Source organism: Sorex araneus, chromosome 1 (assembly GCF_027595985.1).
Source record: "Sorex araneus isolate mSorAra2 chromosome 1, mSorAra2.pri, whole genome shotgun sequence".
Taxonomy (NCBI): domain Eukaryota; kingdom Metazoa; phylum Chordata; class Mammalia; order Eulipotyphla; family Soricidae; genus Sorex; species Sorex araneus.
In genome coordinates this window covers 349,607,521-349,679,609 of record NC_073302.1, presented here as the reverse complement: position 1 = coordinate 349,679,609, position 72,089 = coordinate 349,607,521, and positions in this window count along the sequence as shown.

Here is a 72,089-nt window from a genome sequence, read left to right as displayed (position 1 = left end):
CATATCCTATGGTCTGCTAAATTCTTCTACTAAAAACTGTTGGAAGTCTCACCCTTAAATTACCGGCACTGCTTCCTTCTCCACACTCTAGCCCTTGGACTTCTAAGCCCAAGGACTTCTAAGTAAAAGTTTTGTTTTTCTCTCTTTTCTAGGGAAGTTTTGACTCAGAGGACCTGATTGTAGCTTCGTGTTGTAGGTCTCTAGGTAAAATGAGTTGTGAAAATGGAAGAGAGAAACATGCCAATGAATAAACCATTTACTGAGAGCTGCATTCTTTAAAGATTTTTTGTTTGATATAACTTTTCGATTAATAAAGTTCAAAAAGTTTCTGAGTTACTTTTGTTATCATGGCCTAGTGAAAACACTGCCAGAATAATTGAATTTGTACACACAGAGAGATCAAAGAAAGAGAAAAGTGACCTTTACAACTGCATTCTTCATACCAGAGATTTAACATATTTTTTATTCTTATTTAACATATTTTCATATTCCCTTTCATATTTTCCTTTTATGTTGTAGGATTTTCTTTACACAGTTTGCTGATGAGGACCAAACTACTTAAATAATTTATCTAAGATAATAAAACCGGTAAGTACTAGAGTCTACATCTGATTTTAATTCCCCAATTTTGTGAACTTCTTCCCCTTCAGCCCTACTCCATTGCATTGATGCAGGATTAGAAAACTGGCTCATCAGCTTCCTCTTCATTGTCATAAACACATCTTCATTTATGTATATAGCATCTGTGGGCATTTTTGTGCATAAGACAGGGTGATTAATTTTAAGACATTATACCCCACAAGTATAAAAGTTTGTTAATCTCCGAGTTACCATACGTATTGTAACACAATTAGGTGCCTCTCAAACTTTAGTTTGTGATGTTATTCTCTCCATTGCAAACACCTGGAGATCTTGTGCCATTTCAGATATTGGTTTAGAAAGATTGAATAGGGCATGATATTCTGATGTCCAGGTTGATATCAACATGGAGCCAGAATGGTATATCCTGTTATTATGAAAGTTTATGAACTATATTTTTGAGAGTTAAGTATGTAGTGAGTAACTAAACAACCTGAACATAATAGTTCACTTTTCTCAAATTTTACTCAATTGATCGAGAGTAGTGATTCTCACAGTTGTCTTGAGAATTTTTAAAATAAAATCCTATTTCCTAGGTAAAACAGAAACTAAATATGTCAGAACCTCTTAGTGTAGGAGTCAGAATTGTATCTAAAAACCAAAACAGAATAGATTCAGGTGAAGAAAACAAATATAAAAACTCACCGGGTAATTCCAGTGCGACAGCCAGACTGGGGGTGATCCAGAGTGAAGCCTGGGGGTTCAGGCTTTCTATTTAGCTCACCAGAAGATTCTAACAGGCATTGGGAATAGGTATGATCCATATGCTGAGTATTATTTTAAGAATTAGAAGCAGTTGCCAGAGAGATTGCACAGCTGGTGAAGCACTTGCTCTGAATGTGGCTGACCTGGGTTCAATCCCCAATACCCCATATGGTCCCCTGAGCACAGGGCCATGAATTAGCCCTGCACTGATTTGGTGCACTTCCCCCCACTCTGCCTACAAAGAGTCAGAAAGAGTTTTTCAGTGATCAGAGTTAATGTCCCAATAATGACACAGAGATGCTGTGCTACCTTTGTGATGGACACAAAAGTTATTTTTTATACTCATGCTAAAAATGTATGACCTGCTCTTAATCACAAGGAAGCACAGTAAATGCAAAGTGATAGATGTTAAGACGTACCTCTGACAATGTCAGTATCATCATGAAAGCTAAGAAAGATGAAGGGGAGGCACACACTAAAAAAAACAAAAGAGACTAAATAAAGACATCATTTTTATTCAGGAAAAATATTATTAAGAAAACTGACAAAACTTGAGTATGGACTAGATAGTAGTAGTATACCATTTTAAATTATTTATATTGGACCAGAGAGATAGTACAGCAGAAAGGGCATTTGCTCTGTATGTTGCTAACCTGGACTCTATTCCAGGCACCCTGTTGGTTCCTTGAGCCCTCCCGCCAGAAGTAATCTGTGAGCTGAGTCAGGAGTAAGCCTGATCACAGCTGGGTGTGGTCTAAAAGAAAATTACATAAATAAATAAGTTCTTGATATTGATTACTCTACTGTTACTGCATAAGATAAAATTCTGTTATTAGAAATGTTTAGTATGGAGATTAGAAGTGAAGGGACATGATACTTGTCATTTTATTTTCGAATGGATCAGGGAAAAATATGTGTCATCTTTTCATATGACAAGTATGAAAAAAATATTTTTCCCTGGGGAAAATATATTTACAGCTCTCTATATATGTTTGTGAAACACAAGGTATATAAGACAGAGCTGTGTAGCAAAACATGTTAAGAAGTGGTATATTTGGATTAAGGGTATATCACACTTATTCAAGTATTCTGACTACTAGAAACTAGGTGAGGGGTATGTGCTAGCACATTGTGTTTATATAAGCTTATAATTATTTTTAAATGAAAATTAAAAAGAAAAGATAAAAAATTGAGCATATAAACTTGGGAAAGCTTAGAGGAAGTTATTAACTGTTCAAGTATAAAACCTACACTTCAGAGAAGAAAAAAGACACAGATACACACACACACACATACACATTGATACATACATATGCTGTAAGCCCTTCTCAGAGCTGTGCCTCTGGTCTACCACTATTTCACTGTTGGGTCTATTACAGGACTTGATATTTTTAACCATAAGTTAGGCCAGGGAGTACAACTGCAGAAGAAAAAGTAATAAGGAAAAGGTGGGAGACTGAGACATAGCCCTTCTCCTAACAGAAAGGGAAACAGGAATAGGAGCAAATGTCACCGCCCATTGAGGAAGTGTGTTCCTGCTCCTCACAATCGTGCTCCTTCAGAGGCATCCTGCTCACAAAGCCTTCCTTCTTCTAAGGTCTGGGGGAGGGATGCCTGGAAGGCTGCCACCCGCAGAGCAGTGAGCCAGTCACGGCTGGGATCCTTGGCATGAAAGCACAGGAAGGACATGCAGAAGGATTCTAGTGTTCTGCCTGTCTTCTTCCAACTAGCAGCCCCATAGAATGCAAATGTAAAGTGTGTAATCAATAAATCGTGCATTTGTGTTACTTTCTCCAGTGCTGTTTTTTAATATCGTTTCTGTTTAGAATCTGGTTTTGTTTTTTATGTCTTTTTTTATAGTGACCTGCCCTGTGGTGCTCTGACAACAGTCCAATGCCACGGACCTAGAGAAGCCTGGACACCAGGCATTGCCATGCAGTTCCAGAGATCAGGGGCCAGAGCAGTAGTCCAGCGGTGAGAGTGTTTGCCTTGCATACGGCTGACCTGGGTTTGATCCAAGCAACACCAGAAGTAATTCTTGAGTGCAGAGCCACGAGTAGCCCCTGAGCATTGCCAGTTGTGACCCCATAAAATAAAATTAAAAACAAAACAGTTTCAGAGATCAAACTTGGGGCCTATCAGGTGCAAGGCATGTGTTCTTTCCCATTATGCTGTCTTCCAGCTCTTCGAAGGGCCTTTTTATTTCCATCCTCAGATTTCCTGCTTCTTCTTTTTTGCGTTGGTGATAGGGTTGCAAGGTGGATAGTTAAATCTCCAAACCTGTCAACACATTTTCAGGGGGACGGCAATTGGGCCATCAGTTCCTACTACTGCAGATCACACATGGGTAAGACTGGATATTCAAGGTTCTAAAACTTGTTGTTCTGGCCTTGAAGCTTTGTTTTGCTTTAAATTATAGTCTTCTTCTTCTTCTTCTTCTTCTTCTTCTTCTTCTTCTTCTTCTTCTTCTTCTTCTTCTTCTTCTTCTTCTTCTTCTTCTTCTTCTTCTTCTTCTTCTTCTTCTTCTTCTTCTTCTTCTTCTTCTTCTTCTTCTTCTTCTTCTTCTTCTTCTTCTTCTTGCTCTTTTTCTTCTTGCTGTTCTTCTTCTTGCTCTTCTTCTTCTTCTTGTTCTTCTTCTTCTTGCTCTTCTTCTTCTTGTTCTTCTTCTTCCTCTTCTTCTTCTTCTTCTTCTTCTTCTTCTTCTTCTTCTTCTTCTTCTTCTTCTTCTTCTTCTTCTTCTTCTTCTTCTTCTTCTTCTCCTTCTGTTTTTTCTGTTTGGTTCACACTTGGCAATGCTCAGGGGTTACTCTTGGCTTTGCACTCAGGAACCACTCCTGGCGGTGCTCGGGGGCCCATATGGGATGCTGGGAATCGGACCCGGGTTGGCCACATGCAAGACAAATTCCCTACTTACTGCGTTATTGTTCCAGCCTCTTAAATTATATTCTTCACTCCTCCAAAGCTTCTTATTCTTGGTCCTTGGTTTTGTCTTTTGTTTTTCATTCCATTTTTACTTCTTAGGAATTAATGGCTTTTGGATTTTCCCTAAACATTCTCAAAGGAGAACAATGAGTGATTAATTGATTAAGATCTCACAACTAATGTGTTAAGGAGTCAATATTGAACCTACTATATTCAGCTGATTATAGATCTACCATACTTGCATTACATTCTCATTCTCAAAGTAGAAATTCCCATTTCCACGTGTTTTCAGAAAAATAATTTCTTTGAACATATCTAATGGCTTCCTCTAGAATTAATTATTTAGGGAAAATTTTCTTAAACCTTTTCTACCAATATTCCCTTTTTGCCCCCCCCTCCAAATTTTACTTGATCCAAGGCATATAGGTAATATATAATAGGAGTGCAAATAAAACATTTAATTATAACAAACCACAATGACATTTATTTTAAAGAAAAATGTTTAAATATTATGACTTCTGTATAGGGTCCTAGTCCACAGTTTATTTATTTTTTGGGTTTTGGGGCCGCATCTGACAATGCTCAGGGGTTACTCCTTGCTCTGTATTCAGAATCACTCCTGGTGTGTTTGGGAGATCATATAGGATGCCCAGGTTGGCAGCTATGGAAGCAACTTCTTGCCACTGTACCATCATTCCAGTCTCCCAATTCACAATTTAAACAGCTAGTAATTAGAGAGCCAGAAGTGGGCTAGGGGTTACTAGGGTTACTCAACCTAAGTAAAAGGCCCTAGAGGTGAGATGAAATTTGGATGTGTTTCCTTCTATTTACTGCAGAGGATTTGTCCTTTCAGAGAACAGAATCAGAAGGAAATGGTGTTTCTAATAAAAAGAGTATCACTGTATCACTGTCATCCTGTTGTTCATCGATTTGATTGAGTGGGCACTAGTAACATCTCTATTTGTACCTCTCACGTGCTAGTGTAGCTTGATGGCATACTGGGGGCTCTTTCAGGATCAGGGAAATGATGACCATCATTGTTACTGTTTTTGGCATATCGAGTACACCACGGGTAGCTTGCCAGGCTCGGCTGTGCTATAAAAAGAGTATTTCCTTACAAATGAAATATATGGTAATTTCAAAAGGAAACTTCACTATGACAATAAAAAGAGCATTAAAATATTAAAGCAGGTATACTCTCCTAGCATCTCTGCTCTTTTCATATCTGTACAATGGTTCCAGTTGAATGCAACCCAACACAGAGACAGGCTGCAGGTGAAGGCACTGGCTGTTTTGAATCCAGTTCTGTCTTTAGCTTGTTTTATAACAGTTTCTGACTTAAGTTTCCAGTTTTGACTGCTTAACAAATCTCTTTAAAATATTTTCTGCTCAAACTCATCTTTACTTTGAAATGACTAAACTTCCCTCTCACATATGACCACCTTACTTCCTTCCTGCAGGGTATGACTAGGTGAATCTGAACTCACTTCTGATTCTTCCTGAGGACATCTGTCTAATCCTTTTTGAATTTGCTTGCATTAAATTTTATAAAATTTATACAATGTCAAGGAGTGGTCATTCCACCCAAACTGGTCTCTTTTAAATAAATATGTTAAAGGTCTGGAACAGTACTGATTTGCATAAGCAAGTCGGCTAGAAAATGGCAGTGGCAGAACTTAAGCTCTGGTCTCAAGTCCAAGATCAAACCTTTTCCCATCTTTTTATGCCTTGGAATCAAATAGTTTCCAAGGAGGAAACAGCCTGGGATTCAGCATATTTGGGTTAAAATATTAGCACCAATACTTGTTGGTGGTGAGACAGTGAGCAAGTATATTAAATATTCTTTTCCTTTATCTCAAAAAATGGAAATTATAATACCTGATGTAATCCATATGTTATAAGGATGGAGAAATATAATGCATGTAGGTTCACATAATTAAAAAATTACAAAAATAGTGTTCCACCCTATGCAGAGACTGTAGCAATATTATCTACACAGGTGCTGCCCAGGAGAAAGAACACAGTTAATTTCCTGAAATTTAAAAGAACTCTATCATGTAAAAAGAGAAAGACATTTTCAAAAATAGCAGCAGATTTTTAAAGATTTAGTGTTTACCACATTTATTCAAAGTTAGTAATAGAATCCAATAGCTTTTCATTACCTAGAAAAGAAAATAGTCTAAAGTCCATGGAAGTCTAAAAGTCCTGCTCAATATAGGTCAGTGCTGACCAGCATTAAAACTGAAACCAGAACCAAGTTTCTGTGATCTCCAGACCATAAATGTTTGGTACCACAGACACTGGGATGTTCACACTATTAGGGCATTTGTATCTTAGTTACTTTACTTGAAATAGAGCATAAAGATGTCCATTCGAATGGGGTTTTATTTTTTATTTTTATTATTTTATAATTCTTTATGTTATTCTTTAATCAGTGAATCACCATGAGGGTACAGATACAGATTCACACATTTTAGAACTTGTTTTTCCCACATACAATGTTCACAAACACATCCCTCCACCCGTGCCCATTCTCCACCACCAATAAACCCAGTATCCCCCCCCTATTACATCTCCCCCCCACCCCACCCTGCCTCTGTGACACGGTATTCCCTTTTGATCTCTCTCACCCTCCAATTGGTGTTGTGGTTTGCAATTGGGGTATTGAGTGGCCATTGTGTTCAGTCTCTAGTCTACTTTCAGCACGCAACTCCCTTCCCGAGCGGGATCTCCAACCACATTTTACTTGGTGTTCCCTTCTCTATCTGAGCTGCCTTTTTCCCCAGCAAGTGAGACCAGCTTCCAAGCCATGGAACCAACCTACTGGTACTTATTTCTACTATTCTTGGATATTAGTCTCCTATTCTGTTATTTTATATTCCAAGGATGAGTGCAATCTTTCTATGTTTGTCTCTCTCTTTCTGACTCATTTCACTTAGCATGATACTTTCCATGTTGATCCATTTATATGCAAAGTTTATGACTTCATTTTTTTCTAACAGCTGCATAGTATTCCATTGTATAGATGTACCAGAGTTTCTTAAACCAGTCATCTGTTCTCGGGTATTCGGGCTTTTTCCAGATTCTGGCTATTGTAAACAGTGCTGCAATGAACATATTAGTGCAGATGTAATCTCCACTATAATTTTTTGCTTCTTTGGGGTATATTCCCAGTAGTGGTATTGCTGGGTCAAATGGGAGCTCAATTTCTAATTTTTTGAGAAGAGTCCATATTGTTTTCCAGAAGGGATGGACCAGTTGGCATTCCCACCAGCAGTGTAGAAGGGTCCTTTACTCCCCACATCCTCTCCAACAGCGGTTGCTTTTGTTCTTTTGGATGTGTGCCAGTCTCTGTGGTGTGAGGTGGTATCTCATTGTTGTTTTGATCTGCATCTCCGTGATAATTAGTTATGTAGAGCACTTTTTCATGTGCCTTTTGGCCATCCGTATCTCTTCCTTGAGAAAGTTTCTTTTCATTTCTTCGCCCCATGTTCTGATGGGGTTGGATGATTTCTTCTTGTACAGTTCAACCAGTGCCTTATATACCCTTGATATCAACCCATTATCTGATGGGTATTGGGTGAATAACCTTTCCCATTCTGTAGACTGTCTTTGTATTCTGGTCACTGTATCTTTTGCGGTGCAGAAGCTTCTTAGTTTAATTTAGTCCCATATATTTATATCTGTTTCCTCACGGTTGGTCAGTTGTGTGTCATCTTTGAAGAAACCGTTGACTTCAATATCGTGGAGGGTTTTGCCTACCTTGTCTTCAATGAACCTTATGGTTTGTGGTCTGATGTTGAGGTCTTTAATCCATTTTTATCTGATTTTTGTGCATGGTGTCAGGTCAAGGTCTAAGCCCAATCTTTTGCATGTGGCTGACCAGTTGTACCAGCACTATTTGTTAAAGAGTCTTTCATTTCACATTTATTGCTCCCTTATCAAAGATTAGATGGTCATACATTTGGGGTTGTGTGTAGGGATATTCCACCCAATTCAATTGGTCTGCGGCTCTGCCTTTGTTCCAGTACCATGCTGTTTTTATTATTACTGATTTGTAGTAAAGTTTGAGGTTGGGGAGGGTGATGCCTCCCATCATCTTTTTCCCAAGAATTGTTTTTGCAATCCGTGGGCGTTTGTTGTTCCATATGAACTTCAGGATTGCTTGAACCATTACTTTGAAGAATGTCATGGGTATCTTTATAGGGATTGCGTTGAATCTGTACAATGCTTTGGGGAGTATTGACATTTTGACAATGTTGATTCTCCCTAACCATGAGCAGGGGATATGTTTCCATTTCCTCATATCTTCTTTTATTTCATGGAGTAGCGTATTGTAGTTTTCTTTATGGAGGTCTTCTACTTCCTTAGTTAAACTGACTCCAAGGTACTTGATTTTCTGGGGCATGATTGTGAATGGGATTTCTTTTCTCATGTCCCTTTCCTCTGCCTCATTGTTTGCATATAGGAAGGCCATGGATATTTGGATATTGATTTTATAGCCTGCAACTTTACTGTACAAGTGTATTGTTCCTAAGAGTTTCTTAGCAGAGGATTTAGGCTTCTCTAGATATAGCATCATATCATCTGCAAATATTGAGAGTTTGATTTCTTCCTTTCCTATCTGGATGCCCTTAACAACTTTTTCTTGTCTAACTGCTACTGCAAGTACTTTCAGGACTATGTTGAACATGAGTGGTGAGAGTGGGCATCCTTGTCTTGTCCATGATCCTAGAGGAAAGGCCCTTAGTTTTTCCTCATTGAGGATAATGCTTGCCGTAGGCTTGTGGTAGATGGCTTTGACTATCTTGAGGAAAGTTCCTCCAAAACCCATTTTGGTGAGGGTTTTTATCATGAACGGATGTTGGATCTTGTCAAATGCCTTCTCTGCATCAATGGATATGATCATATGGTTTTTATCTTCACTTTTGTTGATATGATGGATTATGTTAATTGATTTCCGAATGGTAAACCATCCTTGCATCCCTGGGATGAGTCCCACTTGGTCATGATATATGATCTGTTTTATGAGTTGTTGAATCCTATTTGCTAATATTTTGTTGATAATCTTCGCATCAGTGTTCATCAGGGATACTGGTCTATAATTTTCTGTCTTAGTGGTGTCTTTGTTTGCTTTTGGTATTAGGAAGATATGTGCTTCATAGAAACTATTTGGGATAGTTCCTGTTTTCAATTTCTTGGAAATGCTTGCGGAGAATTGGCAATAAGTCTTTTTTAAATGTTTGGAAGAATTCACCAGTGAATCCATCTGGACCTGGGCTTTTGTTTTTGGGGAGACTTTTGATTACAGTTTCAATTTCCTTGATATTAATGGGTCTATTCAGGAATTCCAAGTCTTCTTGGTTCAGTCTTGGGAGATTATAGGAGTCAAGGAATTCATCCATTTCTTTTAGGTTCTCTTCTTTCCTGGCATATAGACTTTCAAAGTAATCTCTGATGATCTTTCGAATTTCATTGGTTTCTGTTGCGATGTCTCCATTTTCATTCCTGATTCGGTTTATTAGGATTCTCTCTCTCTCTTTCTGTGTGAGTCTTGCTAGCGGTTTATCAATCTTGTTTATTTCCTCAAAGAACCAGCTCTTGGTGTCATTGACCTTTCGGATTGTTTTCTGGGTTTCCATGTCATTAATTTCTGCTCTAATTTTTATTATTTCCTTCCTTCAGTCTGTTTTGGGTTCCTTTTTCTGGTCCTTTTCTAAGGCCTTGAGTTGTGAAGTTAAGCTATCTGTGTAGGCCCTTTTTTCCTTCCTAAGGAATGCTCGCAGAGCGATAAATTTTCCCCTTAACACAGCTTTAGCTGCGTCCCATAGGTTCTGGTAGCTTGTGTCTTCATTTTCATTTGTTTCGAGGTATCTCTTGATTTCTTCCTTGATTTCCTTCCTGACCCACTCACTGTTCAACACTGAGCTGCTTAATTTCCAGGTGTTTGCTTTGATTCTCTGCCTCTGTGTGTGGTTATCTTCTATCTTCAGTGCATCATGGTCTGAGAAGGTAGTTGATACAATTTCTATTTTTCCGATTCTATTGAGGTATGTTTTGTGGCCCAGTACATGGTCTATTTTGGAAAATATCCGTGTGCACTGGAAAAGAATGTGTATTTTTTCTTTTTGGGGTGTATAGCCCTGTATTAGGCCTCTCCTATTTTTTCCTTCAGTCAGTATTTCCTTGGTGAGTTTTATTCTTGTCGATCTATCCAGAGGTGATAAAGCGGTGTTGAAGTCTCCAACTACTATTGTGTTGCTAGTAATGTCCTCCTTAAAGTCTGTTAGGAGTTCTTTTAAGTATTTAGCTGGTCGCTCATTAGGTGCATATACGTTAAAGACTGTGATTTCTTCCTGTTGTACATATCCCTTGATAAATAGGAAGTGACCTTCGCTGTCCCTTCTAATCTTTTTCAACCTGAAATCTATGTTGTTGGATACTAGTATGGCAACCCCAGCTTTTCTGAGGGAATTGTTTGCTTGTAGGATTGTTTTCCATCCTTTGACTTTGAGTCTGTGTCTGCTCTGACTGTTCAGGTGTGTTTCTTGTAGGCAGCAGAATGTTGGGTTTTGTTTCCGAATCCATTTTGCCACACTGTGTCTTTTAATTGGTGCATTTGGGCCATTGACATTGAGAGAAATTATTGTTATGGCATTTTCTGTCATCTTTCTGTGGGGTTTGTTGTTCTTGTAGGGTTATTACTTGTCTTACTAAAAGGTTAGTCCTTCTTTTAAGCTTGGTTTTGAGTCTACGAAGTTCCTTAGTTGTTGTTTATCCATGAAATTGTGTATGGTTCCTTCGAGTTTGAGTGAGAGCTTAGCTGGATAAAGTATTCGTGGTGAGGTGTTCATTTCATTGAGTTTTTTTTTGTTTGTTTGTTTGTTTTTTCCTTTTTGGGTCACACCCAGCAATGCACAGGGGTCACTCCTGGCTCATGCACTCAGGAATCACTCCTGGCTGTGCTCAGGGGACCATATGGGATGCTGGGATTTGAACCCGGGTCGGCTGCATGCAAGGCAAACGCCCTACCCGCTGTGCTATCACTCCAGCCCTTCATTGAGTTTTTTCACTATATCCCACCATTGTCTTCTGGCTTGGACGGTTTCCTCTGATAAGTCTGCTGTGAATCTAAGGGTTGCTCCTTTGTTTGTGATTTCTTTTTTTGACCTTGCTGCTTGCAGTATTGTGTCCCTTTCCATGCATCCATCATTCTGACTATGATATGTCTTGGGGTCTTTTTATTAGGGTCCCTTCTAGTTGACACCCTTCTGGCTCCTAGTACCTGAACATCTGCCTTATCCAGTTCTGGGAACTTTTCAGCAATGATTTCTTTAACTGTGGTTTTCTCGTTAGGGTTGTCTCCCTGTCCTTCTGGAACTCCAATGATTCTTATGTTATTCCTCTTGGCATCATCCCCTAGGTCTCTGATTCACCCTAGAGCTATCTTAAGATCTTTTCCAATTGTTTGTTGTAGCCTATCGAATTTCTGTTGCTCATCTTCAAGCTCACTAATTCTCTCTTCAGCTGTAGTCATTCTACTGTTGAGGGCTCCCATTGTGTTTTTTATTTCGTTTACAGTATCTTTTATTCGTGACATTTCTGAATGTAGCTTTCCTATTTCTGCTCTCATTTCTTCCCGTAATTTTTTCGCTGACTGCGCCACAACTTCTTTAAGTTCAATGAACATTCTCAGAATTTCTTCTCTGAATTCTTTATCCGAGAGATCACATTTGTGGGAAACTCCAGCAGAGGTTTCTGGACTCTTCTCTTCATCTTCTCCTTGCTGTGGGGATTTGCGCTGTTTCTTCATGCTGTCGCGGTTGTACGGATGTGGGACCTTCCAGTTCACTAACGTTAATCTCTCTTTTCCTAAGTATTTAATATTTTGGTGCAATTGGAATAGGCTAGTGGCTAATTTAGTCTTTTGTGTTTGAGGTAACTGGGGAGATCTCCAATAATTTAGTTAATGGGGATTGTGACTTCTGTCAAGTATACTAGTAAAGGGGAAAATAACTGCAACCATATAAGCAGCGCTGTTCCCAGCGACCACGCCCACTGCAGCGGGGCCACGCCCACTACCAAAGAGGCCATGCCCCTTTTGGCCACTGGCCACTCGTTGGAGATGGGTCCGGGGCTGTTCACACAGTGAGTGGGCACTGATGGCTGGGAAGCTCAGGGGGAGAAATAGGCAGCGCACCTGGATGAAGAAGCAAAAGACCGGGGTTTTATTTTTTACTTTCAGAGTAAGTTGTGCATCATTGCAAGTCCTCTCAGACTCCCCACGAATTTATTTCTTTATGTATTCAATATACCACTCCCCCCTACAGACTTGTAAGCAACAGTTGAGAGAAGCTGAAACTCCCAACAACTCTACCAGCTCAGTTGCCATGGTGATAAATGGTTTAAGGAAGTTTCATTTATTTGAAAATATATTTAGAAATAATTGAGCCCCTTGAGAAAAAAATGTCCTAAATTCTCTGTGGTGGTGGTTTATATGTTTCCTTTATAAGACCAACAGTTTTTGAAAAAAATTGTCAGTATCCCTGTAGCTCAGTTGCTTATATGTGAGTTTCCATGCTCCCTCTTGATTGCATCTTAGGAGAGCAATGCTTTGTCTCAGGTTCAGAAGATAATGTCCTTCATTATACAGTGCTAGAGATTAGGAGAAGACTTGCTGGCTGGATTTTTATCCCACTGTAGTTATTATAGATACAAACTTGTCTTCAATTAGACAAAGAATGACAAGAAGAGAAATGAATGGTAGAAGTCTGACAGAGTATTTGGAAGCAAAATGTGGGGTAAGTACTTATTATTTAGGGAAAAAAAGGGGTGTGCTTTGTTCAAGTGGACATTACCTTTTAGACACTCTTTTATTCAATACAGGATCCTTATTTTTTGGTGTTAAATAACCTAACACCTCATAGGGTCCCATAAATTCTATGTAATATAAGATAAAGAGTATAGTTAATTTACTGGGTACATTCTATGTTCCATGATTGTGCATGTATTATCACTTAGTTTATTTTTATTTATTTTTGAGTCTATTTTCTTTATTTTTTTATTTATTTATTTATTTTTTATTGAATCACCATGTGGAAAGTTACATAGTTCTCAGGGTTATGTCAGTTATACAATACTCAAACACCCTTCCCTTCACCAGTGCCCATATTCCATCACCAACCACCCCAGTATACCTCCCACCTTCCGCCCAATCCCCCCCTTGTAAGTGATAAGTTTCATTTTGTTTACTCTTTATCTTGATTACATTCCATGTTTCGACTCATAACTCACTATTGTTGCTGGAGTTCCCCCCCCCCAAAAAAAAAGGCAGTCCTACTGCCAAGGAAGCATCTGATAGTTTTCCATTGCTGAGAATGTAGAGATATTAAGTCCCGCTGTTTGTTACATAACTTTTCTTCATTCCCCCCCCCTCCTTCCCGCGCCACCGAGTTCATGCCTGCTTAGTAATCTTCATAGTATGATTGATGCCACGCTGCCTGACAAAGGGAAAAAAAAAACCTAGAAAGATAGTTATTTCCCGTCATCAGCCGGCGTGGGGCTATAGCTTAGTTGATAGTCTAGCAGCATGTCTGCAAGCAGTTTCGGGAACCAATAGTAGTGCACTGGTATCGGTCCCGGCTTGAGACTCCACCAGCGTCCCGCTGTTCCATGTACATAATTTTTTTTTCCTTATATCCCATTCCCACGCCACCAGGTTCGTGTCTGCTTAATGGATATCATAATATGGCTAACGCCACGCCACATTTCTTCCCGAGAAAGAAATATTTCTTCCCCTCAGCTGGCGTGGGGTTATAGCTTAGTTCAGTCTAGAGAGATGGCTACCATACTTAAGGACAGTGGACCCATGTGCGCTCCCCTTTCGCCGCTGCTGCTGCTCCAACATGACTGAGGAGCCCAAAAGAGATACGTTGGACACCAGCAGCCCACTGAAATACTTCCAGAATGTGAACTGAGCGTATCTGCCAGGCTGCTACAGCAGGGTCCCTGTATTTCTCTAGGTTTTTCCATCATATGAACACCATAAAAGGGTAAAAGTTTGTAGTGATAGAATTTCTGGCATAATTTTCCCTGGACTTTATACAGAAACCCAAAACCGCACGACCTAATGTCATCTAACCATCAGCAATATGAAATGGTTCCTTTGTAACCGGTTGGACTTTGGGGAGATAATCCTAACAAGAATAGTAAGTCTTTTGTTGAAATATTGAAGGCAATCACTTAGTTTATTTTTTTATTTATTCACTTATTTTAAATTTTTGAGGTAATGTTTGTTTATAAGACCGTTTGAGAGGCATTATTTTGTTCCTTTCCTAAATATATATTACACCACACCCACCACCAAAATCCTAAGAGCCTACACCCGTTGTCCAATAAACCCTCTTCTTGATTAAATCTTCCTTTGGTATCACCACTTTTACAGTAGCCTCTATCCTACAGTGAGAGTTCAAGGATTTTTTTCCCTTTGATTTTGCTCTCTTACTTTGTTTCTCTTTATTCCACATATGAGCTAAACCAACTGGGATTTGTCTTCTTCCTTCTGGCTTATTTTGCTTAGCATTACCTTTATGATGATGTTTTGCACGGCCTCTTCATAGCCACACAGTCTAGGAATATGTTCACTTGTGTGAGGCTCGGCTGGAGCATGTGGAAAGCAGCCTGGAGCATGGCAGCGGTTGGGTAGTGTAGGTCTGCTGCTGGGGCTGGGTCTCTTGGGCCAGGAAGGGCTCTCACCCGCCCCCCTCTGGGGCACCCCTAGTGTGGAGTCTAGTGACATGGTTATGGGAACTCATTTTATGCTCTCTTCTGGGAGAAGATGCTGTGAGTTCTGGAGGGTGGCCCATGAGGAGATTATCTGGCACCAGCAGATATGCCACATTAGCTTCCTTTACCTGGTTTATCAAGAAAAATTATTTAAAGATGAAGTGTCTATAAGGTATAGTTTTGAACTAAAATCCACTAATACTCTGCTTTAGTCCTGTAACATGAAGAAGAGCGGAGTTTTTAAAAATAATCCACTTGGGGGTGAGTGGTAGAGTGATGATGGTACCCACTGTACTGTGAGATTTCCCTTGAAAATGGATGACTCAGTTTTGACCCTCAGCATCACATGTGGTCACCAAAGTTCCACCAGGAGTGATCCCTGGGCTTGGAGCCAGGATCACAGCTTAGTGTAGTCTGAAGACTACTGAAAAACCAATTAAATAAATAAATAATATCCACTGGGTTTAGGGTTGTTACTGCAAAATTAAGGCTATCCTACTTGGACAAATAGTGTCTGATACTGCTACTAATGTAGCAAATGTTATTTAAGTTGACTTTTACACCCTATTGGGTGAAGAAGTGAGTCTGAACATACTTGCTTTTCCTCTCACTGAGATTAATTCTGACTCAACAGTTAGAATAGTTTTTTTCTTAGATAGTTTTCTTCGCTCACATCCAGCCAGATACTTTTCCAAAGAATTACATATTTGGGTACATGGAAACCTTATGCTTTCAGTAGCTCACTTTGGATGGTTCATGAATGTACAAATAATTAAGGATGAGAACTTAATTTTTATTTCTGAACTTGATTTGGGTCAAAGCAGCAAGGGAAAGAGCTGGAAGGTTCACTGAGAACTACAATTTCAAAGTTCTTTTACCATTTCCAATTTATATTGAGACACAACAAACTTATTATTATTTAGCCTGGGAGAGAAATGATAGTTCTACCTGCCAACTGAAAGAAATTGAAGTAACTAATTTCCAGTACTACAGGACAATGCTTTAATAAAATGCCCATGATTCTTTCTGGCCAGAACACTGTAGAATTCTTCAAGCATGGAACAGTTTATGGCAACATCTGGTCTTTTATTCTGTTGAACATGGAACCTTTTGTAAACACTTCCTGATTGTATTTTCTTTCTTTCTGATTCCTAAAGATTATCTCTCAAAATTTTGCCCTGCAAACCACCATTCTCAGAAAAATCATTTTTTTACGCCTTTATTTTCTATAGGACAAAAATAGTTATTTCTTTTAACTCACTCTGAAATTTGATCTTAGATCTTTTTCTATAGTATAGTTCAAAAATGTCTTTAATCATGCTGAAAATACTGTATTGATTTATTGACGGGTGTTCAGCCACCTAGAGTAAGCCTGGGATCAGCCATATTATGACTTTTTGTGGCAGTCCCAGTTGGATCCAGGCATAGGAAAGAACTGTCAAAAGAACTCACAATTCTGAGATTTTTTTCCCTCCTTTGCTATGTCTGGATGAATGAGCCTACACATTACTCCAGAATCTATGGAAAAAGACAAGTTAGAGGCAAGACAAGACAATGATTCCTTCGTAGCTTCAGCAAAGCATTTGTGAAAGTTACATACTGCAGGTTTCGCGTTAACCTACACATTTCAGTCTCTAGGAATAATGCCAAGAGTCTGTCATTGAAAAGAGAGTCATCTAGCAATTATCTAGAGGCTGGCCCTGGTCCATGGACAGTGAATTGCTGCAAAGAGCACCAGAATTGGAGGAAAATTGTTTTTAAATTCTAGTTTCATCAGTTAGCATCTGTTTACCTCTAGGAAGTTTACTCAAATACTTTGAATTCTTTTTCGTGAGATGATGCAATCTACTTCATTAAGTTGTCGTGAGAGTAAATTTTTAATAAAGCACATGTGATGGCAAAGAACATAGTGGTCGGAGTATTGGAGTTTCACAATAACACAAATCTAAATATTTATTAACTTATCCAATTTTATTTGATGGACAAAGGTATTGGTGCTGCAAGTAACATTGCTGGTAATAATAGTACTAGAAGTGCCAGTAGTACTACTGTTCAATACCTAAATATTATGGGTTTGAGATCAAGGTGCGTCGACTTCACCATTCTGCCCTTGCAGGGTCAGCAGTATACATGCTCTTAGGGGACCTGAGGGAGGACGCGGAGGGCAAAAGGGAGAGTGTCTGCAGAAGCGGTGGAAGAGACTGGGGCTGGAAGGTGGCAAGCCTGGCAGCTGAGAGCCAGGGCTCCAGATCCAGGCAACCCAGACTGAGACAGAAGCGCTGGAGCCGCAGGAAAAGGTACTGGAGAGCATAGAAATGGCTAGAACTGCACCAGGCATAGAGGAGTCCAGGGAAACAGCCGGGCCTCTAGGAACTGATCCAAGAGGAGGAGCCCACATCCCCAGGTGGCCTTTGAGCCCTGTCATAGTGGCTTGTCATAGTGGCTTCTGACAGGAGGGGCAACCTGTCCCCTGCCCCTGTGTGGCCCAGAAGCATAGCCCTGAGGACACAAAGCTTGGCTGGTCTTTGTCAAAGGCTGGCCCCCAGGAGACCCCTCCCAGCAGAGGTTTGGAACCCCATCCCACAATGGGATAACAGTGACAATGACAGTGATACAGTGATAAAGGACAGAGGTCTGGTTTCATTGTTTTACAAATGAGTATCTAATTATGCCAGAGCAACTTATTTACAAGACTCTTTTCTATTGAAACAAATAAAATTTTATTTGAGTATTCCTGGCTTGCTTAGCAAATATTAGTGGGCCATATTTGTTTAGATTTATATCTAGGCACTCAATTCTGTTCCATTGAGCTGTTTGTCTGTTTTAGGTGAGTACCATACTGTTTTGACGAATATTCCCTTATTCTAAACATTGAAATAAAGAAGTATATTCCAAGTTTGTTCTTTTCTGGATTTCTTTGGCTATTTAGGGTTTCTTTTCGCTTCATGTAAATTTAAAACTACTTTTACTTATGTAAAAAGTTGTATTTTTCTATTCACCTTTTCTCATCTCCTTTACTCTGTTTCTGTCCTTTCCTGGCCATTTAATTTCTGTAATCCAGGCTCAAAGCAAAGGATCAGGGGCCTTGAACACACAGAGTAAGGTATATGTATATATCTAAACCACAAAATGACTATTACTATAAGCATGGAATACAAGCCTACAATAGTAAAATATTTAAAATATGGCTGTCAAGGGTGCACACTGAGGGTAGGAGGGAAGAGGTGGTCAGTGGGGAGGGAAAGCTGATACCAGAGGTAAGATTGGGGTTGGAACAATATATGCCTGAAATTTTACTGTGAACATCATTGCCATAATAGTGCCTAAAAAACACAACAAAAAACTACCAAATGACTGTATCTTATAAGGATTGCATTATATATATATATATATATAGTTTATTCCCATTCCCTGTTTTTTTATTTTGTTGAGGTGCTCTGAACCTCTAGAATTTTTTTGTCTATAGCATCTTTGCCTTAATAACAAAATTGAGTTTTTTCTACACTCTTCTTTAAATGTTTTAATCAATTAGAAGCGACGACCTTCAAAGAAATCCAGAGTTTGGAGATTGTACAGGGCTTAAGTTGCTTGCCTTGCCTGAGACCGACCCCAGTTTGATTTCTCCGCTCCTCTTGGACATCCCGGCAAGCTACCAAGAGTATCTTGCCTGCACAGCAGAGCCTGGCAAGCTACCCGTGGCATATTCAGTATGCCAAAAATAGTAACAATAAGTTTCACAATGGAGATGTTACTGGTGCCTTCTCGAGCAAATCAATAAGTAATGGATAACAGTGATACAGTAATACAGTTGAGGTGCTAGGTTTTATAGTAATGTTCATCAGGATTTCATGCCTACATCATTCCAACACCATACCTATGACCCAATGTTCATTTACTTGACTTGAAAACTTAGGCATGGGTAAGATCAAAATGTCTGGAAGAGGTTCCAGATAGCAATTCCAAGAGCTAAGACTTGAGTTTCAGCTGGGAGCCTCTGAAGAGAGCCACTGTGCTTCATGTTGATGCTGTGTAGTGATGTGTATCAATGTGGAAGATAAATAATTGCAAAGCAGGAAAATTTCAGAAATAAATGAATAGGAAACTGGAATGAAGAATAAGGAGATCAAAGCAAGGTTTATTTACAGAAGTAGGAGCAGTTATATCTGAAGAAATGGTATTTATGTAGGAATTTACATAATAGGACTAAAAGGGAGATTTGCAAATGTCAGGAGGAGTGTTTCAATCAAGGGTATGGCTGAGCACACTGAGACCACTGGAACTGTCTAAACTCATTGTATTTGGGAGATGGTCTGACTGACCCTTAATGTCCAAGGGATGAAATGGCACAAACTGACATTGGAAAGGTGTGCAGAGGTCAGAGAATACATTACTGCCAAGGTAGGGAGTGCAAATTTTATCAGAAATACAGAGAACTATAGAATGGCTTCAAATCAGCTTACTTTGAAAAGATAACTATGAGTTTCTATTTAAAGAATGGGTTGGGTAAAATTAGGCAAAATAGGAAGAGAAAGCAATTTTAGTACAACAATGATCAGGTGAAAGCAGTGGTAGTTTCCTATAGGTGAGACAAAATTAGAACTGAAAATTTAGATGTGTTACATATGTGACAAATATAATAAATTCAAGTAGTTCTTGCATATGAATAAATACTACCAAATAGGTACAAGTTAAAATTATTATTTTTGCTTGGTGGGGGGTGCTGCATGAACATTTGTGCGGTCAGAGGCACTGAGACAAGGAACGCTGAAGAAATGTACTTCATGGAGGGTCTAGGTTCTCTCTGACTCTTAGATGAAGGTAGAGAGCCTTGTAGTCTCCTTTCATTGATCATGGTACCTCTGAAGGGCGCGATACAGTGACATCATCAAAGGCATCAAAAGAAGTTACAGAAAGAAGATTGAGAGAGCGGAAACATACTGTTTCCTTGTACCTGTAGGCCTGTAGCTGTACCTGTAGGTCTGGCTAACACCAGAGATCTGCATGTCAAAGACCAGCCAGGCTTCTGTGAGAGAAGAAAATCTGCTCTTTTCAATATGCTGAAATTATTTTTCTGAAGGCAGCTTGAAGGGGGAAAATGTTCAGCTTCATCCAAACCAGTCAGGACACACGAGAAATCTCTCCCATTTTCGTGGGTCCCTATGTTCCTATCTGTAGTATGGTACAGTATACATGGGCTCGCCCTGTTATCTCAGTCCAGCCCCAACAGGGGGATCAGTGAGGGGAGGTGATCTCTTGCATACAACATAGAAAAAAATGTTGAAAATTTGCATTTAAAAAGATATTTGAAAATACTGGAGTTTCTCCAACATTTCAAGGTTAGACAACATAAAAGACTTCCGTAAAAACGATGAAAAATTGGTTATACAGATGTAAGGAAAATAAAGAACTTGACCCATAAGTCAGGGGAGTAAGTGTTGAAACTATATGGGGGTGTCATTTTTGTAGAAATATTGCTGGGAATTAAAGGAAGCGATGACTCTGGATAAGATCTGCATGCTGAAAGTAGTTAAAGGAACAAACATGATAAGCTGTAAGTACCTGTATTGCAAATAATGTCCAAAAGAGTGTGGGGGGGGAGGGAAGGAGTAAGGCAGGGAGGGAGAAGGGAGGGAGAGGGAGAGAGATACAGAATAAAATTGCCCATCTGAAATCAGGTTGGGGTGGGGTGTGGGGGGATAGAAGGAGGGAGATTGAGGACATTGACAGTGGGAAATTTACACTGGTGATGGGACGGGTATTGGACATTGAATGGCTAAAACCAAATCATGAAAAACTTTCTAATTGTGTATCTCATGGTTATTTAATAAGGAATAAAATATTTTTTTAAAAAACAGACTGAACAGAAAAACATGCATTTTATTAGAAAAGTCATGTTGATTTTCAAATAGGGGTTCTACATAGTCATGAAGAAATCATAATAGAATAGCTAAAAGAATGAAGGAAAAGATATAGAAATCAAGTTTCTAAGAATTTAGAATGTAAAAGGTATCTGAATGGGTCAATAGTAGAGAAAATGGTGAAACAGCAAGACTTCTCTTTTCTCTTTTAATTTTCTTTTCATTGTATCTTCTCTGTTTCTAAAATAGGACATATATATATATACATGTGTGTATATATACATGTATTCATATATATATATTCTATTTTGATACTGTTGAGCATGTTTTGGTAGGTAGCTTTGTGGTGAGAGTAAAAAGAAGGAAGCACTAAAGAAGCAAAAGCTCTATGAAGGTAGAAAAATAAAGTCCTCAGAGCCCAAATATGAAACATTGGGTTTTTCAGAGGAAAAAGTGGTCTTTCTTCCTAGACCCTAAAGGAGGAAATAAAGCTGCACAAATGTAAATAGATCACAAGTCTTCTTCATTTTACAATGAAAAAGGAAGATATTTTTTAAAGAATTCAAGCTTTTTTTTTCTGTTAATGAAGGGGCAAATTTTGTAAGCTGAAGATAGAGCAGAGCTAGAAGTGACCGAAGAGAAGTAGTACATGATGGGCCGGAGCGATAGCACAGCGGGTAGGGAGTTTGCCTTGCATGCAGCTGACCCAGGTTCGATCCCTGGCATCCCATATGGTCCTCAAGCACCACCAGGAGTAATTCCCGAGTGCAAAGCCAGGAGTAACCCCTGTGCATTACTGGGTGTGATCCAAAAAGCAAAAACAAAAACAAAAAAGAAGCACAGGAGTGTAGTACTGGTGAATGAGCAAGAAACAGATCACCGAGAATGGAATAAGATGCACTGTGAAGGTCCATCTGGAACTGGCATCATGGTGCGGAGAGACTCTAGCACAGCCAGATTTGTGATCCCCGCCCCCATGTACAATAACCAACCATGGCAGTTTTTTAACGCTTATCAGATTTTTGGATTTCTAAATGTAAATACATTGGGGAGAGTGACAAGGGAACTTTGAATAGTGTAACTGAAACTAGAACTGGAGGAAGAGAAAAAGAACAAATAATTGATGGCAGAATGACAGTGGTGTTAAAAATAGAGAATAAGGATTGCCTAAAGATGTAGAATAAAAATAAGGATTTACTTGTAAATAAGTCTTCCTTAAAATTCAATAATTTTAGTTAAGACCAGAATTTATCAACTACATTAAGGAAACCGGAGTAGAACCTGACAGGTCCTAGAGGAATCTTCAACAATTTCACTCCAGAGGCAAAAATATCAAAAATAGAAATGAATGGAAGTTAAAGACCTGTTTTTTTAAATTTATTTATTTATTTTTAATTAGTGAATCACCGTGAGGGCACATTTACAGATTTATACACTTTTGTGCTTATGCTTCCCTCATACAAAGTTCGGGAACCCATCCCTTCACCAGTGCCCATTTCTCCACCACCAGTAAACCCAGCATCCCTCCCACCCTCCCCGATCCCATCTCCCCCCACCCCGCCCTGCCACTGTGGCAGGGCATTCCCTTCTGTTCTCTCTCTTAAAGACCTTTTAATGGCAAAAGAAACAAGCTAAAATAAAAAGACACCTCACTGAACAGGAGAAAATATTTGCAAACAATACTTCAAAAAAGTGCTAATATTCACGATTTATGAAGTACTCACAAAGCTCAATAACAAAAAGTCCAACAAACCCATTCAAAAATGGAGAGAGGAGATGAATACTTCTTCAAAGAAGACATATAGATTGCTAGTAGGCATGTGGAAAAGTGTGCATCATCAGTTGTTACTATGGATGTGCATATCAAAAGGATGATGAGATGTCGCACACCAGTGACAATCAGGAAAGCTGAAACTGTGTTGATAGGGGTGTGATCAGAACAAACTCTCATCACTGCTGGCGGGACTGTCACCCGGTTTAACTTCAAAGGAAAACAGTATTGAGATTTCTCAAAAACATAAGACTAGAACTCCGAAGCATTGCATCGAACCCAGTTTTTTAGCCTCAACCACCCAGAAACACTAATTCAAAAGGATGCATGCACACCATGTTTATTGCAGTTCTTAGTATAATAGTCAGGATACAGAAACATCCTCGCAGGCCAAATGCTAGCTGATCCCACTCATCTGTGGAATTAAGAGAGTCAAAATAAAAGAGTTAAAAAAAAATAAAAGAATAGACAGTAGCGAACAATGACAAACCCTTGACAATGGGGTGCAGAAACAATTATTAAATGGTGTGTGTCAAGGCTCAACCTTTAACACCATATTAGTAATCTCTTATAGAGGGGCCTAATGACCCCGGGTGAAGTACAACCATCTTCACACACTTTCCTGTAAGGAACCTTTGTAGGAGCATTTTAAGCATTTCAGCATTTCAAATAATACAAAATAAAGTATTTCGGTTTTGCTTTGGGGCAGAGGTTGGGGTTCGGGATGGAAAAATCCAAAATATGGTGGTGAAAAGATATAATATTGGTCAGATTGGTGTTCAAATATTAAATGTAATTAAATATTGTGAACTACTTTATAAAAATAAAATATTTAAAAATAAATAAATAAGCTGTGTGCGCAAGGGTGCAGAAGATAAAAGAAGACCAGCAGAAGATAAAAGAAGACCAGGCTAGAAGAGATAAAGGAACATAATAGGGGAGGGCCATAGGCACTTTGGTGGTTGTTGGTGGTATTTAGTCATTTTGTATAGCAATATCATAAATTTCAACACTGTAACTCTTCAAACTATAGTAAATAAAATTAAAAATCATTTGGGGACTGGAGCGATAGTATAGCAGGTAGAGCATTTGCCTTGTAAGTGGCAGACCCGGGTTTGATTTCCAGAATCCCATATGGTTCTTCAAGCACCACCAAGAGTAGTAATTGCTGAGTACATGAGACAGGAGTAACCCCTGTACAATACCAGGTCTAACACAAAGAACCAAAAAATAAAAACATTTTGGACATATCCTATTAAAAATAGATTATTTTCTAATTTTATAATTAAATATTTACATTGTTCTAGTACAGAGCTAAGTGCTTTCACAAACATTAGTTTACTTAATTTCATAATCTTTATTATAGCTTCACAATATATTATGTAAATATATAGCCATTGCTATATAAGTTTGCAAATAAATAAACAAATCAAGACTATTTAGGTCAATTAAGTACATTTTGGAAATAAATTCTACAGGATTTAAATTCACAAATTCTTATATGCATTAAAATATATCATAAATACTATTAACATATAAAATTCATGATAAATATATGCAAAAATATGAACTAGATAAATAGAAGGTCTAATACTTTTTCATATAGCCCAAAAAGTGAAAGCAGATAAGTTCTTCCTAGCTCATGTGACTTGATCTCTTGGAAAAGGTAGTTTCACAAAAAAAGCTCCAAGTATTTATTCCACAGATACTCAATCATTAACAGACATGGGAAAATGTAGTAAAAATATCTTCTTTCCAGCATCTGAGAATTACAACGTCACAGGGCAGCACGGAATAGAGACTTGGTTGTGAGTTCAAGCGTGCAACACTTTCAGTGACAGAGAGCTTCCTCCCTGGGCCTTCCCAAGAGAGGAACAGAGACGAGGGACTCATGAATAGATGGTAAAAATGACCTGTTTAATTCCAGAGGTGAATAGCCTATAGAGATAGTCTGAGGGGTTTGAGGTACAGGACTGCACTTAAGTGTAACTGATCATTTACAGAGGCAAAGCATTTTGAGGGGGCAATTCTCTTGGGGGGATCAACTCAAGGAGACATTCTGTGTCCCAGGGAACCGTGCTTTTTCTCTTTCCCTTGCCACTTAATACTTAGAGTTATTTGGATAAACGCAATAAGACACATAGATTACAAAGCTTAATTATCTGGGTTCCAAGGGCAAGCAAGACTTTTACTGTAAATCCCAGACTAAGTCCTTCGGCCAGTTCAGCTTGTTCTTCCCCATGGAGTCCTTTCACTGAAGTCACAACACCTAGAATAAACACCCAGTTCTATTATTATTATTACTATTATTATTATTATTATTATTTATTGAATCACCATGTGGAAAGACACAAAGTTTTCAAATTTAAGTCTCAGCCATACAATGCTCAAACACCATCCCTTCACCGGTGCACATATTCCACCACCAAGAACCACAGTAAATCCCTCCACACCTCCGACACCCCCCAGTTTCCCACCCCGCCTGTGTAACTGATAAATTTCACTTTACTTTCACTTTACTTTGATTACTTTCAATATTTCAAAAAAAACTCACTATTATTGATTGGAGTTACTCCCCCCCCCCAAAGTCGGACCTGCTGAAAAGGAAGCATTTGATAATTTGGTTTCCATTGCTGAAAATGAAGAGATATGAGGTCGAGTGGCCGCAACAGCAGTCGCAGGGTTTTGGATTTCTGTATTTTAGTATTTTAGTAGCTAAGTCCAGAGGGATTTCTGCCAGAAGTTGAATCATTGCAAGCTTGTACCTCTCTGATACGTTATATTCCACATATGAGTACAATCTTTCTAAGTCTGTCTCTTTCTTTATGACTCATTACACTCAACATACTTTTCATATTGATCTACTTACATGCAAATTTCATGACTTCATCTTTTCTGACAGCCTCATAGTATTCTATTGTGCAGATATACCAAAGTTTGTTGAACAAGTCATCGGTTTTGGGGCACTTCGGTTTTTTCCAGATTGTGGCTATTGTAAACAGTGCTGCAATGAACATAGAAATGCAGATGTATTTCTACTATACTTTTTTGCCTCTCCGAGATATATTCCCAGGAGTGGAATTGCTGGGTCAAATGGAAGCTCAATTTCTAATTTTTTTGAGAATCGTCCATATTGTTTTCCAAAAGGGCTGAACCAGTCGGCATTCCCACCAGCAGTGAAGGAGAGTTCCTTCTTCCCACATCCAACAAACACCAGTTGTTTTTCTTTATTGGGATGTGGGTCGGTCTCTGTGGTGTGAGATGATATCTTATTGTTGTTTTGATCTGCATCTCCATGATGATTAGTGATGTTGAACATATTCTCATGTGCCATTCAGCCATTCGGATTTCTTCTTTGGGGAGGTTTCTGTTCATTTCATCACCCCATTTTTTGAACGGGTCGGCAGTTTACTTCTTGTGGAGTTCAACCAGTGCATTGTATATCCTTGATATCAACCCTTTATCAGATGGGTACTGTGTAAATATCCTTTCCCATTCTGTAGATTGTCTTTGTATATAGTCACTGTTTCTTTTGAGGTACAGAAGCTTCTTAGTTTGAGATAGTCCCATTCATTTATCTCTGTTTTCACTTGGTTGGCCAGTGGCGTGTCAGCTTTGAAGATACCATTGGCTTCAGTGTCGTGGAGGATTTTGCCGACCTTGTCTTCAATGTACCTTAGATATTCTGGTCTGACGTTGAGGTCTTTAATCCATTTTGATCTGATTTTTGTACATGGTGATAGGTGGAGATCTGAGTCCATTTTTTTTTTTTTGCATATAGCTGTCCAGTTTTGCCAGCACAATTTGTTAAACATGTTTTCCTTGCTCCACTTCACATTTCTTGCTCGATTATCAAAGATTAGATGATCATATATTTGGGGTGGTGTGTCAGAATATTCAACCCTGTTGCATTGGTCTGCAGCTCTGCCTTTGTTCCAGTACCATGCTGTTTTAATTACTACCTCTTTGTATGAAGTTTGAGTTTGAAGTTGGGGAGGTTGATTCCTCTCATTTTCTTTTCCCCAAGAATTGCTTTAGCTATTCATGGGGACTTATTGTTAATTTCTGCTCTAAGTTTTATTATCTCTTTCCTTCTGCCTGGTTTGGGCTCCTTCTGTTGGTCCTTTTCTAAGATCTTAAGCTGTGAAGTCAAGTTATTTATGTGGGCCCTTTCTACCTTCCTGAGGAATGCTTGCAGAGCTATAAATTTTCCCCTTAACACAGCTTTAGGTGCGTCCCATAATTCTGGTAGCTCATGTCTTCATTCTCATTTGTTTCCAGGTACCTTTTATTTTCTTCCTTGATTTCCTTCCTGACCCACTCATTGTTCAACATCGAGTTGTTTAATTTCCGGGTGTTTGATTTGGTTTTCTGCGTCTGAGCAGATATCAACGACATGGAAACCCAAAAGACAATCCGAAAGATCAATGAAACCAAGACCTGGTTCTTTGAAAAAATAAACAAGATTGAAAAACTACTAGCAAGACTCACAAAGAAAGAGAGAGAGAGAACCCTAATAAACTGAATCAGAAATGGAAAGGAGAAATCACAACAGAAACTGAGAAATTCAAAAGCTTATCAGACTACTTTGAAAATCTGTATGCCACGAAACAAGAGAACCTAGAAGAAATGGATAAATTCCTGGATTCCTATAACCTCCCAAGAATCAACCAAGAAGACAAGGAATACCTGAACAGTCCTATAAATATCAAGGAAATTGAAGCTGTAATCAAAACTCTTCCCCAAAACAAAAGTCCAGGTCCAGATGGATTCACTAGCGAATTCTTCCAAACATTTAAAGAGGACCTATTGCCAGTTCTTTTCAAGCTTTTCCAGGTAATTGATGAAACATAAACCCTCCCAAACAGTTTCTACGAGGCTCATATCTCTCTAATACCAAAAGCAAACAAAGACACCACAAAAAAAGAAAACTACAGGTTAATATCCCTGATGAACACAGATGCAAAGATTCTCAACAAAATATTAGCAAGTAGAATTCAACAACTCATCAAAAAGATCATATATAACAACCAAGTGGGATTCATCCCGGGGATGCAAATATGGTTTAACATTCAGAAATCAATCAACATAATCCATCATATCAACAAAAGAAAAGATAAAAATCACATAATCATATCAATACATGCAGAGAAACCATTTGACTAGATCCAGCACCATTTATGATGAAAACTCTTGCCAAATACGGTATAGAATGGACCTTCCTCAAGATAGTCAAAGCTGTTTATCACAAGCCTACGGCAAGCATCATCCTCAATGGGGAAAAACTAAGAGCCTTCCCTCTAAGAACAGGGATGAGACAAGGATGCCCACTCTCTCCACTTCTGTTCAATATAGTACTGAAAGTACTTGCATTAGCGATTAGGCAAGAAAAGGATATTAAGGGCATTCAGGTTGGAAAGGAAGAAATCAAGCTCTCACTATTTGCAGATGATTTAATACTATACTTAGAGAACCATAAAACCTCTACCAAGAAACTCCTAGAAACAATAGACTCGTATAGTAAAGTTGCAGACTATAAAATCAATACCCAGAAGTCCATGGCTTTCCTATATGCAAATAATGAGAGAGAAGAAAGCGACATAATAAAAGCAACCCCGTTCACAATTGTGCCTCAAATGATCAAATACCTCGGAATCAACTTAAATAAGGAGATAAAGGACTTGTATAATGAAAACTACAAAACACTACTTCACGAAATAATAAAGGACATGAGGAAATGAAAAGATATCCCCTGCTCATGGATTGGAAGAATTTATACTACCAAAATGGCAATACTCCCCAAAGCATTGTACAAATTCAATGCGATCCCTATAAGGATACCCTTGACATTCTTCAAAGAAATGGAGCAAGCGCTCCTGAAATTCATATGGAACAATAAGCCCCCACGAATAGCTAAAGCAATTCTTGGGAAAAAGAAAATGAGAGGAATCAACCTCCCCAACTTCAAACTCAAACTTCATACAAAGAGGTAGTAATTAAAGCAGCATGGTACTGGAACAAAGGTAGAGCTGCAGACCAATGCAACAGGGTTGAATATTCTGACACACCACCCCAAATATATGATCATCTAATCTTTGATAATCGAGCAAGAAATGTGAAGTGGAGCAAGGAAAACATGTTTAACAAATTGTGCTGGCAAAACTGGACAGCTATATGCAAAAAAAAATGGACTCAGATCTCCACCTATCACCATGTACAAAAATCAGATCAAAATGGATTAAAGACCTCAACGTCAGACCAGAATCCCTAAGGTACATTGAAGACAAGGTCGGCAAAATCCTCCACGACATTGAAGCCAATGGTATCTTCAAAGCTGACACGCCACTGGCCAACCAAGTGAAAACAGAGCTAAATGAATGGGACTATCTCAAACTAAGAAGCTTCTGTACCTCAAAAGATACAGTGACCAAAGTACAAAGACAATCTACAGAATGGGAAAGGATATTTACGCAGTACCCCTCTGATAAAGGGTTGACATCAAGGATATACAATGCACTGGCTGAACTCCACAAGAAGAAAACTGATGACCTGATCAAAAAATGGAGTGATGAAATGAACAGAAACTTCCTCCAAAAAGAAATTCGAATGGCTTAGAGGCACATGAGAAAATGCTCGACATCACTAATCATCAGAGAGATGCAGATCAAAACAATAATTGGATACCATCTTACACCGCAGAGACTGGCCCACATCCAACAAAAGTAAAGCAACCGGTGTTAGCATGGATGTGGGGAGAAAGGGACTCTTCTTCACTGCTGGTGGGAATGCTGATTTGTTCAGCCCTTTTGGAAAACTATACGGACGATTCTCAAAAAATTAGAAATTGAGTTCCCATTTGACCCAGCAATACCACTCCTGGGAATATATCTCGAAGAGGCAAAAAGGTATAGTAGAAATGACATCTGCATTTCTATGTTCTTTGCAGCACTTTTTACAGTAGCCACAGTCTGGAAAAAACTGGAGTGCCCAAAAACAGATGACTGGTTAAAGAAACTTTGGTACATCTACACAATGGAATACTATGCAGCTGTTAGAAAACATGAAGTCATGAATTTTGCATATAAGTGGATCAACATGGATAGTATCATGTTGAATGACATGAGTCAGAAAGAAAGAAACAGATTGCACTCATATGTGGAATATAAAGTATCAGAGAGGTACAAGCTTGCAATGATTCAACTTCTGGCAGAAATCCCTCTGGACTCAGTTACTAAAATACTAAAATACAAAAATTCAGAACCTCGAAGCTCCTATTGTGGCCACTCGACCTCATATCTCTTCATTCTCAGCAATGGAAAACAAATTATCAAATGCTTCCTTTCCAGCAGGTCCGACTATGGGGTGGGAACTCCAAAAAATAATAGTGAGTTTTTTGTTTGTCTGTAATCAAATTAAAGTGAAAGTAAAGTGAAATTTATCAGCTACTCAGGCAGGGCAGGGGGCTGGGTAGGTTGGGGGGGTGGAGGGGAGGTTTACTGTGGTTCTTGGTGGTGGAATATATGCACTGGTGAAGGGATGGGTGTTAGAGCATTATGTAACAGACTTAAGCCTGAAAGCTTTGTAACTTTCCATATTGTGATTCAATAAAGAAAAGAGAATGTATCCTTATTGTTATCCTTATAATTATTTTTTCTGAGGATCATATGAAGAGACAGGGAAAAGGTCTGTTTAAGGCTTTTTAGTGGTGAAGCAAAACCGATGTGGAAGATTATAGGAAGGTGAAATCTTAGGCACTAACTTCTTAAAAAGGTTGAGCACTGCCTCTCACTCTTTTGTTTATAAAGAGGCTGATTCCATCAAGGGCAAAGGTGCCATAACCACCCAATACAGAAATCGGGAAATATTCTTCATTTGTAGCATGAATTACTTTTGCTTGTGGAACTAGAAATAATGGGGTTTTACAAAGCAGTGAGCATACTGCCCAAAGCATTTTAATGTGGTAACTAATTTGTTTCAAAACCATTGTGTTTTTATTAGCCCCATTTATAAGGAGCTAGAAATGTCGAATACCCAAAGTCATACCAGTAGCAAGTACCAAATGGGGAGTGAGTTTCAAATAAATACTATGCTCTTTCTATTATATGATTGTGACTATTTTATCCACTGGGTTTCCCGAGGTAGTGCCCACACCAGAAGCTACAGCGTTTCTTCAGAATGGGTTAGAAATGTAAATTCTAGATCTCCACTCTAGTCCTACTGAACCAAAGTCTCTGTGGACAAAGCAAATTAAGGAATCACAAAGCTCATGCAAATAGGCTATGATTTTACTGCATCAAGTTGCAGTGGTAGCAGAGAAAAGGGTGGAAGAATAAGTAGGAGAAGTGTCTTTAGAGATAGGTAGGCAGTGCTTTTACAGAAATGACAGTATGGAAGTACATTTGAAAATGTCACAGATGCAAAGAAACAAGAAAAGAAAGTTGTGACTAAGAAATGGAAAGACCTCAATATCAGACTTGAACCCATAAGGTACACGAATCAAAGCATCTTTAAGGATGAAGCACCAATGACCAAACAAGTGGAAACAAACATAAACAAATAGGACTATATTAAACTAAGAAACTTCTGCACCTCAAAAGAAACAGTGACCAAAATACAAAGAGAGCCCACGGAATGGAAAAGAACATTTACCCAATAACCATCTAGGTTAAGGGATTAATATTCAGGATATGCAAAACACTAATAGAATTGTATATAAAAACCTCTAACCCTATCAAAAAATGGGGAGAAGAAATGAACAGAAGCTTCCTTAAAAAGAAAATGGCCAAAAGTCCTAGGAAAAAATGCTCTACGTCGTTAATTATCAGGGAGATGCAAATCAAACAACAATGAGATATCATCTCACACCACAGAGACTGGCCCACATCCAAAAGAACAAAAGCAACCAGTGCTGGTGTGAATGTGGAGAGAAAGGGAAGCTCCTTCACTGTTGGTGGGAATGCAGACTGGTCCATCCTTCTTGGAAAACAATATGGGCATTCCTCATATTCCTCAAAAAACTAAAAATTGAGCTTCCATTGACCCCGCAATACCACTTCTGGAAATATATCCCTAGAGTGCAAAAAATCACAGTGGAAATGACATCTGCATCTGTATGTTCATTGCAGCACTGTTCACAATAGCCAGAATCTGGAAAACAACCCAAGTGCCTGAGACAGACAACTGGTTAAAGATACTTTGGTCCATCTACACAACAGAGTACTATGCAGCTATTAGGAGAGAAGAAGTCATGAAATTTGCTTATAAGTGAATGGTCATGGAGAATATCATGCTAAGTGAAATGAGTTTGAAAGAGAGAGACAGAATGACTACACTCATTTTTGGAATATAAAATAACAATATAAGACTGACACTCAAGGACAGTATACACAAGGGCCAGGAATATGACTGCACTCATTTGTGGAATATAAAATCACATGAGGCTGACACTCAAGGATAGTATACACAAGGGTCAGTAATATTGCTCCTGGTTGGAATAGTGCTCCTAGTTGGAAGCCTGCCTCATGAGCTGGAGGAGAAGGCAGCTGGAATAAAGAGATGACTAAGTAAATGATCGTTAGAGGGATCGTTCAGGATGGGAGATGTGTGCCAAAAGTAAATAAAGGACCAAATGTGATAGCTTCACAGTATCTGTATTGCAAGCCACAATGCCCAAAAGTAGAGAGAGAGTATGGGGGAAATTGTCTGCCATGGAGGCAGGGGGAGGGGTGGAATGCAGGGGGAAGATACTGGGGACATTGGTGGTGGAAAATGTGCACTCACTGGTGGAGGCATGGGTATTCAATCATTGAATGAATGAAACTCAAACATGAAATCTTTTATAATTGTGGTGATTCAGTAAAAAAAAAATGGTGAGACAATAGGGAGGATGATGCTCATAATCTGAGGAAGGAGTTTCTACTTCAATCTATGGGCACACGGAACGGGCACTGAATTAAACTTTTGCATCAGTATTCAGGGAACTGTCACAACTCATTCTGCCACTCAACCAACCATCTAGTTAGCAAGGACCCCACCAAGAAGTTTCAGAGAAAACCAGGTGTGGAACAGCTTAGCAATGGAGAACACGACATTCAGTGCAGTCCTGTTCTCAGTTATTTATGACCAACAGCCTTTGTGGCACTTCTGAGATTCACAGTGTTAAAAGAAAGTCAGATTCAATGAAGCATATGTTCTCTGTGCTTTTCTATGACAGGATGAATTGACAGAACATGTGATATTTATTTTCATCTTGCTACCAATTTATCTCTTGGTCTTGGGCTTGACTAACCGGAGAATTGGAAGAACATAATTATGCTTAGTGGTTAAGGCTTGTCTTCATTTTTGTCACGCTGTTAGTCATCATATTTTTTAACTCCTAAAGTAAATCATGAACAATAAATAGCTTTTGAATCAACGACTGCCAAAGATGCCTTATTTTTTGCTTTTACTCTATACATTCTTTTCAAATTTTCTACAGCATTTACCATGATTATTGTATCAAGGTAAATTGCTTCATGTAATTAGTATTTCCTTGATATCTGCCCTCCTCATCTGTGTCTGAACTCTTAACTTACTGGACCTTCCTGGGTAGCCTCCTTCCTGGATCTTAGCTTTGGTGGCTTAAGATTTATTCTTCTTTAAATGGTATTAGGTCTGAGTCTACTCTGAAAGTATTACTTTAGCTCTAAACATGTAAACTCCAGGGGGTAGGGAAAGCCTCGTGGCTCTCTCTCTCTCCTCACTAGGGTCTGGTGGTCTCTGGGACGGTCCATGCCATGTGCTGACGGAGGAAACGAGGGCCAAGTTGGTTGGTGATCAGTTGCCATTTATTCCATTCTCCCCCCGCCCCTGTTGCAGTCTCACTAATTTCCCCACTCTAGTCTCACACTGCCCCTCATTCCCGTCTCCTCCTGTCTCTCCTGCTCGTCTCTCCATGCTCCCTCTTGCAGCGCATCTCTCTCTCATTTCTCCAGGCACCTACTCCTGCATTCTTCCCCTACATTCCTCTCCCTCTGTCCCCCTTGCTAGTCTCTCGGAGCTCCATCTTACTGCCCAGGTCTCTCTTCTTGTCTCTGCATTGGGGGTAGCAGAATCAACATATCCAAAGTCCTTCCTGATCGCCAATCAGGCTCAAGTGTGGAAATACCACCTGGGGGTGTTCCTCCTCTCCTTAGTTCAAGAACTTAATTAACATCTTAATTCTACTTCTTAATATTTGTTATTTTGTGTGGACACAGTAAGAAATGCATTAAGCTTGTAGGGCAGTTCTCCTGGGGACATGTCACACAGACTCAGACTACAGTGCTCAGACCAGATTATTCATTCCTAACCCTAGCAGGGTCTGAATCTAGTTATTGCTTTTTGAATCGTGACAGCATTTGTCCATGACTATGCCCTTAAATTTAAGTATTATGACGCTTTGGCCAGGCCCCATTTTGATGCCAGGGTAGCTCCCTGCTTGCCCTGGATCTGCCCAGTCCTTCTTCGGGACTCTGCTTTTGTTTAGAGTGCTAGGAAGTAAGGGCAACTGAGGCTTGAGTCAAGAGAACAGATCCCCTGGGGTGAACATCATTCAGAGTCAGTTAACTCCCAAGTTACAAAAGCATAGCATTAACTGTCTTCCTGTGTACACACAAAAAGGACATTGCTCTGAATCAACTATGCAAAAGGTCTTAAGGAGAGAGAAAAGCGATATTTACAAGTTAACAGAGCACAAAAAAGAGGTTACAAATAAACACAGAGGAATGGGAGTACTGTGATGGGAGTAACCCAATAAACCTAAGCTCCTTGTGACAAGGCAGAAAAGACAAACCAATGTTACCCTACATTTTAGGAACACTATTACGGCATATCCTGCTGCTTTAGGATCACTGAGTCTGTCCCACATCCTAGTATCTAAATCTACCCTAAACCACTTGACCAGATATTAGGAGGTCAAGGACTTTTAATAATGTTAGATCAACAGGTTTAGTTCTCAGATTTGTGGATAGAAAGCTGCGAATTTGACTACTGTTAGTCTTATTTGAATTCTTCTTAGCCTATTCTATCACAAGTGCTAGATCCTGACATTTTCTTTCCAAGGTTTGATTTATTTTACTTCCAAGATACTCCATGTGTCTAATCTGCCTTTTCTGCTTTTGGCTTCAATACATCTATATATTCATCCCAATGCCTTGAATCCTACCTAGTTTAGAATGGTTGGCAAAGTCCTACAAAGAAATTAACTGCTAGAGAAAACCTGACCAGAAAGAAACTTTCTGTTCCCATGATTTATAAATCTCTGACAGGTAGACTTCTTAGTCAGAAAGAGAATTCTGTGGTATTAAATTGGAATTGAAAATATATTATACATTAATTTTGTTTCTGTTTACCTACATGTGTTGTCATCTATTAAAATTATCATCTATTAAAATTATTGTTGGGGCTGGAGCGATAGTACAGTGGTTGGGCGTTCACCTTCCATGCAGCCAACTCGAGTTCGATTCCTCCGCCCCTCTCGGAGAACCCGGCAAGCTACCAAGGGTACCGAGCTCGAGTGGCAGAGCCTGGCAAGCTACCTGTGCGTATTGGATATACCAAAAACAGTAACAATAAGTCTCTCAATGAGAGATGTTACTGGTGCTCGCTTGAACAAATCGATGAGCAGCAGTCATGACAGTGACAGTGAAAATTATTGTCATTAAATCATAATTTTGATGACAATAATTTACATTTTTTTCCTATTTTTTTCCACTGAAAGAGCCTAATAGCATTGCGCCCAAGTGAGAAACAGATCATGGCTTCTGTGTACTATTTCTTTTTTAAAAAAAAACAATTATTCTATTTTAGTGTGTATCATAGCTTTTTTAAAATTGAATCACTGTGAGATACGCAGTTACAAGGCTGTGCGTGATTCAGATTTCAGCCATATAATATTCCAACACCCATCTCTCCGGTGTACATTTATTACCACCAATAACCAATTTCTCCTTCTGCAACCCCCACCCCCACCCCAGGCTGTCTCTGTGGCAGGCACTTTCCTTTTTTTCCCCCTCTCTCTTCCTCCTTTTGGGCATTATGGTTTGCAGTACAGGTAAAGAGAGGTTATCATGTTTATTTCTTTACATATTTTCAGCACACAGTTTTTATCCAGAGTGATCATTTCCTACTATCTTAGTCATAGTGGTCCCTCTTCTACCCCAACCACCTTCTCCACCATCACTTGGTTCAGACTGTCAACCGTGGACCTATACTTGTCTTTGTTTCTACCATTTTTGGGCTTTATTCTCATGTTTTTGACATCCCACAAATCATTGCAATCATTCTATGTCTATCTCTCTCCTGACTCATTTAACTCAACATGATATTCTCAATGTCTACTTATTCTGAGAGTATTTCATGACTTCATTTTTCTTGGTGACTGCATAATATTCCATTGTGTAGATATACCATAATTTTTTTTATCCAGTCCTCTGTTTTTAGGCACTAGGGTTGTTTCCAGATTTTAGCTATTGTGAATAGTGCTGCAATAAACATAGGAGTGCAGATGGCATTTCTGCACTATGTGTTTTGGGGCCCTGGGATATACTCCCAGAAGTGGTATTGGTGGGTAGTATGGAAGCTCAATTTCTAGCTTTTTTGAGATATGCGCATATTGTTTTCCAAAAAACTGGACCCATCTGCATTGAATGAATGAAAGTCCCACATCCATGCCAGTCCTGACTTTTCTTATTCTTTTGGGGTTACTCCTGGCTCTGTACTCAGGAATTACTCCTGGCGGTGCTTGGGGAACCATATGGGATGCTGGGAATCGAACCCGGGTCAGCCACATGTAAAGCAAACGCCCTACCTGCTGTGCTATCACTCCAGCCCCCTCTTATTATTTTTTAAAATTAAAAAATATTTTTAATTTAAATTTTTTAAATTGAATCACTGTGTGATACAATTACAAAGCTTTCCTGATTGAGTTTAAGTTATACAATGATCAAACACCCAACTTTCCACCAGTGCACATCTTCCACCACCAAGGTCCCCAGTATCTCCCCATCCCACCCCTCCCCCTGCCTCTATGGCAGACCATCTCCCCCATACTCTCTTTTGTATTGCTTGTTATGAATAGCTTAAGATGTACGCAGCTGAGAGAGCATCTGTGTGCTCCTGGAATTCTAAGATTTTAGATAATTAGGGTCTGGAGAAATCTCTGCAGTGAGCTGCTCAGTTCGGAGATTCTTTTGTGTGTCTCTGATCACGGATCTTAAGGAGGTTAAGTAGCAGCCGGGGGCAGTTTGTGGGTGTGATCTCCGGGGTCCCATGGGGATGGGGGATAAAAGGGACCAGCCCACCTCTATCCCTTGAGGCCTGAGTTTGCCGTCACTGAACCCGCGTACCTGCACTTCTTATTGGGTTCTGGAAGTTGGTGGCCACCGGGGTCTTTAGGCGGCCGGTGGAGGGATGGCACCTGCCCCCATCTGTGTCACCCCAGTGAAGTTGGCCTGGTGTAGGATGACATTACTTTGTCCTCTCCCCCCTTGCTACGAGTAGCTTGTCCCAGTTTTTCCCGGAATTTAGGTTTACCCCAGTCTCACCCATCAAGGTGTTCCCGAAACTCTCCCATCCCTTTGTTTAGCTGTAATCACTTCTCTATGCTCTCTTCCCCAAAAAGAGTTAATCAGCTTCTCCCCCTAATCTGACTCTGCTAATTTGTAAGGTCAGACCTTCGTAGGATGCTGAATTTATATTATAAGTTAATATTGCCTTTCTCCTTTTCTTATGCCTTTTGAATAATTTACTTTAAAGCAATGTCCTTTTGTATAGACACAAGAAGACAATATTATGCTTTTGTAACTTGGGACTTAATTGGCTTCAAATATTATTTATTCCCAGGCATCTGCTTTCTCCACTTAAGCCTCAGTTGCCCTCAGTTCCCAGCACCCCAAAAGAAGGGTCCCAACGAGGGACGGGACGAATCCAGGGCAAGCGGTGAGTTATGTGCTACCCTGGCATTGAGACGGGCTTGGCCAAAGTGCCTAATTCTTAACTATAAATTAAGAGCTTGATCATAGACAAATGCTGTCATGATCCAAAAGTAATGATGAGACTAGGACTCTGCTAGGGATAGGACTCTGCTAGGGATAGGATCTTGCCTGAACACTGTATTCTGAGATCGAGATGGCCCCAGGAGAGCAATTCTATAAGCTTTAATGCATCTCTTATTGTGTCCATACAAAATGATTAATATTATGAATGCTTATATGTTTGCTGGATGAGGAGAGGAGAAACACACTCATGGGACTTCGCCCTTGGGTGGATCCTCCTGCTGAAAGAGAATCAGTCCTAGGAGAAGCATCCCCTGAGGGAAAGAAACCTTACCCTATTGATTGTGACCACACCTATGTGTATGCCTCAACCCCCTCCTGCTGGGGAGATTTAACTAGTCTGTAAGAGTGGTTTGGGGGGTGAGATCCAGAGATCCTGAGAGAGATCGAGAGCTGGGAGAGAAGCAGAGGGAGAGAATGAAATAAACTGATTGAGCAACCAGTTTGGCCTTCTTCCTTCATCGCCTGCCCTTAACCGACAGCACACACAGTGGTTCCAGAGCACTCAATGTGGGCGGTGAGACAGAGCCGCTCAGAGAGCCCGTGGGTGCACACGCCCCTCGGTGTACCTTAGTTTTTTACAGTCTGGCTTAAAGTCCAGAGGCATCTCTGCAGTGAGCTGCTCGGTTCAGAGTCTTTTGTGTGTCTCTGGACCATCGCCCTTGGTTCCATCTTTTCCAGGGAAATAAACTATTGGCATATGCCCTGCAGGGCATGCCTGCTCCCCTTGGCCTGGGCCTGACTGTGGCTTTTGATCTCTTTTGAGATTTATGGGTCTCTGAAATAAGGCTGATAAATAAGCTTGTATAGCTGAGGTGGAGGTGGTTTGTGGGTGTAGCTCCCACAGACCTCACTTTTGGTCATTTAATTTCTTGGTAAACTTGGCCCCAAGTTGTTGGGGTCTGCCAAAGGCACAGTGGCAATTTTGGGATATCAGGAAGCCTGAAGATACCGTCAGGCTGCTGATGCACTCACCCCGCGTGTACAAGTAGACATGCTGGTGGCACCATTCCCCTATATTCTTGCTCTATTGTTTTTCTTTTTGGGTCACACCCGGTGATGCACAGGGGTCACTCCTGACTCATACACTCAGGAATCACCCCTGGTGGTGCTCAGGGGACCATATGGGATGCTGGGAATCGAACCCGGGTCGGCCGCGTGCAAGGCAAATGCCCTACCTGCTGTGCTATCACTCCAGCCCCTTTCTTGCTCTTTTTGATGTGTGCCAGCCTCTGTTTGCATGAGATGATATCTCATTGTTGTTTAGATTTACATCTTGCTGAAGATTAGTGATGCTGAGCACTTTGGCCATTTGTATGTCTTCTTGGAGGAAGTTTCTGTTCATTTCTTTCCTCAATTTTCGTGGGGTTGTATGTATTTTTTTTTCTTTGTAAAGTTCTATCAGCCTTATAGATCTTGGATATTAGCCCCCTATCAGATGAGTGTTGGGTAAATAATTTTTCCCATTCTGTGGGTTGTCTTTGTATTCTGGCATTGTTTCCACTGAAGAACAGAAGTTTCTTAGTTTAACATAGTCCCATTTACTTATCTTTACTTCCATTTGCTTGGTCAGTGTTGTTTCATCCTTGAAAATGTCTTTAGCTTCAATGTCATAGAGAAATTCTGCCTACATTTTCCTCTCTATATAAATTTTCTTCTTTCGGATTCAAGTCTGATATCCAGGCCTTTAATCCATTTTGGTTTGATTTTTCCGCATGGCATTAGAAATTTGAAATCTGACTTTATTACTATTATATAATAATAATAATAATAATTATTATTATTATTACATGTAGCTAGCCAGTTTTTCCCAACACCATTTGTTGAGGAGGCTTTCCTTGCTCCACTTCTTATTTTTACTCCTTCATTGGAGATTAACTGATTGTATACTCAGTGCTTTGTCTTGGGATATTCAAGTCTATTCCATTGATCTGATGGTCTGTCTTTATTCCAATACATTGCTTTTTTCAGTTACTACTGCTTTGTTGTACAGTTTGAAGCTGGAGAAATTGATGCCTCCCATCCATTTTTCCCCATGGACTGCTTTAGTTATTTGGGGGGTGGGTTATTGTTCAATATAAATACAACATGTTATTATATTTTCTAATATAACAATATAGTTATATTATTTTCTAATGTTATAATATAAATAATTCATAATAATATAAAACTTTCTAACATAAAACCAAGGTTCCCTTTCTTAGAATAAAACAATTATTTTATAGACCTATTCAGATTTCCCCCTTAAATCTTTCTTAGCTATTTTACTCTAACTAAAATTTATATTTTGGGATTTATTTATTTTATGTACAATTTAAGATGCACTAGTACATACTTTTTGTAACATTATTTTCTAAATTTATATATCTGTAAAAAATATAGATTATGAAAAAGTTTTACTTTGTCAATTTTATTATTTATTTACAACTTTGTGGAATTCTAGGAATTGTTCTTCATTTATATGTGTGTCACCTCAAGAAAAATAGTTTAAAAATAAGCAAACAAACACCTAAATAAATCTAGAAAATGACTGGCCTGTCATCAGTGTCTTTAAAACGCAGTGTATACTGAGGAGTGTGATCATATCAAAGGAGACAAAACAGACATTCTTCTACCACAAACAAATTATTGTGACAAAAGGAAAAACATGAGTAGGGTCTGAAGTTTAGATTTGTTGAAGGTGTCATGTTAATTTTCTATTTTTTATTGTTGTTTCAGGCTAATTTAAATAAAACTGTCGTTATTTGCTTGCAATACTGAAAAAAAAGTCTTATTTGCCTGCAATATTGAAATATTCAGAGATGATGAAGTTTTCAAATTAGCAACTAACTCTCACATGGTTCAGAAGAAAAATATATTTATAATTTATTTCTCAATTTTTTCTAAGTGTATTACTGTTTCAAAATAAAAATAAAAGGGAATAAAAATAGGTTAGACAGACATAATAATTATTTCTGGGGTTTGCTTTTACTCTTACCAGTTTCAGATACTGTAGAAAAGATTTTTTCAGACACTTAAACACAATGTAATTAATTGCTATGTCAAAGAGATTGCATGAAGAATTAAAAACAAACTACCAAGAGTTAAATTATGAGTGCCTGAGGCATGGGAAACTTTTTTTAGATTAAAAGAATTGTATTCAAATAATTGTACTCAATAATTATATTCAAAAACCTTGAGATAAAATATATTTCAAATATTCATAGAGATAAATGAAGACATTATGTTATGGAAAGCTGACTTAGATGACTCACAAATGGATTTCATGTGTTTAGAATCATGATATTGAAGCTATATATTAATGGTTCTAATTATTGTATTAATTAGATTCTAATTATTGTATTTTGTTTGCACACAAATTTTTTACATAAAATTTATTGCATAAAATAAAAGAGTAAAGAAAGATTCTAAAATAATACCTGATTTCCTATAGAAATTTGTTTTCATATATGTGCCTGGTTGATAGGTTAAAAATTTATAAGAGGATTCACCTTTTAACCTATGCCCTATAGTAATTTCCCTGCAGAAATCTTTTTATAAGAAAGAAATTAAAATAACCTATAAAAGATACTACTTTGGTATCTACAATATGGTAATTTTAGAGAGTATTTTAGAATATTATAAGGTGAAACTTATCTCCACTAATTTGAATGGCAATGCAATTAACATAATTATTGTATGTATAGCCACAGAACACTAAAAGTAGCAGGGAGTCAGTTAGACACACATTTTAATCTCAGCTCAGATTCCATTGACTTCTTTATTTTGCATAATTATCTCTATAACCCTAGTCTTTAACTCCATTGTTAGCGCCATTAACAAGATGGAGCTAATAGTACCCACCTGTTTTTAATGTTAATGTCAATAAATGTAAGACAGTGAATGTAAAGCTTCACCAGGAGGAATCTTTGCACAACTTCAATCCTAAGTAAATAAGAGTTACTGTTATTATCATTATTTTAAAGTCCTGGGGAAGCTTCTTCTTTTCTTGGTCCCCTTCTCTGAGCTATTATTTATCTGGCAGTAGACCAGTTCTATTTCCTAGAGCATGGAGGTCTGAAAACAGTTTGGGATGCTGATAAAATTGTCTTATCCTGCAGCAGAAAACATTCAAGTTGCTGTCAACAAGATTCGGATGAGAAATGGTAGCTATGTGAGTATGAATATAAATTTTATCTTTTACAAAGCAGAAAGCACATGAAAATGCAGGAGATAGGTGGGTAATGAGGGGTGGTTTAGAAGTAACGTAAGTTACACTGGTGGAGAGTATTGGGCACGTTGGTGGAGGTGAAGTGTGGTGACTACATCAAAAGCACATATTACATAGAACTGCTATAAACATGTTTTCTTAACTACAACAATAAGAAAATACATAAATGTCTTTTTTTTTTCTTTAATTGTTCTATGCTATCACATGGCAGAGAGTCTCTTGCCCCCGTGCCTGGTTGTCTTTCCTGGGGCCCTTTGGAGGGGGTAAGTTTCAGTTTCCCTCCCTGTAGGATTACACAGCTTCAGGTAGTTTAGGTTTATTGGGTTACTCCCATCACAGTGCTCCCATTCCTCTGTGTTTATTTGTAGCTTCTTTCTTAGTGTTCTGTTGACTTGTAAATAATGCCTTTCTCTTCTCCTTGAGTCCTTTGCATAGCTTATCCAGAGCAAGTCCTTTTTGTATGGACAAAGAAAGACATTTATTAAAATGCCTTTGCAATTGGGATTTAATTGGCTTTGAATATTATTAATTCCCGGGCATCTGCTTTCTTGACTGTAGCCTTGGTTGCCCTCAGTTCCTAGCCCTCTAAAAGGCAGGGTCCCAACGGGGGACGAAACGGACCCAGGGCAAGCGGTAAGTTATGTGCTACCCTGGCATCGAGATGGGCCTGGCCAAAGTGCCTCATTCTTAACTATAAGTTAAGAGTCTGATTATGGACAAGTGCTGTCATGATCTTAAAGTAATGACGAGACTAGGACCCTGCTAGGGATAGGAAAGACTAATCTGGCCTGAGCACTGTAGTCTGAGATTGAGATGACCCCAGGAGAGCAATTCTAAAAGTTTAATGCATCTCTTGCTATGCCCATACAAAACGATTAATATTATGAATGCTTATATGTTTGTTGGACAAGGAGAGGAGAAACACAACCATGGGATTTCATCATTGATGGGTCCTGCTGAAAGAGTATCTGTCCTAGAGAATAGGTATTCTGCTATTGTTATTGAACTTTTTAAGCTTGAATTGTTACATTGTAGATTCCAGGCTCTGGCCCAGCCTGGTCTTTGGGATGTAGATTTCAGGTGCTGCTTAGTTTATAATTGACAATGTAGATTTCATGTGGCAGCCCAGCCCAGTCTTTGGTATGTAAATCCGAGTGCTTTTCCTTGACCACCTGCCGTCCAGATCCAGTCCACACATTGTGGTTCCAGGGCACCGAACGCAGGTGGTGAGACAGAGCTGCCCGGAGAGCCCGCGAGTGCACTCGCCCCTCAGCGAGCCTTACTTTTTTACACCTCCCCACCTTGAGTAGCACTCCCACAGCCGACCTCTGGAGTCCAGCCACAGCCTTGCTCAAGGCTCCTCTCAAGGCTCCTCTCCACATGTTCGGACGAGCCTTACACATGAAGGAACTGAAAGAGGAACTCAGGTGTGTGGGACCTGGGGCTGAGATCTCCAAACCTGCTGGAATTGGGACTGGACCTCTTCTGCTCAGATCCCCATTTTCTAGTAGCTAGGCGGTCACACCCAGAAACTGCCCCCAGCACTGTGTAATCCCACCAACAGCCAACATCCAGAGACTATAAAACCAAGCTCCCGGAAGACATCTTATAGCCTACTTCTCCCTCTGGGAGAACCTGGCAAACTACCGAGAGTTTCCTGCCCACATGGGAGAGCCTCACAAACTTCCCATGTCGTATTAATATGCCCAAACCAGTAACAATGATGGGTCTCATTCCCGTGACCCTGAAAGAGCCCCCAATGCGGCATCATTGGGAAGGACGAGTAAAGAGAGGCTTCTAAAATCTCAGGGCCAGAATGAATGGAGACATTACTGAGGCCGCTTGAGAAATTCAATGATCTATGGGATAATGATGATGATGATGTTGATGATTATGATGATGATGATGCTATCACATATCTTTTTTTAATTTTTTTAATTTTTTATTGAATCACCATGTGGAAAGTTACAAAGCTTTCAGGCTTAAGTCTCAGTTACACAATGCTCAAACACCCATCCCTTCACCAGTGCACATATTCCATCACCAAGAACCACAGTAAACCTCCCCCACCCCCCACCTCCCCAGCCCCCAACCCCGCCTGTGTAGCTGATAAATCTCACTTTATTTTCTCTTTACTTTGATTATATTCAATATTTCAACAAAAAAACTCACTATTATTGATTGGAGTTTCCCCCCACCAAAGTCAGACCTGTTGGAAAGGAAGCATTTGATAATTTGTTTTCCATTGCTGAGAATGAAGAGATATGAAGTTGTGTGGCTACAATAGCGGCCACGAAGTTTTGGATTTCTGTATTTTAGTATTTTAGTAACTGAGTCCAAAGAAATTTCTGCCAGAAGTTGCATCATTGTTAGCTCATACCTCTCTGCTACATTATATTCCACATATGAGTGCAATCTTTCTATATTAGTCTCTTTCTTTCTGACTCATTTCACTCAACATGATACTTTCCATGTTGATCCACTTATATGCAAATTTCATGACTTCATGTTTTCTAACAGCTGCATAGTACTCCATTGTGTAGATGTATCAAAGTTTCTTTAACCAGTCATCTGTTTGGGGGCACTTTGGTTTTTTCCAGACTGTGGCTATTTTAAACAGTGCTGCAATGAATATATAAATGCAAATGTCATTTCTACTATACCTTTTTGCCTCTCTGAGATATATTCCCAGGAGTGGTATTGCTGGGTCAAATGGGAGCTCAATTTCTAATTTTTTGAGAATCATCCATATTGTTTTTCAAAATGGTTAAACAAGTCAGCATTATCACATATTTTTTAAAGTATCATATAGTAAAGTTTTTAACATATTTAGATGCAATATACATGACAAAGGGAACACAAAGTGTGTGTGTGCATAAATTGAACTATACTGGTGAAAAACATTCAAATTCAAATCCTAGAACCACAACTGCTGAGCTCTGTGATCTCAGGAAACATGATTCCCTTTCTGAGCTCTTGTTTTCCTTGTTGATACAGGGGGAATAATTATGCTAGCCTATAGAATTTCCAAAGCCCAAATATTTGTCAGTGCAGGGAGAGATGGGGTTTTCAGTACATTTGTGAACCTCTTTTCTCTCCTCCTCAATGTGACCTTGTTTGAAAGTAGAAAGTAGTTTTTGACACTTTTTGGAAAGATGAAGTGTTTCAAAATAACTTTAACTTAAAGAGTCAAAGAACATCTATTGTAATTCTCTCTCTCTCTCCCAGCAATTCATATCAAATATATTATATTCCTTCAGTATCAGAAGCATAACAAAGGAATTAGGGTTTATTCCTTTATATGATTAAGATACATGGGTAATGATAGTAGCTGTCAATAGTGGCAGTGATGCTCATCATAAGAGCTAACTCTAATGAACACTTTCTAAGTGCTTTCATTATTTTACTGGCAATAACTCAATGAATCCCCACATTAAAAGAGTTTGGAGTTTGGGTGGAGATTTCACATCCCAGCACTGCCTTACTAAAGAAGACGTTCAGGCCTCATGGAAAGGTCCTTCAAGGTGAAATTGCTCTCATAAATTAACTGGGACTGAGGATCTGACCCTTGGCAACAGAGGTTCATTAAAACCTTCTCATATGTACACATAAGTTAATTGGATTTGGGAATGCTAATTTAGGCTTATGTATGATTCCAAAGACTGATGAACATTTCAGAATGAAAATTTAGGTAAGAGGTGACTAATAAAATAAATATGTCAGTCTAACCAGTATATTTCCTGCCTGTGAAAACTCCCTAGAAATTGATTGAAATGTTGACAACAGAGGCATCTCAGCAATGAGGGGAGTGACCCACCATTTGACGGTTTGTTAGTACTAGGTCATATTGGTCCTCACATTTACAGGTAGGACCAGTCTTTGCAGCAAGATATGACAGGCAGGCATCAATAAAATTTATACTACCAGGATTTTCTTCTGTGAGTCTCTATGTGTGGCTGATTATTTATTTGTATTATTTTTTTAATTGAATCACCATGAGATACACAATTACAAAGCTGTTCATGACTGGGTTTCAGTCACACAATGCTCCAACACCTGTCCCTTCATCAGAGCACATTTCCCACAATCAATATCCTCAGTTTCTCTCCTGCCACCAACCTAACCCCAGCCTGCCTCTATGGCAGACACTTCTCTCTCTCTCTCTTTCTCTCTCTCTCTCTCTCTCTCTCTCTCTCTCTCTTCCTCTCCCTCTTCCCCCTCCCTCCCTCCCTCCCTCCCTCCCTCCCTTCCTCTTCCTTTCTCTCGCTTCTCTCTGTTTCTCTTTCCTTTGGGACATTATGGTTTGCAATATAGGTATTGAAAGGTTATCATGTGTATCCCTTTGTGGTTATTTAGATGTCAACATTGAAAATAATTCCATCTCTTCAAACCTGAAAAAATTTATAATTATTTTTATGTTATTACTCTAATTTGGAGGCTGGCATAATAGTCCACAGGCCAACCTCATTTTGTTCAGTCTTCTCCAAAAGCAAGAAAAACTTTTACACTTTCATTTGTTGAGCAATATAAAAATAGGGTAATTATATTCAAATGTATGCCCATAGTATTACTTGGATAAAACCATATTTATTAATTCAAATATTATCCGTCACCTGTGACAAGACTTCGGGTGTTAGTTATGTATGGAAATTTTCATAGGTCATTTACATAGCTAAAACAGGAAATTCTTTTTTGGGGAGATTAACACAAGGAGACTCTGTCTCCCAGGAACATCTACATTGTTTTTATCTTTCTCTCTAATTGTATATGCTATCAATACTTGCAGCTGTTTGGATAAACACATTAAGAGACAAAGATCTCAACACTTTGGGCTCTGAGAGCAAGCAAGGCGTTTACCATAATCCCAGACTAAGTCTCCTCATGCCAGTTCAGCTTGTCTTTCCCCATGGGGGTCCTGTTTCTTAAGTCATAACAACTTGTATAACAAAATGCAAAAGGCCATGCATTTATGCTTTCTAGACTGTCCCATTTCGATGCCTGGGAAAACTTTGCCACTCACCCCAGGTTCATCTCAGTCCCACACAGGACCTCCCATTTGGGGTGTTAGGAATTACAGCAACTGAAGCCTGAGTCAAGTGATTATGGCCAATACCCAGGAGTAGCTTTATTTCAATATTCCAGAGTCAATCAACTCCCAAATATTAGGAGTGTAGCATAGGAACGTTTACAGATAAACTTTAACTACATTAGAGATGTTAGCAAGAACACGGTAAGCTTCTCTGGGAGGAGGAAACGGGCAATTCACTGATGAAGCCTAAAACACTTAGGGTTAATATCCAGCGACTGACCATGTGGACTTCAAGGTCTGACATATCTACTATCTTCTGTTTGACAGAAAAAAGTTTGCTGATCCTTGCTCTAATCTATTATTTTTATTTTAATGAGCTCTTGGGGACCAGAGTGATAGTACAGCAGGTAAAGTGTTTGCATATGCCTGACCCATATTTCATCCATGTCATACCTGACCCTCTACCAGGAATGATCCCTAAGCACAGAGCAGGAGAAAGTCATTGCTGGGTGGTTCAAAGCCAGAAACAAAAATTAAGCTCTCAGAAGTGTGTCAACTTCTCTACAGTCTAAAAGAGGCTAAAGCGCTCACATTCACCCAGCATATTTCAAGTCACCTAAATTTATTACCATAAAATCTTGATTAAATATCAAGTTAGAATATGAAATCATTCCATAACAGGTTTCATATTTATTTATTTATTTGTTTATTTATTTTTGGTTTTTGGGTTACACCCAGCAATGCTCAGGGGTTACTCCTGGCTTTGCACTCAGGAATTACTCCTGGCAGTGCTTGGGGGACCATATGGGATGCCGGGGATCGAATCCGGGTCGGCCGCGTGCAAGGCAAACACCCTACCCACTGTGTTATCGCGCCGGCCCCCAGGTTTCATATTTAATGCAGTTATCATGTGCTTGCAGTTTTGTGTAAAGCGTTGATTCAGTCCCCATATTCATTCTATGTGATAAATTTTATTACACCTAATTTGGAGGATGAGAAACACATCTTGTTTTTTTGACCTGCAGGTCAATTGCGATTTCTCCAAGCTTACCTGTGATGATTTTCAGAATTGTAGTCTAAAATCAATTTATCACATAACAGTGATTTACTTTGGCTTCACCCCGCCAAGTTACATGGATCCAGCAAAGGGAACCCAGGATAAAACCTGATCCCTGTGTCATACCCACCTGAGCTCCAGTTGCTTACTGTGTGTAGTGACTTTTCCAGTTCAGACAATCAGTGGAGACAATGTGGAGACTGGATGGAGCCCGGCCTTCGCCCTTCACTGTTGGAATACCAAATCATGCATGGCGCATCTCCAAGCTCATACTGCAAATACCAATATTCCCAGTGGAAGCCCACAAACCTCTTACCCCTCCTGGAGTATGAATCATTCAGCATTCTTTCATGGGATTAAACTATTAGAATTCACTCCAGAGCCCAGCAGATAAAATGGGAGCAGTGTAAAAGCTTGCCATACTGAAGAAGTGAAGATATCAGTCAAGAAGTCAATACCAACCTTATGTAATGACATTAGGGACATGATGATGCAGATGTTTGATAAACCCAAAGAAACAGTAGATAAGTTAGTCCAGAAAGCACAAGAAAGTATGAGAGAATGATTGAGAAAACTACAAACAGAAGTGCCATATCTGACGAATATAGTAGATAATTAAAAATCTCAATGGAATTGAGTAAAAATAGCACAGTAAAAACTTCTGAAGGTAAAATGGTGAGCTCTAAGATGGGATGCAGGAAACCTCTAGAAACCAACTGAAGGTGGGAGTCTGAAAAGAATAAACAGCACACCGGAGAACTGTGGGACAAGTTCAAGAGGATCAGTATAAGAATTATGGTGTCTCCCTACGGCAAGCATTATCCTCAACGGGGAAAAACTAAGGGCCTTTCCTCTGAGATCAGGCACAAGACAAGGATGCCCACTCTCACCACTCCTCTTCAATATAGTACTGGAAGTACTTGCGATAGCTATTAGACAAGAAAAAGAGATTAAGGGCATCCAGATAGGAAGGGAAGAAATCAAACTCTCACTATTTGCAGACGACATGATACTATATCTAGAGAAGCCTAAAACCTCTACTAAGAAACTCTTAGAAACAATAGACTTATACAGTAAAGTTGCAGGCTACAAAATCAATACCCAAAAATCCATGGCCTTCATATATGCAAACAATGAGGCAGAGGAAAGGGACATGAAAAAAGCAATCCCATTCACAATCGTGCCCCAGAAAATCAGGTACCTCGGAATCAGCTTAACCAAGGAAGTAAAAGACCTTTACAAAGAAAACTACATAACGCTACTCCATGAAATCAAAGAGGACATGAGGAAATGGAAACATATACCCTGCTCGTGGATAGGGAGAATCAATGTTGTCAAAATGGCAATACTCCCTAAAGCATTATACAGATTCAATGCCATCCCTATAAATATACCCATGACATTCTTCAAAGAAATGGATCAAGCAATCCTAAAATTCATATGGAATAACAAACGTCCAAGGATAGCTAAAACAATTCTTGGGAAAAAGATGATGGGAGGCATCACCCTCCCCAACCTCAAACTTTACTACAAAGCAGTAACAATTAAAACAGCATGGTACTGGAACAAAGGCAGAGCCGTAGACCAATGGAACAGGGTGGAATATCCCTACACACAACCCCAAATGTATGACCATCTAATCTTTGATAAGGGAGCAAGAGATGTGAAGTGGAGCAAGGAAAGCCTCTTTAACAAATGGTGCTGGCACAACTGGACAACCACATGCAAAAAAATGGGTTTAGACCTTGACCTGACACCATGCACAAAAGTCAGATCAAAATGGATTAAAGACTTCAACATTAGACCACAAACCATAAGGTACATTGAAGACAAGGTCGGCGAAACCCTCCACGATATTGAAGATAAAGGTATCTTCAAAGGTGACACGGAACTAAGCAATCAGTAAAAACAGAGATCAACAAATGGGACTACATTAAACTAAAAAGCTTCTGCACCGCAAGAGATACAGTGACCAGAATACAAAGACTATCCACAGAATGGGAAAGGATATTTACACAATACCCATCAGATAAGGGGTTGATATCAATGGTATATAAAGCACTGGTTGAGCTCTACAAGAAGAAAACATCCAACCCCAAAAAATGGGGCAAAGAAATGAACAGAAACTTTACCAAGGAAGAAATACGAATGGCCAAAAGGCACATGAAAAAGTGCTCTACATCACTAATCATCAGAGAGATGCAGATCAAAACAACCATGAGATACCACCTCACACCACAGAGACTAGCACACATCCAAAAGAACAAAAGCAACCGCTGTTGGAGAGGATGTGGGGAGAAAGGGACCCTTCTTCACTGCTGGTGGGAATGCCGACTGGTTCAGCCCTTCTGGAAAACAATTTGGACGACTCTCAAAAAATTCGATATTGAATTCCCATTTGACCCAGCAATACCACTGCTGGGAATATATCCCAGAGAGGCAAAAAAGTACAATCGAAACAACATCTGCACATGTATGTTCATCGCAGCACTGTTTACAATAGCCAGAATCTGGAAAAAACCCGAATGCCCCAGAACGGATGACTGGTTGAGCAAACTTTGGTACATCTATACAATGGAATACTATGCAGCTGTTAGAAAAAAGGAGGTCAAGAATTTTGTAGTTAAGTGGATGGGCATGAAAAGTTTCATGCTGAGTGAAATGAGTCAGAAAGAGAGAGACAGACATAGAAAGATTGCACTCATCTATGGTATATAGAATAACAGAGTGGGAGACTAACACCCAAGAACTGTAGAAATAAGTACCAGGAGGTTGACTCCATGGCTTCGAGGCTGGCCTCACGTTCCGGGGAAAGGTCAACTCAGAGAAGCGATCACCAACTACATTGTAATCGAAGGCCATGTCGGGGAAGGGAGTTGCGGGCTGAATGAGGGCTAGAGACTGAGCACAGCGGCCACTCAACACCTTTATTGCAAACCACAACAGCTAATTAGAGAGAGAAAACAGAAGGGAATGCCTTGCCACAGTGGCAGGGTGGGGTGGGGGGGAGATGGGATTGGGGAGGGTGGGAGGGACACTGGGTTTACGGGTGGTGGAGAATGGGCACTGGTGAAGGGATGGGTTCCCAAACTTTGTATGAGGGAAGTATTAGCACAAAAGTGTATAAATCTGTAACTGTACCCTCACGGTGATTCTCTAATTAAAAATAAATAAATTAAAAAAAAGAATTATGGTGTCTCTAATGGATAGAAAATTCAAAAGAAGAACTCATAGTTAAAATATCAGAGTCATTTCCACCTCCCAGGCTACTGCCATGTTGACTCACCCCCCAGCCCTGCTCTACCAATTCATGACTAAATCTCTTAGTAGATACAAACCAAGAAACTAAAATTCATTGAAACATCAGTCCCTGAGGCTGAAATTCTGGGCATGCTCAGGAGACTGGCAGACCAAGAGCCACCCTGATGAAGCCCAGGCAGCCACACCGCACCACGAAGTCCCACCCAGGGCTCAACTCCACAGCTTCACTAATGTCCCAGATGACAGATTCTGAAATCTCTGGACCACTAGGCAGTACACGCCTCCTAACTCCTTAAAATTGAAATTCCAGCAGGAGCACATCAAATTAGATGAGACACTAGCATAGAAGCAGATTAAACTCAACTAACAAAACCAGTAACACAGAAGACTCAGCTAGCAACACACTGAGTAAATTCTTAGACAAGGACTTAAGAACCCCATGATGACAATTACAATTTTCATATGAAACTGATTTTTTTAAATTACATATTTTAATATTGGAGCTTTGTTATCTAATTTCAACTCTAAAACTGTATCAACCAGTTGTGACTTTCGTCTGCATTAAAATTAACAAATAAGCCAGCCAAGATGTGATCCCGGGGGCTGCACGTGTGTGCAGCCTCTCCGCAGCTGCACGAGCATGACTCCAGATGCCAGCTAAATTTTTCGGTATGGGCAGCTCCTCGCAGAATGTCTCCAGACTGAGAACTAAGCCGCAGACCGATGCCCACCCAGGAGGGGAAAGGTTATTTCTCTTTCACCTCTTCCTTGCCGGGGGTGAAGGGCGTGGTGACCGCCATATTATGACGACCACAGATTGGTTTACAAGCTTGCAATGGTCCAATATCTGGAAGAAATCTCCCTGGACTTAGTTGCTAAAGTACAGAAATCCAAAACCGGCGGCCGCAAAGCAGCCACGCAACCTCATACCTTCTCACAACAGGTCTGAATAGTGGGGTACTCCTAACAATAATAGTGAGGTTTGTGTTGAAATATTGAATGTAACTAAAGTAAATAGAAAGTAAAGTGAAATTTATCTGTTACATGACGGGGGCAGGGGGGGCGGGATGGGAGGTGTACTGTGTTTTTGTTTGTTTGTTTTGGTGGAGGGGTATGGGCACTGGTGAAGGGATGGTTGTTTCAGTATTGTGTAACTGAGACTTAAGCCTGAAAGCATTGTAATTTTCCACATGGTGATTCAATAAAATAAAATTCTTAAAAAAATAAATAAAATTAACAAATTAAAGATTATTAAAATAAAATAATTTTTTTAAAAAAAGGAAATCATAGGTGAGGTTTTCAAGAGTTGAGCAGCTCAAGCATCTACATTCAAGAGTCTCTAAAGGTCTCAACCAAAATAGATCCAAACAGAAAAATTATAAACACGTGTACTCAAAATGACAAAGACCAAAGACACAATGTTGCAAGCAGCAAAATCAAATAAGGAACTAACTCATATACAGAGAAATTCCCATAAGACTTACAACTGATCAAACAACACTCTAAGAACCAGAAGGTATGGTAGCATATAGTAAAAATGCTGAATGAAATGTGTCACCATAAATACTCTATTCCATTAGATCATTATTCAGATTCAAAGGAATGATGCAAAATATCATAAACAAGCAAGAGCTTAGGAATTTCATAGCCTCAAAACCAGTTTCACAGAAACCATTAACAGCACTTCTTTAAAAGGCAAAATAAGAGACAAACATGGTAATCTTTCAGTGCCATTATAGTACAAACCATAATTCCAAAAAGAGAAAGAGAGAGAGAGAGAGACAGAGAGAGAAACAGACAGACAGCAGACCACAGACAGAGAAGAAAAGTGCCTGCCATAAAGTAGAGGTAGCCTGGGTTGTAAGGGGCAGGATGGATAGTAGAGAGATTGGTGGTGGGAAATGTACACTGGTGAAGGGATGGATTTTGAACATTGTATGACTGAAACTCATCATGAACAGATTTGTAACTATAAATCTCAAAGCAATTCAATTATAAAATAAAATGAAAGAACTTAAATAAAGGGCAAGACAAACCTCAAAATCATGCATAACTTCTGCTAAATTGTGGAAATAAATATCTTCATTTCAACAATCTCACTCAATGCCCAATAACTGAAATGATAATCAAGAGACACAGCAGGATGGATCAGAAAACTGAACATAAACTTTCTGCTGCCTTAAAAAGACCCATCTAAGGGGCTGGAGCAATAGCACAGTGGGTAGGGTGTTTGCCTTGCATGGAGCCAACCCGGGTTCGATTCCTAGCATCCCATATGGTCCCCTGAGCACTGCCAGGAATAATTCCTGAGTGCATTAGCCAGGAGTAACTCCTGTGCAACACCAGGTGTGGCCCAAAAAGGAAAAAAAAAAAGACACATCTAAACAGTCAGATTAAACACGAGTTCAAAGTCAAATGCTAGGAAACAATCTCTACAAAAAAGCTCCTAGAAGTACTAAATTTTTACAATTAATTGATAGGCTACAAAATTAACATGCAGAGATTTATGACGTTTCTATATGCAAATAATAAAATAGAAGAGACAGAAATTAAACACCAATCTCATTCACAACTGTGCCTCAGAAAATCAAGTACCTGCGAATCAGCTTAACAAAGGCAAAAGATTTATCTGAGATTATAAAATAAAGAAAAGACGACAGAAGGAAATGGAAACACATTCTCTTTTCATGGAGTGGAAGGAATAATATTGTCAAAATGAAAAACCTGTTCAAAGTGCTACACAGATTCACAATGCAGTTCCTATAAAAATACTTGTGAAATTTTGTAAAGACATAGACCAAATGCTGCTGAAATTTATATGGAGTAATAAAAAACCCAGAATGGCCAAGGCAGTCCTAAAGGGGAAAAGATGGGAAGCTTCTTTTCCCCCAGTTTTAAATTGTACTATAAGGTTATAATAACCAAAACAGGAGTACTGGGTTAAAGACAGACTCTCAGACTAATGAAACAAAAGTGAGAGCCCAGAGACAGATTCTCAAGTATATGGACAGCTAATCTTTAACAAAGAAGCAAAGAATATGAAGAGGAAGAAGGAAAACCTCTCCAACAAATGGTGCTGGGAAAACTAGTCAGTCACTTTTTAAAAATAAACTCAGAACACTTTAACTTACTCTATACAAATTTCAATTCAAAATGGACTTAAAAGCACAGTATCATAGTTGGATTCTTAAATTTTATTGAGGAATACAGGGATATAACTCATCATGAAATTGAGCCTAAGATTATCTCCAATGATTCAATGGCATTGGTCAAGCAAATTAAAATAGAGATAAACAAATTTTGAAAGTAACAAATTAAGAAGCACTTAGGAAGAGGGGGTTTTGGTGGGTGTGGGGGTTTGTATAGACAAAGTTGGGTAGAGATCCTTGAGATGCAGACTAGACATGCAGAAAATAGACCCTCAGAGTCAGGAACTAGGGACTCCCTACTACGAGGATCTCTGTCTCATGTCCTCCACTTTCCATTTATCTTTATCTGCCCACTGTCTCTGCTTGATAACTAGTCTCTCACATATGACAGGAAAGAAAGCTGCCAGCACCCCTACACTATTTTGAAACTATAGAAAAGCTATTGTGGGCCTATGTGGGTCATGTGCCTGGACTTGTCTGGACAGATATTGAAAAACGGGATCTCAGAAAGAGGAGGCAGGGGGCTCCTGTTAGCAGGAGATCATAGGGTATATAGAATCAGGAGCCTAACTGTTTATTGTATTTGCAGTGTGATATTAACAATATTAGAGCAGATCCATCTGTTCTTGATCAAAAGTCTGATGCTTTTTCATTATAATCCCCGGTCTTCACATAAAGGCGAATTGTTGAACAGTTTACTAATTAGAAGGACTAGAGAGATACTTCAGCAGGTAGAGAGCTTGCTTTGCATAGAGCCAACCAGGTTTCGTCCCCAGCATCCCTTAAGCTTCCCCAAGCACCATTAGGAGTAATTCCTCAGTGTAGAGTGAGGAGTAATCCCTGAGCATGGTCATGTGTGATTCAAAAACAAACAAAAAAATGTTAACTGACTAGAATAGTAAGGATTTGAGGTGGTTTCTTGAAGAAAGGAGGATTCTTGGAAAACAAAATTTAATAATATGTTATCTAACTTCTAACCACAGGTTCTTTCTCTGTTTTAGTTTTTTTACAAGACATAGGGCTGGAGCAATAGAACAGTGGGTAGGGTGCTTACATTACACACACCTGACCTGGGTTTGATCTCTAGTTTACCATATGGTCTCCTGAGCCAGGAGTAATTCCTAAGCTCAGACCAAAGAATATCCCGAGTGCTGCCAAGTGTAGGCCAAAAGCCAAAAAAAATTTTCTTACAACATAATAGCAGTTGGAATAATAATCATAGCAATAAAATTCAATAGCTGTATGAGCTTTACCAAATTGATTAATACCTTGCAACAGATTCACTGTATGTGACAGACAGTCTTTGGATGACAAGGCAGGAATGGAGGTTAACTCCAATCACTGTATCACTGTCATCCCGTTGCTCATTGATTTGCTCGAGCAGGCGCCAGTAACATCTCCATTTGTCCCTGTCACGTGCTAGTGTAGCCCAATGGCATCTGCTTGCTCCAGGAACATGAGGAGCACACTGCTGTTACTATCGAATATGTCACGGGTAGCTTGCCAGGACACTGACCACTGTCAGTACCCAGTTAAGTAAAGACAAGACATCAAATACAGACTAGTATTTGACTGCTGACTCTATCTGTACATTCAACTATTTTGAATTGCTACCTTCAGCAACTTATTGTTTACTTGATCTGGGATCCTCTAGGATCTAATTCTAATAATTCAAAACCGTTACTATTTTGTTTGTTTTGGGGCCACACCTGGTGATGCTCAAGGCTTACTCTTGGCCCTGCAAATCAGGAATCAATCCTGAAGGTAACTTGGAGGATGATATGGGATGCCTGGTATTGAACACAGTTTGGCCAAGAGCAAGGCAAATGCTCCACTCAGTGTACTATCTCTCTAGCCCCACAAAACCATTATTTCTATTCATAATGATTGGAATTTACATGGTAGTCACTAGCTTACTCAAACAGGTAAATTTAGTAAAACACTAGAGATGGTTAACGTTTTCTTGCAAATAAATATACATTTATGCTTTTATCAGTCAGTCTTTTAAATCAGAAACAAGTCATTTCCTTTGAATTTTGATGCATTCCAAAATTGGTTTTTCATCTTACAAATATTTCATGTCAGAGTACATCCACAATAACTTATCTATGAAGTTTTGATTTTCTAAGGGTACATTGAAAAGAACCTAAGGGTCTATTCTGAGGCAAGGCAATGCAGCTTTTTCTAGACTGTAATTTTTGTTTAGCTTAGTTTCCCCCCATATTAATTTTGAGAGCAATTCCCAGTTATTACCTCATCTCTTTTGATCATGAGGTAAGTTTATATAATTTTTAATTAGATCTTGAATAACTGTAACAACTCAATAATTTATAGGCTGGAAAATGAGCATCACTGAATCTGGATGTGCCAGTGTGTTGGAGGGGCCCACATTCCTTAGTATTGAGGATATTGAGAATATTGGGGAATGGAATTAAGAGAAGGTCAACCTATATGTAACAAAGACCCCAGGCTGTCTGTATCTTTCACAAATTTTTTTTACCCACCTATTTCATTTTTCCACTTTTCATACTATCTTACTTGGTTACAACTGTGGAGTAAACTTCTCCCTCCCAACTCCAGCCATATTTCTGTCATCATTTATTTAACACGTCTAGCACTGCTACACCAAATCCCTACTTGAGCAGATGCTATAGATACTCAAGCCATGCTAATCAGCTGATCAGTTTTCCTTGTATAGTTCCTTCACAAGATTTCCCAATCAATTCCCCAGAAGATACTTTGAGAGAGAATTCTAGTTAAAGAGTTTTAGTTAGCAAGTATTTGACAAGGTATTATGAACAAAGTCAAGCAAGGCAAGATATCACACAAAGTCTCAGACATGCTACCTTGGTATAAATGCTACAGGAGTTGTTTGGGACAATATAAATCACACTTAGGTGGGTTGTGATCAAAAGACAGAGACTGGAACATTTATCCCCTCAGGAGACTCAGTCCTTACATACCTCCCTTCTTCTGCCTAGCCTGAAGGTTATTATTCATAATGTTTGAATGTTTTGCTGTGGGAAGTGAGAGGCCATTAAATTACAGGGTACACAAAATGATCAAATATCTGGGAGACAGTGGCAAAGCAGTGCCATGCCTGTTTTATTCCTAATCTCACTTCTAAAATTCTACTTACCTCATAGGACGGTAGACTCAAAATGGAGTAATTCACTGATGTCTCTCTATTTTTTATCCCTAATCTGATTTTTTTTTTGCTTTTTGGATCACATCTGGCATTGCACAGGGGTTACTCTTGGCTCATGTACTCAAGAATTACTCCAGGCAGTGCTTGGGGGACTGTATGGGATGCTGGGGAATCAAATCCAGGTTGGCCGTGTGCAAGGCAAATGTCTTATCCACTGTGCTATCGCTCCAGTTCCAAGTGTGATACTTTTTTTTTACACTTTTAGGGCTATTTAACTTTCTTTATGGTATATCCCAAAAATAAACCATACCAGGACAGGTAAGACCCTACTTATCCCTATTAATTTTCTTTTGCTACTGTGAAACATTATCACAAACTTTGTGACTAAAAGAAGCACAGATTTACTGTCTTATAGTTTAATCAACCAGAAGTCCAAAATAGGTCTGAGGCATTGACAAATTTATATTCTTTCTGAGAATTTTAGGAGAGACTTGAGGGTTTTAATAGAGACTTGCCTTTTCTAACTTCAAGAGGCAAATCTGTAATCCTTAGAGAGTAGATGGATCCAATCAGTGATTACATCATTCTGACCTCTGCTTCTGTAATTGCAAATTCTCTGAATATAACTCTCCTGTTTCATTTTTTTCCTCACATAGAAAGATCATTATGATTATCCTGGGCCTACTCCAGTAATCCAGATATAATAATCACAACTGCATAGTTTCTTTTTCCATCCAAGATAACAGACTCCAGGGTTTCAGATGTGTGTGTGTGCGTGCGTGTGGGGGGGGAGGGGGGAGGAAAAAAGGATGGGAGGGGAGTGTTGGCTTATTTCATCTTTCTTTTTCCCACTTGTCATGAATCAGACTCTCAGTAAATATTTGTGAAAAGATCTTGTTTCTTGCTTTTGCTGTAAGCTCACAGGCTCATCTAGATATAAAGGAATAAGGGCTTATCAGGGTCAACAGAATCTGAAGAGTCAGATTATGAAACACGGTTGATAAAACTTCTTATTTTCTGTTGTGATTAAAAGCTCTTAGGTTCAACTTGAAGCTTTGAGTCATATTACCCTTTATTTCTCAGAAGTAGGCTTTCCTATGATGATATTTACTGCCCCCATTATCTGTGATTCAAATAGTCTTATAAAAATGAGGGTCAGAATTAGTCCGTCATTCTCAGCTCTCCATTTTTTCCACTAATGTGTTACTCCAAGGGAATAAAAGTATCTGTGAATAAGGTGAAGCTGAGAACTCCTATGACTCATTTCCTGGTCTGGGAGTCCCCTTGATAGGTTAGTCACTATTGAACTTGATGTGATGGAGGCTATAGGAGTCCTCCATGGAAACTACTTGCTTTGAATTCGTGGAACTAAAATCTCACTGAGCATTATAATCTGAGTCAGACCTTCAATACACTGCATTTTTATGAAGTCCTTGGCTGGGTGATCTTTTGTGGAGATAGCCTTGCTTATTGGACAAAGATCAATAAATATTGAATCAATTGGAAGAATTAACCAGAGATCTAAAACTACAAAATCCATTTATTTGAAAGAATACATACATACCTACGTTTGTGCAGCACTTAACATACTAGACCAGAAACAATCCAAGGTCCAAATATGGATAAATACATAAAGAAATCATGATACATATATATAATAAAACACTTTGCAGTTATAAAAAAAGTAAGTCAGGGAGTAGGACAAATACTGGATGATTTCTTTTATCTTTTGAATATTGGGAGTCAAGCAAGAAAATAGACATTATAGAACAATGACAATCTCTTGGCACTGTGTTAAAAAAAACAGTGTCTGAACATCAGTGGTGCATGGGGACAGAAATAGGGAGAACACTAGACAAGAAGAGCCAGAGGGAGGGTAGTGGAGGATTGTGAGCTCTTTGGCACTAGAGAGGTATAATAATTTTGCATATAAATATCATAAACTTCAACATTATTATAACTACAAAAGCTATAATAAATAAAAATAATTATATAAAAGAATTAGAGACTAAAAACCTATAGTTTAGTTGAAAGAAGAAAACCTGTACTATCCCAGACTATCTGGTTGCATTAATAAATTATAAACCTAAAGCATGTTAATTAGGTTGGTCACTCACAAGAGCTAATCCAGCTGAAGATCACACATGCGCCCCACTTGTAGTGTGCAAGTGGGTATATAGTTTGTTGATCCCTAATCTTTGAGATGAATGTAACTTTGGAAAAGGCAAATCAATTATTGAGTAGCCAAATAAGTGTCTTTTTATACTTCATATACTTGTAACAACAAGTCTCACAACGGAGACATAACTGGTGCCCGCTTGAGCAAATCGATGAGCAACGGGACAACAGTGCTACAGTGTTATAGTTCATAAGATCTAGGGGCCAGAGAGATAGCACAGTGGGCAAGAAATAGTAGCCAACTCAGGTTTAATCCCCAGCACTTTATGGTCCCCTGAGGCCACCAGGAACGTTTCTTAAGAGTAAAGCCTAGAGTAAGCCCTGAGCACTGTTGAATATGGCCCCAAAACATACATTTATTTCACAAAATATTTCTTAACCACATTTAGTAACTCATTCAATCCTCTTTATTGTTTATACCTTTATTTTCCACAATGGTAAGGTGGGGAAGGTGAGGGCCTATCTAATTGATGAGTGTTCTCTTGGATCTAGTATGTCTCTGACAGGATTCCCCTCCAGGAGTGACCCCTGAGTACAGAGCCAGGAGTAAGCATGAGCACCACAGGCTGTGGCCCCCAAACAAAACAAAACCAAACCCACAAAACTACCACACAAATAAAGTGGGAAACAAATTGTGTTAGAGAGGAAAAGTGGATGAAGAATGTACTTTTCTCTGATTCCAGTTTGCTGACTCTACTGGAAATTTTAGTTGTCTTTATTCACAGAAGGCTCTAATTCCCTTCTAAAATTCCCTAGTACCCTCTTTCCCATTTGGATAACTTCCTGTTGTTTTACTCCTAAAAAGTTCCTTTGACTCAAGGTCATGTTTACCAAATTTGACTAAGGTTTGTGATAGTAGGAATAAGCACTAACTACTTCCCTAAATAGCACTGCAGGGTCAGGAAATTGCTTCGTAGACTCTTGGTTTATAAGAGTCTTAATCACTTTTTATCGCTGGGGAATTCTTACTCTATTCTACAGATATTTAGCCCTCCCACCATTATTCTGGATGTTTCTATCTCCTTGACATTCATGTTTCTTTCTCTAGCTCTTTTATTTTTACCCTATATCCTGGAGCTACAACATTGTTATTACTTGACACATGTTTCCCTGTATAAAAGCCAGGTCATCTCTGATAGGATTCTGAGATTGTCTCTCAAAAGAAAAAAAGTTTTTTATTTTTTGTTTTTAGAAAAAACTCTTTAAACATATGTAAAATTTCTTGTTAGACTGGCAGGATTTTTAACTAGAACTCTCTTCAGTTTTGCAATCTGCTTTCTTTGTTCATTTCTATTCAGTGAGTGTTGGAGGCTATTTACATGATTTTATACTAGTGTAAAATTTCAGCTAGTGTTCCTGTATCATTACTGAGTAGCTCTTCATTTGTTTCAATAAGGGAGTAATGTTTGGGCCGAGCTATAGCACAGTGGGTCGGGTGTTTGCCTTGCACACAGCCGACCTGGGTTCAATCCCTGGCATCCCATACTGTCCCCCATGCACCACCAGAAGTAATTCGTGAGTGCAGAGCCACAAGTAACCCCTGAGCATTGCTGGGTGTGACCCAAAAAGCAAGCAAGGAAGGAAGGAAGGAAGGAAGGAAGGAAGGAAGGAAGGAAGGAAGGAAGGAAGGAAGGAAGGAAGGAAGGAAGGAAGGAAGGAAGGAAGGAAGGAAGGAAGGAAGGAAGGAAGGAAGGAAGGAAGGAAGGAAGGGAGTAATGTGTGTGCATGTTTCTTTTAAATCTTCATTTTATTATGCTTCTATGCATAGTCTAATTTTTGTTTTTGGGTCACGCCCAGCAATGCTTAGGGATCACCTCTAACTCTGCACTCAAAAATTGCCCTAGTAGTGCTCAGGGGACCATTTGGGATGTCAGGGATGAAGCCTAGGTTGGCACATGCAAGGCAAGTGCTTTACCCACTGCACTATCTCTCTGGCCCCCTATAGTCTAGTTGTATGTCTCACACTTCTGTGTTCAAGGTGGAAAACTCGGACTTTCAGGATTTTTCTTTAGCTGAATGATTTCTAAAACTGACCACTGGAGGAGTTATAACAGCAACCCTATCTTCCTAAATTCATTTCTTGAATATTTAGCTTAGCTAAGTCTTGATAACTCTTTTTACAGCATTTTCTAGATTTGACTCCCCTCTCTTCCTTGCTAACTAACAGTTTCCTCAAACATACTTTAGTTTTTGTTTTCTGGGAATAGGTTTTTTTTCCCTACCACATGAATTCTGCATTTTTTAAAAAATTTTTTGTCTCTCAATCTTCTGGCTCTTTTGCTGATTCAAATTGATAGTGATTGTTAATAGATCAAAGAGATATAATTAAAATACAAAAACAACAAGAATGATATCACATGACTAATTTATTTACACAATTATTGTGAATTACGATATGTAAAACATTATGATAAACACTCTGTAATTCATTTAGTAATTTAATAACTTAATATGAGGGTAAGCATATATGGAGAGAAAGCAATAACCAAATCATACATTGTTAAGGATATTAGACAAAATGTGGTAGGACCAAATTAAAAGTTTCTGGGTTTTCTAAATGACTATCTTTCACTGTGCATATTGACACAAAACATAGTTTTTGAATAAATCCTTTCTTGCTAGGATGTCTATATCTAAGACTGTAATCAAGAAAAGAGATACTTCTCTTGGATGATTCTGAATGACTCCATTTTTCTGCCTGTGAAGGAAATAACTTCAGATTGCATAAGGATGCAAGAGTGAATGAAAAGAAAACATTTGATGTGGCTGAAAAAAATATCTAAGTGAAACTTCTATTCTGCTATTTTACAGAATCCTGACTAATAGAGCTACATACTTTTCTCTTACTTTAGTTCTCTGAAAGCCATTTGTATGGTGACTATAACAGTAAATAAATAGTTATAATCCAAAAAAACAAGTGAAAATTCTTCAAAATATATGAAGAGCTGGGAATTAGATGTACTATTAAAATTGATAAATGAAAACTCTTTAAAAACAAATGAGAGAATAATACTTCAGGAAAGGACCACAAAATCGAGGTGGGAGTCATCATTCTGGCCTATTTAAGAATGCTTTCACTTAGATTTTCTTGCACCTATCATTAGGGACGATTTTGCATTACATATAATTTTCATGTCTTTGTCAAAACTATATATAATATTCAACCTTCTGAGGATATACAGAGAACCCATTTTTCAGTTGTTTGTGAAGACTCATTTATCTCATAAGTAGGGTTGTTTCTGTGAAAACACAGTGGCCAGAATCTGCAAGAAGTAGTCAGCAGATAATGATGTAAGTACATGTTTCTCTGCTAACTGGAAGTATGTTTCTGTTTGCTATGGTTTATTAGGTTACTTTTGGATTTGTTAGTGTTATTACCATTATTTATATGGAAAAAGTTTGAGCACCAACAGACAGTCCTGAAACCCCACCACCAATAACCCACCAAGTCATGACAAATGAAACATCTAAGATATCAAGATAAAACAAGATAATAACAACATAATACTCTTTAAGATTAAATCTGGTAAAGTAGCAAATATTTGTTTGGTTTATCTTAATTTATTTCAATTTTCCAAACCAAAAAACAAAAGCATTTTTTTCCAACTCAATCCGCTTAAATGTGTTTAGCTCTATGATCTTTCAAATAATTGACATAATGCTCTTTTGTGACTGAGAAACTAGACACTTTTATTACCTTATTTTATATCATTGTTAATCAATTCAAGGTAGAAAATAATTTTCGAAGCTATCATAGAAGTACCTTGTATATTTAGTGAAAGTTATAAGTAATTTTGTGTTACTGTATAATAATGTCTATCACAATTTATAGCATAATATAATTTATAGTCTTCATACCTAGGTAAAGCAATTATTTATCTGATTTATCCTAACTTTATTTCAATTTTCCAAACCATAAAATCATTTTTCTCAAATCTTAATCTGCTTAAATGTGTATAACTCTCTCTGGTTTTTCAAATATTTGACAACTGAACATTTTCTTTACTCTTAGCAGTTTTTTTTATCTTAAAATCATATCTGAAGACAGAGAGAAGTGGACTATCATTATCTTTAAGATAACAAGCAACATAACTATGTGTAGTTAAATTATTCATTGAATTTAATCTTCATATTTTTCTCGACTCTTCTCACAGACACAAGATAGAATTTCCCCTTGCTCCGATTTCCTTTTCCTGACCAGTGCATACAACTGCAGATCATGCTTTGAAAACAATTTCCCACTTTGTAGCCTTAGACAAACTCCTTTTCCAAGCCTATGCTTCCAGCTAAGACAGATACAGTATGTAGGATGGGATGGCATTCACAAAGCTTTCAGCACAAGTGTGTGTGTGTGTGTGTGTGTGTGTGTGTGTGTGTGTGTACACAGTTCTTAGCCAATTCACAAATATGGACTAATGGTGTTTCTACTGATAGTGGAAACAAGGTGGAGGGAAGGTGGGGAGAGATTCTACAACCCCATACAACATGTATAAGCCAGGCATTATTACTAAGAAAAACTTCAGGGCATGGGAAATTGAGCAAAGGTAAGTTTATTCAGGAATGATTTTTCCTTTCTTGATAACTAGTGGTGGGTTTGCGGCCCTCTCAGAATATGACCACTGGCAACGCTCCCATATTTAGAGAAATAAAACCTGTAGCTTTATCATACAGAGAGAGTAGGCTAAGTGTTGGGTCAATTGCAGAGCAAATCAGAATTTAATAGGAAGATTTTGAAGGCAAGAACACAGATATGTAGAATAGGTGGTATATACTAGGTATCTAATATACCATAGTTGCATATGAACACCATGAAGAATGAGGGTGGTAACAGATGGACAAATATGCTTCTCCTTTGAATGTGCTTCTCATTATTTAGGATAGTTAGAAGACTGGAAGCATTAAAGGTTGTCATATTGTGGAAAAGCTTGAAGAGTTCATACTATTATCTGTATATAAAAACAATTTAGGCACTTTGGGAAATATGTTAACAGTTTCTTAAAAACTCAAATACAAGTTCATCAAAATTTCCAGTAATACCACTACCCAAGAAAATGGAAACATTTATTGCCTGATGGACTCCAGCAAATGCTTAGAGCAGTGTGATTCATCACAATCTCTATGAAGATCGTACCTGTCCATGAGTGAACTGCATGTGAGAGAACTATACAAAGGCCAGCAATAAAACTCGGCAATATAGAAAGAACAATGCTGGAAATGTGGCCCAATGGCAGAGAACATGCCTTGCATGTGTGAGGCCCTGGGTTGAATCCTTGGCAGTGCAAAGATATAATTAAAATAATCTGAAAACATTAGCAATAATACACACAGTTAGGAAACACGCTGAGTGAAAGAAAGCAGGCACAGAAGTTTACATTACTTAGGATTTTTGTTTTTTGTGTGTGTGTCACACCCGATGATGCACAGGGGTTACTCCTGGCTCTGCTCTCAGGAATTACTCCTGGCAGTACTTGGGGGACCATATGGGATTCTGGGAATCAAATCCGGGTTGGCTGCATGCTAGACAAGTGCCCTACCTGCTGTGCTATTGCTCCAGGCCCTCCTTAGGACTCTATTTGCCATTCAGACATTTATGTCTGATTAGTCTGTCACTGTCACTGCCATCCCATTGTTCATCTATTTGCTCGAGTGGGCACCAGTAATGTCTCTGTTGTGAGACTTGTTGTTACTGTTTTTGGCATATCGAACACGCCACGGGTAGCTTGCCAGGCTCTGCCCTGTGGACGGGATACTCTCTGTGTTTAACCAAAGTTGCCAGGCTCTAGGAGAGAGACGGAGGAATTGAACCTGGGTCAGTGGCGTGCAAGGCAAATGTCCTACCCACTGTGCTATGACTCCAGTCTCATTTGTCTAGAAAGGGTAAAACTGTACCGAATGGGAGGCCATCTGAAGGCCCTCCAGATTAAGCTTGCTGCCCAGACTGACCATGGAGACTTACCAGACAATACATAGGTGTAAGAATAGAACTGTTATTAGACACGACAATGCTGGATTATATACGTTTAGCAAAAGGCTAAGAATTCCTTATTTAAAGGGAGCGGGTTCACTGTGTGAAAAGCACTCTTGTTTAAAAAAAAAAAAGATGAAGATCCTCTCATGGCTGCTGCTGCTGCTGGACACCTGTGTGTGTTCGGTAGCCCTGAGCTGTCTCCCTGCCTCCCCACCTCCCCAGGGCCACCCAACAGAGACACAGAGAGACGAGAGACGGGGAGGCCGGGGACCACAGTCAGATGGTGAAAATGGCCCCTTTAATGCAGAGTTGCTAGCATACTTATAGAACATCTGAAGCGGGGTTGAGATAAGCACAGGTGTGATGGTCATTTACATAGATAAACATTTGGCAGAGGAAATTCTTTTAGGGAGATCAACTCAAGGAGACACTCTGTCTCCCAGAGACAACTGTGTTGCTTTTATGTTTCCCTCTAATTGTATTAAGTTATAGATACTAGCAGGTGTTTGGATAAACACAGTAAGAGACAAAGATCCAACACTTAGTTCTCAGGGCTGAGTGCAAACAAGGCTTTAAACACTTGGTTGTCTGGGCTCTGAGTGCAAGCAAGGCTTTTACCGCAAATTCCAGACTAAATCCTCAGGCCAGTTCAGCTAGTCCTTCCTCAGGGGGGTCCTGTCTCTAAAGTTGTAACAGTTTGCATGAAAACCAAGCATTTATGCTTTCTAGAATGTCCCATTTCGCTGCCGAGTAGTTTTGCCACTCGCCCCGCGTCCATCCCAGTCCCACGGCGGGACCTCCCCTTTGGGGTGTCAGGAACTACAGAAACTGAAGCCAGAGTCAAGTAGTTATGATCAAATAATTATGCCCAGGGGCAGATATATTTCAGAGTCAATCAACTCCCAAATATTAGGAGCACAGCATTAATGGTCTTTCTGTGTTTAACCAAAGAACACTGCTCTATGGTAACGTATAAAAAGGCTATAAGGGAAACAGAAAAGCAAGTACAAATATATAGCACTTCAAATACAAAGCAGTATCAATACGAGTTCAGAATTACCAGAAAGTTTTGTTTTACAAGCAATTGAGATTAACATGGGGGACTGTGACAATGCGAGGGAAAGATTACAAATAAACTTTAACTAAATTAGGGATGCTAGCAAGGGTAATATAAATTCCTCTAGGAGGAAGAAAGGAGACAATTCACTGAATAAGCCTAAAAAGCACTTAGGGTTAATATCCAACACAAAGGGGAGGTTGAAGATAGACTTTGGCTAAATAAATAAATAAATAAAATAAATAAAGCAAGGGCATGATAAGCTTCTCTGGGAGGAGGAAAGGGGCAATTCACTGATAAAACCTAAAGCACTAAAACCTAAACCTAAAGCACTTAGGGTTGACATCCAACACACTCGGTTAAGCACCTTGGATCCAGAGAGCACATCCACTAGCGTGCATGCCTAGCAAGCGCTGGGGTTAAGTCCCGACACCACATGGCCCCCCAGGCTTTGCTGGGTGCATCCCTGGGGGCCTCCCCAGCCGGCGTGACAGGGCATCCCTGGCACCACAGGCACTGGCAGTACTGAGCTGTTCTGGACCAGGGAGCGGAACCCACGGCTGGTTGGTGCCCAATCACCGATGTTGTTCCCGGCTGCCTGAGCTTCTCTTCTCCTTGTTTTTATTCCGTAATAATTTATGTAATTGAGAGAAGATGTCAAGAGACCTCTATGATTTGGGGGTTTATGATTTCTTTATAAATATTCATGATTATTTCTTTTTTTTTAATTTAATACCTTCATCTCAAAATCTCAGTTGTAGCCTCTGGGAAAAATCATAAAAATTCTCTACAGCACTGGATTAATACCTGTACCTCAGATATCTGGTTTTGTTAATATTTTATATTGCAAATTGAATTCACTAGACAAAATAATTTCTGATATGGTCTCTGATTTGCTTTGATTATTTTTCTTCAATTTTTAATCAAACACTACCTTATAAAGTACATATATGACGAAAATTACATATTTATGCTAAATTTGCTTCACCATTATGTAATTGCGTTTTTCTGGCTTTCTTTATCCATTTTTCCCCTGTTCCCAACAGAATACTGATGGGATCTCAGGAAATTATGATAATTTTTGATACACCTAAAAGTAAGACTGACAGCCAACATATTGTCTTACCACAGGGAGCATTTTCATTAATTAAAAACATATGAAGCAGAAATGAGAATTAGAATTGAGCGACATTGGCATATGGTTTTCACTCATGGGAAGACAGACATTCTTGCCTGAAGTATAAAGAATATAAAATTCCTCAGCTGGTATCTGATGTGGATCAGAAGCTCAGAGTTTTATCAGTCAAAACCAGTACATTTATGTCTCTGATACAATAACTAACAACTTTGAAATACTGAGATATTATCTCCTACACTACATCAAATTTTTAATCATAGCTATCTTCAGGGATGCTGATATCCAGAAAACAATCAATCACAGTGCAGTTGGGTGCTGTGCCATTGCTATTTCTCTATAGTTTGTTCTTGAGGAAAATGTCACAATTCACTTTTATCATTAAATATTTATTATATTTTGTAAATATCTTTCAAAAAACAGTTAAGATTTATGTAAAAGGCAAAAAAGGAAGTAGGTAAAGGGAAAGTCTATGTAGTGATTGTAGGAAAACACTAGATCTAAATAATATCCCTTTCATGGTTTTTCCCTGCCACAACATATGGTCCACCAAGCACTGAGCACCATCAAGAGTGATCCCTGAGTACTTCCAGGTGTGTCTGAGTCCCTGTCCTACCAAAAACAAAACAAAACCTACCAGTTAAGTTAATTTCTTACCATCTGAAAAAATTTTAAAAATAAATAAATGTAAAACTCAGGGGTCACTGGGCATATGACTAAAAAAAGTAGACCATTTCTTTTGCATGTGTGAAGTCTTGGGTTTAATTCCTGAATTTCAAAATAAGTAAATACATAAAGGGATAAGAAAATAGACAAATTAATAAAGGAAAGCTGTGGCATGAAGGCTTAGGAAGAGAAGAGATAAAGTAAAGGCAGAGAAAACATCAGGGGCGCTCAGAGGTGGGTGGGTCAAGCCTAGGGCCTGCCCAAACAGAGCCATTGAAGCACTGAAAGCCAGGCTTCAAAATAGCTGCCATGGTTTCCAAGCTCAGATCTCTGAGGGACGGGAACCCAGGTGGGTTTCCACGACTAGGAGCCAACTTTCAAGGACTTGCTCTACCTACCCCGATCCAGGTTCAGCCCCGGTGGGGTGGTGTCTGGAGCCACAGCTACTAACACGGCTGCAAGTTATTCTCCTCCTCCATAAGAACCATAAATTAGCCTCTTGGTTGGAACTTTCACTAGGGCAGCCCAATCACCAAAAACCCATTAGGCCAATAATTCATTAGGCCCACCTCGGTTAATACTGCACCAAAACCACAATAGCAACAGTGCGCATGAAAGTCTAAACCGCACAGGTCACAATAGTAAAGCAATGCAGAATCCCACTAAGTTTACTTAGTGAAAATGCTAGCCCAGAAGACCCAACCAGTAATAATACACTAGACAACTTCTCTGACAAGGAATTAAGGATGGAGCTATTAAGGATGCATAGGGAGCTAAAAGAAATCATGGAACACACTGCCAATAAAATAAAATACAAGAGGATTTAAAAGCAGAAATGTGGAAAATGCAAAAAAAAAATTTACAAACTGAAATGACAGATCTGAAAAACCTGGTAAGTGAATTGAAATACTCAGTGGAAGGCCTCAGCAACAGAGTAACAGCTGCTGAGGACAGAATCAGTGAGCTCCAAGATGAGGTGCAGAGAATCTCCAGACAACATTAGAAAATGAAATAGTCTCAAAATGAACCAACAGATGTCAAGAGAAAATCAGACTGAAGCCAAGAGGAATAACATAAGAATAGGCAGAGTGGGGTGGAGGGATGGGGTGGGGTGGTGGGAGGGATGCTGGGACCATTGGTGGTGGAGAATGGGCACTGGTGGAGGAATGGGTACTTGATCATTGTATGACTGAAATGCATGCATGAAAGTTTGTAAGTCTGTAACTGTACCTCCCGGTGACTCGCTAATAAATTTTTTTTAAATAAGAATTATTGGAGTCCCAGAGAGACAGGAAGAAAACCCTGATGAAGAAGAAACTGTCAAAGGCATTATTGCTAAGATGTTCCCAGAGCTGAAGAGCACATGTGACCAGATTCAGGAGGCCTGAAGGGTATCAGCTAGAAGAAATCCAAATAAAAATACTTCAAGACACACCCTGATCAGAATGACGAAAACCATAGACAGAGACAAAATTCTGAAAACAGCTAGGTCAAAGAAAGATATCGCCTATAAAGAAGCATACTTAAGATTTACACCAACTTATCTGATGAAACCCTCAGGGCCTGAAGACAGTGGTGGGATACAGTGAAAGAACTCAATGAAATAAATGCCTTACCAAAAGTACTTTAGCTAGCGAGACTCTCATTCATATCAGAAGGAACAACACACATCTTCACACACAAACAAGAATTCAGGAACTTCATAGACTCGAAACCCTGGCTGTAAGCAAAACTTTAAGATGACAAGCTCCTCAAATACACCAAGCATTAGCAGAAAGATGGAACAAAACCCCATAAAAATAATCCCTCTCAATGTCAATGGTCTAAACGCAACAATTAAAAGACACAAAGTGCCAGGCTGGATCAGAAAATTGAAAGGAACATTCTGCTACCTGCAAGATGCACATCTGAACAGTAAGAGCAAACACAGATTCAAAGTCAAAGACTGGAAAACAATTCTACAGGCAAACAGCTCCTCAAGAAACATGAGGTGGCCATTCTGGTATCAAACCACATTGATTTTAGCTTGAACAATGTCACAAGAAACAGTGAGGGGTTTAAAAAATATATATATATATGTAAATATATATATATACATTTATTTTTTTTAATGGATCCCCATGATGTGCAGTTGTAGACTTACAAACTTTAGTGGTTACATTTCAGTCATACAATGCTCAGTACCATCTTCCACCAGTTCCCATTCTCCACCACCAATGATCCCAGTGTGCCTACCCTCACCCCCACCTCATCACACCATCCTGCCTCGCTTCTGTGGCAGGGCATGCCCTTTTGCTCTCAGTGAGGGTCATTTTTTAATGATCAAGGGATCTGTACATTGGGAAGAACTTACTCCTACATTTATATGCACCTAGTGAAGAACCAGCAAAACACTTAAAACTCATAATGAAAGATATCCATAGCAACACAATATTAGTGGGAGATTTCAACATTGCTTTATCACCTCTCGATAGATCAACCAGACTCAAGGTTTGGAAGGACATACTTTATCTGAGGGAAGAAATGGAAGAAAGGGGCTTAGTAGATATATTTAGGACACTTCATCTTCAAAAAGCTTAGTACACATTTTTCCAAGTGCACATGGGACATCTCCAAGGTAGACCGTGTGCTGGGCCATAAAACATAGCCCCATAAAATTAAGAAGATAGAGATTGTATCAATGATCTTCTCAGACCATGATGCACTGAAAATAAAATAAAATTAAATAATACACACAAACAGTAAATCAAATCAAACACCTGGAAATTAAAGAACTCACTACTGAACAACGAGTGGCTTAGAGAGGAAATCAAAAGATTCCTGAAAACAAATGAAAGTGCAGACACGAGTTACTAGAACTTATTTAATGTGGACTCACTCTTACTTCCTTAGGAATGCTTGTAGAGCTATAAACTTTCCTCTTAACACAGCTTTTGCCATGTTGCATAACCTCACAGCTTAAGATCTTGGAGAATGACCAATAAAAGAAGCCCAACCCAAACAGGAGGATGGAAATAATAAAACTCAGAGCAGAAATTAACAAGATAGAAGTAAAAAAAAAATCCAAAAAAAATCAATGAAACCAAGAACTGGCTCTTTGAGAAAATGAACAAGATTGATAAACCTCTAGGAAGACTAACAAACAAAGAGAGAGAGAGAGAGAGAAAACCCTAATGAACCAAATCAGAAATGAAAAGAGGAACTTCACAAGAATAGCTACAGAAACTCAAAGGATCCTCAGAGATTACTTTGAGAATCTTTGTGCCATGAAACAAGAAAACCTCGAGGAAATGGATAAATTCCTGCATTACTATAGCCTCCTGAGGCTGAACCAAGAAGGTGTGGAGTACTGAACGACCTATCACCATCAAGGAAATTGAAACAGTAATAAAAAGTATCCCCAAGCACAAAAGTCCTGGCCCAGATGGATTCACTAGTGAATTCTTCCAAATATTTAAAGAAGAATTACTCCCAATC